Source organism: Glycine max, chromosome 10 (assembly GCF_000004515.6).
Source record: "Glycine max cultivar Williams 82 chromosome 10, Glycine_max_v4.0, whole genome shotgun sequence".
Lineage (NCBI taxonomy): Eukaryota > Viridiplantae > Streptophyta > Magnoliopsida > Fabales > Fabaceae > Glycine > Glycine max.
Window position 1 is genome coordinate 32,638,285 of NC_038246.2, and position 72,089 is coordinate 32,710,373.

Consider the following 72,089-nt stretch of genomic DNA (forward strand, 5'->3'; position numbering starts at 1 on the left):
TTTCGTGTGGTATAGTGTGTATCAAACACATCCTCATCCCCTTCAAGTTTGAAATATTGCATTAATATCCTTTATATATGTCTTGCAAAAAAAAATCCTTTATATCTTTGAAAATTAGCTTAATTGCACTTTTTACTCCAATTTTTCAAATTTTGCCAAAATTTTACCCCAACAAATTAATTTGATGCATTTTATCCCAACTTTTAAAAAACTTGTGAATTTTACCCTCCATTTATTTACTCCTAACATAATTACACTTTTTGTTCCCAAACTTTATTTTTTTGATAAATTTTATCCCCAACTTTTTTATTTTTGGAAAATTTATCCCTAAATTTTATTTTATTTTTGCCAAATTTACCCCCAATTTTTGGGCTTATTAATAGATAAATGATAGGGGATAAAATTCGCAAGTTTCTTAAAGGTTGGGGTTAAATGCGCCAAATTATTTTGTTGGGGTAAAATTTGCTAGAAAAGGAAAACGAGGATAAAAAGTACAATTAAGCCTTGAAAATATTATATTGACATTGTTTAAATAACTCATTAAATCTTACAGTAACACCTTTCAAAAACGAGATAAATATAATAGTTAAAATAATAGAAAGTACTTGTATAATTACATGAAATCTCAAAAAATATTACTATAATTTACTAAAAATAATTAAATAATCATAGTTTTAATTAATTTGGCTTAACTTATCAAATTAATTAAGTCAAATAAATGCAGTCAACACAATTATATCTTTACTAGAATGACATTGGGGCGGGTTGGTGATGGGTTTGGCCATCCCCGTTCCCATATTGGCCGAAGGGAGGATGAGTACAGATATAAATGTAAAAGAGATGGATTTAGAATTTTAATACTTATCTCATTATCCATCAAACTTCATAAGATTTGAATATTTTTGTTGGTAACCCATTATACTCTTTTTTATAATTTTTAATTATATTGTGAAAGTGGATATTTTCCATGAATGTTGGAACCAATTCAGAATGATATCCGCGAATACAGAATTACAGGGCTGGTTAAAGAGTGAAAAAACAAAAATAGAATAAAGTCCTAAAGACATAATATGGTGACTAATCTTTTTAATTTCCGTCAAATACTGAAGATTGAAATAATTTGAATTAGATCTTATGTTTAAATTTTTTCTACATTTGCATTTAAAAGAAAAATACAATGTCATCTGAAAACTCTCAGTTGATAGACATATTTTTCATTTAAGGTAAATAAAAAATAAATAAAAAATAAATAATTAAAATTGTGCATAGAATGAAAAAGGAATAGAAGAATTTCTGCTCCTTTCAAGTCACTTTTTGTTCTGGGATTCGGTTTGGGCTGCTTCGATCCATCTCCGAATTCGGATCGACCCGACCCGATTCTCGAACTGATAAATTCTCGTCCATTCTCGCTCTCTGTTCATCTCTCTCTTTCAATTCACAATCCCTCTTCAGGTATTTTTTTATTATTTTATTTTATTTATTATCATAATTATTATTTTTTAAAATTTTAAATTTCGTTGCTCCGCTTTTGATTCTGAAATACCATCAATGGTTGTTCTTCATTCCTTCAATTTGTCTTTTTTGTTTGCATGTTTTCGTTTTTCGCTTTTGAACAATTCGATTTTTATCGTTTCTTCGATCTTTTCTGCGTTTATTGGCATTTTTTTGTGCCATTTCAAGAATTTTTATCTCGAGTTGATGGTGTTTGTTTATGCATTTGTTTCAGGTTTCGTTATTTTTTGGATTCTTCGCCTGATTTTGTGTCATATAAATCGTGTTACTACAGTGAAGTAAGTTCGTTTTCACCTCTTTTTTGGGGAAATTTAAACTGCTTTTCACGCATTTTTTTCTTCTCTCTGTTTTGTGATTTTTTTGAAAATCATTCAGTGAAGTTAGATTATTACTTTTGATTTGTGGGATTTCATTTTTTTTTGTGGGACAAATGCTGAAAATTTCCTTTCAATTTTGAGTTAAAATTTTATTTTTTTATTGTATTTTATTTTATTGAAGTAGCTATTATGCTTTCAGTTCAGTGTGATTGATTGGGTTCAGTTTCCGGTACTGTTGCTTGTCTTTGCATATTGTAAGTGGTTTGCATCTGCAACCCTACAATGTCTGTCTTTGCTTTACGTTAGGGTTCATTTCAGTAATTTGTGTATTCCTCCTACAATGGTGTTTTGATTCGGAAATTGAATAAGTTCTCTTATAGGGTTTTCCATCAATCTGTGGCCTATGAGTTCTTGTGTTTTTGTATGTGTCAAAGGAAATTAGTTCCTTGTCCATTGCCAATGACTTGAACTTGTTGTCATGAGGTTTCTATACTACCATGCTAAAAACTTTTATATATCATGGTTTATAAAATCGAAGTCAATGTTTTGTAGCTTAAGTTTTTTTTGTATGGGTTCAAAACATTAGTATTTTTTTTTCATTATTATGTTAGGTTCTTGTTTGAATTTTCGAGAAAACTATTCATTATGGGAAAAAAAGTTTAAACTTTTGGATTTTCAAAAAATTTTGAAACTGGATTTGTTCATGCTATATCGAAAGCTAAATTTTTTTAACTGTAAAAAAGTTTCTCTTTGTTTCAGTTAAAAAAAAGCTTTTATTTTTTGCCCAAATAAGGTTGTTTTAAATGGTGCCAGGCTTTAGATTTTCCCTGTTAAATTTTAGATTTGTGCTATGCACTGAATTCTATTTATTTAGTTATTGTTTTACAAATTGTAAATGAAATAAGTTGTTTGGAATATAAGAAAATGTGGATAAAGTAACATTGATATGTTTGTTATGTGTGGTGCAAGCTCAAAGTTATCTCCTTGGCTACTCTTACATGATGGAGTTCTTTGCCTCGCATTTTTAGAGAATGTTATGTTTGGTGTGCCATATATTCTTGGAACAATTTTTTATGACCAGCTTTACTAATTTTGGTGGAAGCAAAGAAACCATTTTTTTGTTGCAATTTTCAATATTCGATATGCTTTGGTTCATATGGCTGGAGGTGTAAACTCTTTTAAGGAAATCTCCTTGCTGTATACTTTAGGTGTTTGGCTTCTATATAGTGTGAAACACATGGTCCTTCAAAGGGCTTTCCCTTGCATCTATGTTGATGGTTTGGGTTGTTTTGTTTTGTTATGTTGATATCTTTTGTTCTCTGATGTTTAATATTTCTTTTTCTTTTAAGGAGGATCATGTCCTTGTACCCCTTTGTATTCTTCTCCATTTTGTCCTATTGAATTTCTTCCCATTAATTTTTTTGTTTTGGTTAAGGTATATTTTTACGCTCACATGATCTGAAGTTTTCATTCCAGTAATATTTTCCATCATCTACTCTGCAACCATTTTTCTGTTAAATATACTGGGTAAAGTGTTTTTTGTGCATTTGAACTTTTTCATGTGCAAAAGCTACTGTCATTTATGTTTATTACTTTACTGTTTTATGCAATATTTCATGATTGCTCTATACGATTTAAAAACAGGATATGACAGAGGATATGAAAATTGATCATATTGTGGAAGTTCCTGATACCCCAGATAGAACAACTGTAAGGCACGATTATCAGAAATATTTAGGTAATCCTGATAAGAGGGGGAGAGCTTTTAATGCTGCTGATGAAAATAATAACCACAGTAACTATATATCATTGTCCCCGTCAGAGGAATCTTATTCTTCTCAAAATGCTCCCATCTTTAGGAGAGCCCAAACTGATGGAGCTGAAAAGATGGAGAAAGGGAAAAGTATAAGCTCCAAGGTTCCTTCTAAATCATCTCACCGTGGTATTTCTATTTTAGATTTGACTGAAGAGAATGAACAAATCCGACATCCGAAACCAGCTTTCTCACATCGTGGATCAAGAGATAATGCAACTGAAGACAAGAAAGCACTAAAAGCAACTAATGGAAGGTCTTCGTTACCTGTCATTTCTGATTCTTCTAATACATCTAGAAATGCCTTCATTGGAAAGTATAAACTAGATATTAAAACACTTCCAGGTCCTAATATATCTGTGGACCATGGCAAGGGTATTTCTCTGTCTAATGATTCTCAATTACAAAATGAAAAGCAAGTATCTTTGCCTCCTCGTGTTTCCACCTCTCCACGAGGGAGAGGGCACAAGAGATTGGTACGAAATGGGTGCATTTCACCTCATAATATTGCAACAATGGAAAAACAATTGGCTGAACAGAGCAACCACAAAACCAAAGATGTTGAACAGAGTCATGGTCATTCAGTTTCTAGCAGTACAGTGTCACCGGTTAGTGTTGATGACATAGTTGCTGGAGAGAGAGGCAATGGTAGAGGGAAAGGAAAGGAAGTACTTGCTTATCGTTCACCACATAGGCTGACTTTTCGTACTGCTAGCAGGTAATTTGACTATGGTTCACACATTGAAGTGCTTCTTAGTTTTTAGTGAATCACTTGGAGGTAATATCACCTTTTCCTGGGAATCTGGCATCAAGAGTTATACATGATTTAACTGCATGGAAATATTTAATTATATCAATAAATTGTTCGTAGCTTGATAATTGACTCAGTAACTAATGTAAAGGCTGTCATTGTGCATTGCAAAACTTTATTTATTTATTTATTTTTTGCTGGTTGTTACAAGCCAAACTTAATTTTGACACCTAATGCTTGTAGAATCATTTCGGAAGTGAAAAGACATGACATTTACTCATATATCATTGTCTACATGTTTTAATTTGACTACTTATTTTTTCTGTTTCTGAGAAAGCATTTGATTCTTCTTCATCAGCCCTGTGACCAATTATGAAGAGATCAATGGTCCTAGTAATGCTATAAGAAATCCACTTCAATACTCTGGGGGGCAAGGTGGTCGGAGAACTACACATAATGAGAGGAATGCTAATTGGCACTTGCATGATGTAAATGGGCATCATTTGAGGATAAATAATGATGTTGGAAGATTTATCAATGGACACAATACAACCGGAATGGACAGAAGAAACACTGGGAATGGTCAAAGCAGCAATCATATACATGGTTCTCAGTCAGATCATACAGCTCAACCAACTTCTGTGATCATTCCAGATGTGGACCAGTCATCTGGAACCCATCGTACTGCTGACATTTTGACTAAAAGGCAAAGGAAACGGGAATCACCTTCAGGGTTTATGTTCCGTGGTTCAACTGGGGATTCATCAAGCTCATCCCGGAACCCTGTCTCGGATCCTGAAGTGATTGAGTTGTTATCCCCACCAAGGGGTTCATCAAGCTCATCCCGGACTTCTGTCTTGGATCATGAAGTGGTTGATTTGTTATCCACACCAAGGTATGCCAACAGATCATCTGAAGATTTAGATGATAATGACAATAATAGCTCGGAAGCTCGGGCAAGGCAAGTGGAAGCAGATGAGAGATTGGCACGTGAACTCCAAGAACAACTGTATCACGATGATCCTTTTGAAGGCAGAGGGGTTGGTTTTTTCTTTTCTTTTCTGTTTTTTTTGCTCACCTTTTAAGAGATATAGTTTAAGCATATGTTTCTTATTTACAACAACTTTGTCACATGTTGGTTTGCTGCAGATTGATGAAGATTTAGCATGGGACCTGCAGCGTGCAGAGGCTCTTATGCGTGCAACTATTGATAGCCACAGCATAAGTCAACCGGTAACGAAGCCTCTCTCTCTTTCTCTGAATTTAATATATTGAAGAGAGCTCCTTTCTATATAAGCAAAGTTTCTTTTATGCTGCAATGCTAAAATTTTCTCTGTATATACTGATTCAACCCTATTACATATATTTAAAGACTCAAAGATCATTTATGGATGGTGGAATTAAAGGTGGAAATGCCTGGCCTGCAAGGAACTTGAAAGCTGCATATGACATAACCTTGTATTTATTTTTATTGGCATAACTGTACAGTTCTCTACAATTGATCTGTAATGGGCATAGTTTAATGTTAATCCTGTATCCATATTGTTGATAGGATGCAAGAAAAATAGTTAGAACTTGTAATTTAAGTAAAATGGATATCTTGTTGCTTAGTCAGTATGTTGTTGATTGTGTGTAACCCTCCCCTTCACTCACACAGTAGTTAGTGGGATTAATGGATTAGTATATTAGAACCTTGAATATGTTCCCTATTTCTGAAAAGTATGGGCTATATAGGGAGAGATAGTAATTGATCATTGAGTGTGTATATTACTAATCTCGGTTTAATTATAGAGACAGCTTCCAAGGGCAATCAGACAGCCTCGTACACGGTTTCCAGAAAATCCTTCTAGAAGGAGAGCTATGGCTCAAGCTTCTTTCTCTAATAGAATGTCACAGTGGAGGAGTCGTGCTACAAGTCGGACTCGAGCACCTAGCACATCATCTAGAGGAAGAGGCCCCCGGTTTCCTCTGGATATGGACTTAGATATGGTATCTTCTTACCTCTTCCCCTCTGTTCTTTTCTTTTTTCCTTATCTATTTTACTTCTCTTTGCATGTCATGTGGCTTTGTATTGTAATTTTCTTGCAATGTCATGTTTTGAATATCATGATTAATGCTTTCTCAGACTTCCCATATGGAAACATTTTAAGTTCAAGATCGTAATATTGAATTTAAGTTGATTTTAAGATCTCTGGTTGACTCTTTAGTCTCTACAGCTACTTTATTCCATGATTCTGAATGGTTTGCTTTAATCCTTGTTCCATGATCGCCAAGGTATTAGACAAGGGGATCCTCTATCTTTGTTTTTGTTAACCTTAGCTGGTGAAGGTGTGAAGCTCATCCAGCAGATTACAGATGTTTCAATAACATGGTTCTTAACACTGACTTTGTGCCCCTATTTATTAATGCAATTGCTATTGAATTCCAAATAACCCTTATACCCTTTACATTTGGTGCACTGCACGAAACTCTTCCCCTTATCCTTATGACTTTCCTAGCATGGACTTCCCTTATTAGTTTTATTATGCACTTATTCCCTCTAAAGATTTTTGGTATAAATAAGGAGGCCCAAAGTCCCAAACATTTTGTTAGTGTGCAGTGCAGTAGTTTTTGTTATTATGTCATTATTTTAATAAAAGTTTTTGCAGAGTTTTTCGCTGTTGTATAATGCCTCCATGTTTGAAGGCACATTTCTTTCTTTGCCTCTAAGTTTCTTCTTTGGCACTCTATTAATTGGTTTTTCAAGGTAGTTTCCATTTTTTTATTTGTGGAGAGACTAGGGAGCCTTGTATTTTTCTAGTTCCTGTTTCATTTATTTATTCAAGAAAGCCAAACAAAATGTAAGTTTCTTCTCTGGCACTCTACTGATTGGTTTTTTAAGGGAGTTTCCATTTTTTATATGCAGAGGGACTAGGGAGCCTTGTATATTTTTCTTTTTAGTTCCTGTTTTATTTATTTATTTAAGAAAGCCAAACAATATATGTATTTACTTTTTCCATATCATATGCTACATATTCAATGGTTTGACATGTTAGATGCTGTTTAGGTGGATTTTTTGGTTGATTGACAGATTTAGGCTTGAGCCAAGTGGTGATATGATTTTATAAATTGAGGGACAAAAGAAAAACAAGTAAAACATATGGATGAATGTGAAATTTGAAAATAAATTTAGGGTCAAAAGTGTAACATTTCAAAGATGTCACTCTCCAAGTCATTCCATGTTTGTCACATCAGGTCCCACATAGAAGAGATCTCTAGGACTGGAATTACATATTAGTGAACTTTGCTACAATAAGGTTAGGAACTATTTTGGACAAAATAAAACTGAAGGAAGAAAAGGAAGATCTTAAAAACAAGTGAAGTACAAAAGTGTTTATTTTGCCTTAATGTTTAGCATATGGATACTGTCTTTTTTTTTCTTTTTTTATAAACATGTATCTCTGCAATTTTTTTGTTCATAACTTCTAACTTCCACACCAAATTATTATATAGTACAAACTTTTACTTTTGTTTTATCTCAACATAAAAGCGAGACTATCTTAGCATACACTACTCTTGTATGTCAGAATTTTTATTGACTTTGAATTTTTTATTTTTGTATTGGGATTAGGTGGTATTTCGTATGTATAATTTTAATTTTCAATGGCATCTATCTCTCCTGTGCAGAGACTTGATATATTGGAAGCTTTAGAGGATTCAGTAGGGGATTTCAGTGATATGGGAATTACTGATGGCATCTTTAATGCACGTCGTGATTTCACTGAGTAAGTTTATATTGAATGATTTATGCGCATAGGTTATGCTTCATTCTTGTGTTGAATGATACGTTCTTCTCATTTCCTCATTTAACTAGGTGGTCTCCAATTCTAGAGATTGGTGGATATCAGTATTCTCATTCTCATTAAGATTTACATTTTCAATTTTCTTTTTCTTGTAATGAATGTGGATTGAAAATTGTAGAAATCTTGGTGCTTGACAACTTAGAAGTAAGTATCACTTTATATTAAGTAGTATTGTACATCTTATTCCTGTATATTAAGTAGTATTGAGGGGAGGCAGGCAACATAGAAGTTCTTCATTCTGTATGCATCTGAAAGAAACGTTTTTTTGGCTGTGCAAGGACCCCCATAGTGTACTCTCTTTAGCATGTGTTTCTTTTCCTTCATATTTTGTTATGAAGTTCTTGGGTATGGTGGCTTCACAATTGTTTACAGAAAGCTTTTATTTATTTTTACCTCTTTTGTATAAAAATTAATTTAAGGTTCATTCCCTCATGCAGCGCTGATTATGAAATGCTATTGGCCCTTGATGAGGGAAATCACCAACATACTGGTGCATCTTCCAATCTGATCAATAGCTTGCCGCAGTCCACCATCCAGGTAAAATTCACTGGTGTCTAGTGGAACTAGTTATCCACTTTTAGGATGAATCTCTAACACCGGTTTCCTTTCTCCTCAACCTTTCATGTTCTGCTGTCTCACTCTCAATTTCAGTTTTGGGGCCAGGGAACGTGGTGAGGCAGCAGAAAACAAGGGTTGTGGGAAATTGGGACCAATTTTTAATTCAATGCTGATATATGTTTTCATTCATTTGCTACAGACTGACAACTTCACAGATGCATGTGCCATATGTCTTGAGACTCCAGTCCAAGGAGAAATTATTCGCCACCTTCCTTGTTTGCACAAATTTCACAAAGATGTGAGACCATTAAATGAATACGTTTGTTTATGTAAAAATTTTAAAATGCTAATTTTCATTAATCTGTGGTATGGCAGTGTATCGATCCTTGGCTCCAGAGGAAAACATCATGCCCGGTGTGCAAGTCATCTATCACCTAATTCATTTTGGAATTTTAGTGGTTAATGGTGCTGTAGTTTGTTATCTCAGCCACCTCATTTTGTCTTTCAAAGTAAAAAGCAAAAAAGTTGAAATTGTAATAGGCATGCTACTCTGTTCTGTTCAATCCTTTGATACATTAGATATTTGAAAGTGAATATAAAGGTATAGAAAAATCTGCAACTTGTTAACTTTCAATGTGCTGATATGCTGTTACTGTTGTCTTTTGAATTATGATTAGTTCTGCGACATGAATGATGCACGTTGAGAAAACTGCTCTGAATCACGGTGTCGTAATTGAACTTCTACTGTTGGTGCTAATGAAGAGTCTGCAAAGCAGAGACAACTCTGAAGGCCGTATTATTTCTTAAGATAGAGATATGACCATTTAGGAATCCTAATGTTGAAATGTAACCAATAACATTGTAATTTTATTTTAATTGTTATTTATTTTAAAACTACCAATTTTTAAAACTTAGTTCTTATTAATCTTCATTATTCTCTTAATCTCAATAAATTCATATTATACTCATTCAAATTTAGAAATAGAATTTTCATAAATCTAATTGAAATAAATATAAGATGTAATATATGAAACTAAAAAAAATCAATATTTTTATTTTCCATAAGTTTTAACATGTATGTACTCCATAAAAAAAATGAATGTGAAGATTTTTGGTGAACAGTGGTCGTGCTTTCTTTGATCTCTAACGTCATTGGTTTAGTTTAGTTCCTATAAAACTGTAATTTTCCTTTTCTATTTTTCTTGTTACATGTATTTTTTTTTATATTGATCGCTCTTATACTATTTTTTAAAATCTTAGTTCCTATTATTTGGACAACATATAGTCTGTTATTGAATTATATTTTAGTTACATAATCACATAAACAAGAAATCTAAAGATTGAAATAAAAAAGAAGAAATTAATAAAGACCAAAACATAAACAAAAGCATAGAACCAAAATAAAAATCACCATATATTATAAAAACCAAAAATTTATTTAAACTAATATTTAATTTCCATTAAAAAATAATAATGTACCACATTGTTACGTGTTTTAATGAAAAAAGGATAAATAGTCATTTTTGTCTTTCAATGTGTAGAACACTGATAAATTCATCTCCAAAAGATGGAAATTCAAATTTTAGTCTTTAAAAGTGAAAAAAGTGCGAGAAATTCATTCATTCGTTAATTTCTGTAGGTTACCTTAATGAAAAAAACCTACATGGCATATTCAGAGACAAATTTGTCCACGCTCATACACATTCAATGATGAAAATGACTATTTACCTAAAATATAATATAATTTTCATCTCCCCTTCTTTTTTAAAATATAATATAATCTTCATCTCTCCTTGTCTTTTAATTGTTGTAAGCATAACATTATAATAAGTACTTAAAAAAAGGAAAGTAGACATAAGTTAGAACAAATATAATAATAATCATAATATTAATTAATAAGCACAATCTGTTTATTGCTCTGAAATTTCTATTGTGACAACATTAGGTATTCACAAAATCAAGTTGAGTTTCATTTTTTTGTAAGGATTAACTTAATGGTTGCGCATTTTTGTTTGAGTCTCTTAATATGATGTTTATTATTATATTTGTTCTAACTTATGCTTGTTTTCCTATTTTTTAAGTATTTATTGTAATGTTATGCTTGTAACGATTAAAAAAATGGAGGAAGATGAAAATTAAATAATATTTTGGGTAAATAGTAATTTTCGTCCTTGAATGTGTAGAGCGCTGACAAATTCATCTCTAAATGTGTCACATAGACTCTTTCATTAACGGTAATAGACAAAAGTTAACTGATGGATAGATTTTTCGCCCTTTTTTCACTTTCGATAACTTACTTTAACAACAAAAAATCATATTAATACCTAAGAAGTATTAAAGGTATCAGAACAATCAACATGTTACGATTTCACACCAGCTTAGTCTTTTTTTTTTCCATTCATATTAACTTTTTCAAACATTATACTATCATGCATCCACTGATCTTCGTCCATTTTAATAACACATTCAAAAATTTCAATCACAAACAAATCACTCCTAACCACACAATACATATACTATCACACAAATTTCTAATTTTTTTTACTACATTTAATAATATAAAACATTAAAATTGATAACCCTATATATTAAACAAACCAATAACATCAACTTTTTCTACTTAAAATTCATAACCATATAATACATAAAAAATGATAACCTAATCATATATACTAAAATAAATAATATTATTGAACTTAATTCTAATTCATAAAATTATAATCATAAAAAAACCAATTTTAAGCCACAACGACTCAAATAAATTATAAGTCTAAATTATTTTAGAACTAATACCACTTCCAAAATATAAAAAAATACTTACAAATTAATTATCAAACTAGACTTATTTAAAAATATTTAAAATAATACTAATTACATTTCAAATAAATAATAAAACAAAATTTAAAAAAAAGAAAAAAAAATTATCTTACAGATTGTTAATCCATATGTTGCTTACGGATTGTTAATTCGTATGTTGTTTACGAATTGTTAATCCGTAAGTTATATAAAACTTATAAATTATCAATCCGAAAATATTATATAACTTATTATTTTTAATTCGTAAGTGTAATACGCAGAAAACAAAAAAAAAAATCAAGACAACTAACCTCCACTATTAACAACCGCGGCACTTGCTGACGTACTTCCGTAATACTTTCACCTCAACCAAACCAGACACAATGCACCTCTCTTCTCACGAAAATGAAAAAACGCAATGAAACCAAGAGAATGAAGGAATGACAACAATGTGAAAGAAAAAGTAAAAGTAAGAAAAAGAGCACAGAGGAGTATTTTTTAAACTTTGGATTATTGTTGGGTGCCCAGGCAATATGAATGTTCCCAAAAAATCTATGATAATACTAAAGAATGAAAATCCATAACTTAGAATAGGATGACCATCTACATGTAGGCTATTACTATACTTCCTCCACATCTTTGATGTAAAAAATAAATCACTATTTTACTAAGACTAATAAAAATAGTTAAGATAATGAATTTTTATTAAGAATAATATCATAAATTTTAATTTTATTTCAAAAATTTCCAACCCTTTCATTCTAATATGACATGTTTCAAACTTTCAACATATTTTCTAAACACTAACGAGTGACCAAACCATGTATGTTCATTCAGAATATAGCACCCGTTTCACGGAAAGGTTAAGTGGTGAAGTGATTACGTTGTTCATAGACAACAAACATTTAAGAGCAAACTTTCCAAGTCATTAGTTACTAAATTGAATTTATACTTTACTTACAGATATAAATTGACGCAATTTGTTATTCCGTTAGTCTTTTTATACAATTTTTTCTACCGAACACGACTCCATTGGTGAGGTCAGAACAAAAATAAATAGTAAACATTAATCCTTGATTTTGGTTGAGATGACATTAATGAGAAACGAGAAGAAGTTTTTACTATTTAATGTGGTTTCCAAACCTTTACCGCACTACTTTAATTCAACTATTTATTCTCAATTCCCTTCCTTTCCATTCCACACGACCAAACCATACATGAATGTCCACCCCAATTTTAGAGTGGATAAATGTAGGGAAGAGAGAGTGACTCTTGAGGAAGAAAAAAAAGCCAAAAAAACTGATGTGATCAGAAAGAAAGGGAGAAATAGAAAGAAAAAGTGGAGTGAAAAAGATATAGAAGAAAAATTAAGTGTATGTTTACAATTGTCCAAAATATATCACAAATTAATGCAAGTCTAATAAGTAGAAAGGATTAAACGCTTGAGGAGTGGTTGACATTATCACTACCATAGAAAAAGACTTTATTGTGATTTCTTATTTGATGACCAAATATAGTGAGTATGAAGTAACTATTTCAAGCGAGCATCCTTGGATAAAAGAAGGTCATCCACTTTCCGGGCATTGCATAGCTCATCAGCACAATCACCACTCTCAAAAACAGCAGCTGCCCCCATTCCAGTACCTGCTCACAATTGACAATAGGAATGATTTTTTGCATGGTGTATAAGTGTGCGCAAGCATGTGAAACATACAATGAGAAAGTGAGTTTACCTATGCACATAGATATAACTCCAAATCGACAGTCCCTGCCACGTTTCTTCATTTCATGCAACAGAGTTGCAACACATCGAGCACCTACCGAAAAAAATTGAAAAACATGCTTAGAAGACAATAAGAATGCCCTGCCCTGTATCATTGGTATTTGAGAAGTACAGGTGATAATAATCATGTTCCAGGTAGAAGTCCCGGTCATGAAAGGGATCAGGTGTATGATGCATAGATACTCCTAAATGGTTGCCATACACAACCTGTTTTTATTAGGTACCAGGTACATACCCAATGCTCACTTGAGGGGTAGGTATTCTTATGATTTAATTACTTTATTCATTATTCTTATATTCTATAGCATATATCTTGCAGTATCAAGCTTTCAATTTCACTTAGGATAGGAATGAAGGTTTCATCTGGTTTCTAATAAACTCCACAAATTAGCTCATTATTTGGAGGTATATGTGGCATCCCATGCATAACCAATGCTCTTAAATTAGAAATCGAACTAGTAAAGAAACTAATTGAAATAACACATCAATCACTTTCCATCCAAGGGATCCAGGCTTGAGTCCTTATTTTCCCACTTTGGTGTCAACAAAGAATATATCCTAATCTGGTCCGGTTGTTTTTGTCAACTGATTCAAGGCTGTTTTTGTATTGGTGGGCTGGTTTCCTGTTCAACCACTCCAATCAGCTAGTCTAGTTTCTTACCAAATCTTGTGCTTGACATTATATTTTGTAGGCCTAATTAAAAGAAGGGGAACTTCTGTAGGCCAAAATTATTTTATTTTATATATGAACGAGAATAGCTGAATGCTTTTGTAATCAGCGGTGGTAGTGTTGCATTTGTAATGTAAGAATGAAAGTTGTGGTATACACCTGTTGAACCCAGAGGATGCCCAATTGCCATTGCACCTCCATTAACATTGATCTTTTCTGGATCAAGCCCTAGCTTGTTACGGCAATACACGAACTGGGAGGCAAATGCCTTAACACAAGCAAATTATTGAAGTGAGTATATAATTTCAGACAGAGAAAAAGGAAAATATAAGTATATAACAAACACATTGATCAAATACCTCATTTATTTCAAAAAGATCAATATCATCAAGCTCTAGACCTGCAGCCTTAACAGCAACAGGAATTGCAGCAGCAGGGCCAACACCCATGATGGCAGGATCAACACCAACTGCTGCAAAAGTCCTACATGACAGCCAACAAATAATTCCCTTCAGATTAAAATAAAACAGAATTTTTATCATAATCAATTTCACATTTTAAGTATAATGAAAACATGACTTATGATTTTAGGATAGAATACAATTCATTAAGAGAGGGGTACATATAAAAAATATGAAATTCCAGTTCCTGAAAGACACATGCTTGACAAGTTTGTTGATTTTGTTCCATAAATTGTTGTCTTCCTAAATAATATTGCAGAGTAACTAAAGAGGCTAAGTTTCACATTTAGGGATTCTAGTCTCATGCAACTTCTTTTTCATCTTTCTAAATTAAAAATGTAATCACATACCATCATAATCAGAACAAGAATATGAGACCAAGGATGTGGTCCTATAACAAAGAGGACAAAAGCAGGAATTTTTCAATGCTTATATTTTAATTATTGAGTTATGCACTATTATGCTGATGAATCAAGCACTCTATGGTGAATGCTTGTGTCAAAAGTTGCTGGTACAGCTGGCAAGAAAGTTGGTGCTAACATATTAGGACTAGAGAATCATATAAATGCACCCAGCATAAGAAGGAACTAGATATATCATATGAAACTAGTTGAAGTATAAACATATATTGTTTGGCCAAAACAAAGAAAAAGTGCATTATTCTGACAAGTTGACACTGATTTAACATTTGTCCTGATATAGTTTTCCTTTTCAATTTTTTTAAACTTGCATCTTGTTTAAAGAGGAGAGAAATCTATTGGTCCTTCCTTTCTTCATAGAGCACACAGCATGTCAATTTAGAATCAGCATATTAATACTGCTAGGAACTAAAGCCTCTATATTACATATGAAGTAAGTACCTGAATACACCAAGAATGGGTAGCCCCTTTTGCAATGCAACACTTCTTTTCATCAGCAGAACAGCTGAAGCCCCATCGGTCACCTGGCTAGAATTACCTAAAGCACATGCATCATATGATAAAACTTAGTACATCAACTAGAAAGGATTTGAGGAAATGAACAAGGTTTTTATGATCTTATACCAGCAGTGGTGCTTCCGTCTTTCTTGAACACAGGTTTGAGTCTTCCTAGATCAGACACTGTTGTGCCAGGTCGAATTCCATCATCAACAGAAATGGTGACAGATTTCTCCTCACCGGTTTTTGGGTCCACAATCTGTTGGGAAGAAAAAGAAGCTTTATTCAGCACCCAAGAACCAAAAGAGAGATTCAATATACCCTGTAATGGCCAATACCTTGGTGGTAACTGGGACAATTTCATCTTTAAATTTACCAGCAGCAGTAGCTGCAGCAGCTCGCCTGTGAGACTCAACCTATCAACATTATTAAGAAGGTTTGGTTAAGAGTTGTTAACATATAAGATAGAACCATGATTATCAAACTCTCGAGTTAACTCGCTAACTCTTACGAGTTTACGAGTCAACTTGTCCTCTGCAAGTTGACTTTTGAATAAATTTTTTTTTAGTAGATTCTGGGTAAATTCTATAAACTCTAAGTAAACTCGGTAGACTCTCGAGTATACCACTGAGTTGACGAGTTAGCAAGTTAAAAAAATTAGCACGCTATTCTCAAATACAAATTCTCACCTTTGATAATATCAAACCCTTGTTCTCTAATAACATCAAACCCTCGATGAGAATGATCTATCACTACTATAACCTCTACAAGTTATTGTCTAGTGGTGATGTATTATTACTAGACTTGGTTATTTAAATATTCTGAACTTTATGATTTACTGTTTTGCTTTATTATATTGATGAAATGTTTAATTAGTATGTTATTTATAGATATTTTGTTATTATTTTTATATGAAGTAGACTCTTACGAGTCTACGAGTCGAGTCTCTGGAACTCTCACGAGTCTGCGTAAACTCTCGAGTTTGATAACCTTGGATAGAACAAAATGTTGCATTAATTTAAAACATATATCCAACTTACTGCAGCCTGGTCTTGTTCCTTCCTTGAAACCCCAAAGCGCTGTGCAACATTTTCAGAGGTAATTCCCATAGGAAGAAGGCAGTTTTGTGCTTGTTCAAACATTTTTACCTATCAACACCAGAGAAAATATTATATAACCTTGTATCCATTTTAGAGGTTTTATTTCCTAAAACCAAAATTGACAACTTTATAATAAAGGAGAGGAGATGGGGAAAAGATGGAGAAATACCTTAGGATTCACTGATCCATCCCATCCCATTGGATTAGTGGTCATAGATTCCAAACCGGCACCAATACCTAAACAAAATAATTAAAGGCAACATAAGATACTAAAAGTCATATCAATCACAAGAAGAAAACAGCAATTTGATGCATCCTTTACCAATGTCATAGAACCCAGCCCTTATAGCAGCAGCTACATCAGCGACAGCCTGGAGCCCAGATGAACATTGCCTATTAACGGTCCTAACAGGCACAGTTTCTGGATGAAAATAACATCACATGTATAAATACCAAACCCGAATCATATAACAGGTTTACAAGCACAAACTATCTAAATTCTAGACATACCGGGAAAACCAGCATAAAATGCAGCCATTCGGCATTCACTAGCTCTTTGAGCTCCAGGAGCCAATACACTACCTACAACAATATCCCCAACTTCACTTGGGTTCACATTGGTTTTCTCAATTACAGCCTACAATGAAAACATTAATATTTAATAGAGCAGAAAATGAAGTATACAGTACAAAGTATATGTACGTAGATCATCACAGCTTAAGAAAAGCAGTTATTAGTCAGAACTCGTTTAAAATTGAAAATGTGAAAGAACTAAAAATCAGAAGCAAATGATTAAAACCTTCAAAACAGGAGCCAGTAGATCATCAGGAAGAGTGTCTTTGAAACCACCTCGTTTAGCTTTGCAATGAGCAGTCCGATAAGCACTTCAAAAGAGCAAATACATAATTTGGCTAAAAATTAAAGACCCCTCAAACACAAATCATCATAATTCACAGCTGAACACTATATTCTTAAATAAAGCACATGCTTAACATGAGATATTTCATTTGAGTAAGAGCAGAACTTACGCCACGATCACAACATCGTCCCCGAATGTCGATGTCCTTTGATAAGCAGCGCTATCCCCCGCCACACATGCTGAAGCCTAGGATCAATCAAATGTTCAACATAAAAACAATCAATTGACAGCACATGAACGCTTCCATATACACATTGATTTATGAAAATAAATAAATAAAGCTAAAGCCTAACAATCAATCAAGGAAACTATGTGTAGCAAAAGAGTCACATGTGTAATTTTTCTCAAACACCCTATCGGGCATGTAACATATAAAATCATATTCAAGATCAAAACTAGCATAAATTCTGGGCTAATAATTAATCAAGAAAACAAATTCTCATATATGTGTCAAAAGGGTACTTCTCTCACATGCCAAACAAGTGAAACAACCAATTGAATGAATATATACACGTTCAAGACAAAAACTTTTACAAAATTATGATCTAACAATCAATGAAGGGAGATTATTCTTGCAAAATTGGCAAAAGGGTAGTTTCCCCAAAGGTCAAACACGCTGTTAAGAGAGATTAGACGAAAAGGGTAACGATGAAAACGTCATAATAATGAAAATTAAAAACAGAAAAAGGAGGTGAAACGAACATGGAGGGAGGATGATTCGTTGGGGTGGGTGGATGATGAAGGGTTGAGATGATGAAGCAAAATCTTCTGTCTGTTGATCGCTTTCTCCATCTTCTTGAGTTTCGTGATTTGGAAATTGAAAAAAAGAAAGAAGGCTAGATTGAGAGAGAGATTTGATTTGTTCACTTGGTTACTTGCATTTATTGAGCTTTTGAGTCGAAGGAAGCAAAAGAAAAATAGATAATTTATTGTTACCATATTATGATTATAATATTAATATTTATAGATAAAATACTTACAAACTATTAAATATACCTTTTTATTACTGGAAAATAGATTATGTATTCAACAGGAGTATCAATAATACATTCCTTTAAATACATTTTTTAATTGGTTAAAATATATTCAAAATTACGAGAAAGAATTAATAAATAGGATACGAAATTCAAAAAAATTAATTATTTTCAATATTTTTTACCGATAAAAAGAGTATACACCAAAGAGTGTGACAAAAAATATTTTCCTAATATTTCTGTTGGCCATATAAGTTGATTTATGCTTTCGATGATCAAGAATTTTGATATGGTGCACATTAATTTTTTATGCATCTAGACTATAAAATACACTATTAACTAATTGGAAATAAAGATAAATATAATTTTAAGGTGATAACTATTTGTATCAAACATGCAAACTTGTGATTATATATATATTATCCCATATTATTATTTTTTCATATTAATATTAAGATTTTCAAATAATCATAATAATAATATATTTTTTCTATTTCATTATAAATGTTGTGTAAAACACAATTATGTCAAAATAATTTTATTTTAATTTTTAATATAATATTAATTATATTTTTTTACTTATATTTATTATAATATTAATAGTGAACAATAAAATTCATAGATATATAAATTATAATAAAATTAATTTTATAAAATTATTATTTTTTATCTGTTTATTATTATTTTTAGGATGACTATCATTTTAAGAGAGAGGAAGTAATGGTAATGAAACCAAAAAATTGGGTAGAAGATAATATGGTATGTTCGAGAGAGAGACCAATGACGAGAACGATGGCGTTGTTGGCTTGGCGTCCTCAAAGATGGGTGTTGTTTCCACTCGTGGCTTCCAGCGCGTGGTTGCACCGTTTTTGCTTGTTTATATCACGTTTTATTAGTTATTTAGGGTAAATAATCATTTTTATTTTTAAATGTGTAATTTATGGATAAATTTGTTCCTAAACATTAAAATTTTAAATTTAGTTATGAAAAGTGTAAAAAATGCGACAAATTTATCTAACCATTAATTTTCGTCTACTATTATTAATAAAATAACCTAAGATACATAGATATACATTTGTCACAAAATTGATTGTTAACTTGGTCATGTCGGATAAATTGAATAAAAATGTCATTAAGTTATCATTATTGAACTTAAATATCAGCTATTTTTTATTGGACGAAAATGTCAATAATTTTTTTGAAAGAAAATGTCAATAATTTCTTATTGAATGTAAATGTCACTAATTTTTGTTGGATCTAAATAATAATATATTTCTATTGAGTTAATTTGTTAGACTCTAGATTTTATTTCATTTAAAGGTAAAATATAATTTTAGGATAATTTTTTATCCTTATTTTATTCCTACAACCATAATATTATAATAATTACTTTAAAAAATATTTTGACAAATATAATTTAAAACAAACATAATAGTAATTAGAATATTGATTGACAATCATAATTTATCGATCATAATAAAAATTATTTAAAATAAATATTCTATTAATTTAATATAATAAGTATTATAATAGTATATCCATCATTATAATTTTATTTAAATTATAATAATTAATCAAAATCCAGATCTGAAGGTTGTCATTTCATGTTTAGTGAGTATTTATTTTTTCTGCATATTCTTGGCGTGTAAAGACGTGTAAGCTAAAAAGTTGTTTTTATTTAATAATTAATTCTATAAATTTAAATTAGTATTCACCATTGATTTAGTTATTATTATCAATAGTTTTTTTTTACGAGTATAAAGACATCTAAGTTAAAAAATATTTTTTAATCATAAATCATATACCACTTACCAATTATGAGCTTATGAGTTAATTTTATGGAGTAATTAGTAATTTTTCCTGATCTCATCATTGCGTAAGAAGAAAATATTTATTCTAAAATAATTATTATTTTATCTTTTTAATGTAATATTAATATTTTTTATTATATTTCTTATATATTAATGAATTATAAAATATAAGAATAAATTAATGATGATGTAATGTTAATTTTATAAAATTATTTATTTATTTATTATTTTTTTAATCTGTCTAAAATAATTTAAGATGAAAATTATTTTGAGGGAGGAAGTATTAACCATACTACTTCAAACTAGACAAAACTAATCAAAACTTTCGAATTATCTAGTTTATAAGGTTGAATCAATTAGTTTGAAGTAAATTAAGTGGCATTTGACTAGTTGAGTTTCGAACCATTAGCATATAGCCTAATGACAATATAACTGCCATAACTCATTATGGTATGGTAGTATATCATAACTCGTTATTTTGGAAGAAAAAATATTTTGCATAAAAGGAATTCAAAATATAGGCTGTGTATTCACAGTCAAGAAGGGCGCTTGTAAATTATCCAATTAGGGACTGTTGGAAAGCGTGCCATTTTGATTAAGCAAGATTGCTACGTAACGGACACGTATGTATGTGGATACACTCTAGCGAATAGCGATATTTTTGGTAGGTATATATAGTCAGCGATTATTTCTTCGTTTACGTACTGTCCTAATGTGATTTTTTTTTCAAATTATGTAATATGTAGAATCACTTAAATATTTAATGTCATTAATATAAGATTTAAATTTAAGCTGATTAAAATCGCATCAAATATAGATTAATGATTAAAAGAGAACAATGAGTCGGTGAAACCGTGAAAGTAATAATTATGTGACATAAATTTGTAAAAAAAAAAATCATTACTGAGAAAACATATTCTCAATTAAAAATGTTTATAAAAAAAACCACAACAAAGGCACGGCACTAAGTGTGAAAATTTCTGATATTCATGGCTTGCGGCTAAGTAAACCTAACGATGCTTCCCTTTTCTAAATAAATTTATTTTAAATTAGAGATTTTTAGGGCTATGAATATGGATAATTCGTAAATATAAATTGACCCAAACTATTGTGAAGAGTATGAGTTGGATTATTCATGTATTTGAGTCAAAATCGAACCGTATAAAATTATTCATGTACGGGTTGAATCATAAGTTTAGATTTATAGATTCGATCAAAACCGAATCAAATCAATCAAAATTTTTAGAGTTGTTTGATTTGATTTTAAATACGACTAATATTGAATTCAAGTGTTGAACCTGTAAGTGTTGAGACTAGAACTTCTTAATGTATTACTTCGAGGTGCAATGTTATTTATTTCACTTTTTTTCATATTTTTTTTGTCATGTTTATAATATTAATGAATCATATTTTGTTTATTTGTTTAAGCAAACTTAGTTGTAGTAAAACTTATTGCAAAAAATTAGTTTGTAAGAAATAATTGTTATTTAGACTATTATAGTAAAATCTCATTGAATAATATTTTATTTTAATTTGTATTAGTTTATTTTAAAATATTATGTTGATGGTATTAAATCAATCAATTTTACTATTTTCAGACATTTGATAATATTGTGTTAATTATATTAAATATTTGGATGAATCATGATATAAAATAGTAATTTAAAAAAAATTAAATTTAAATGGGTAATCCGTTAGTCCGAATCGAATCAAACCGTTCATAAATAAATTGGATTAGGTTGAAGTTAAATTTTTTTTTATGGAAACCGAAACCAAACCATGAATACCCCTAAAGATTTTTAACATAAACTATTTCTTTTTTAAATATTATTTATATATTTGAGTTAAAAGTTGAAAATACAATAGACTACTATAAAATTAGTCAGAATTTTTCGCGCAAGTAAAATACAACATTCATCCTTGTTTTTTTAGATAAATGCAGCAATCATTGTTTTTTTTACGGAACAATAATCGTCTCTTAACACAACAGAATTCGGTTAAAAATTAGACTAATCAACAATGTGTATGTACCCCCTAAAAAAATGTGTATGTACTAATCAAGCTTAATTTGTAAGAATTATAATTACTGTATTAATTAAACGAAATATTCGAGTGAATAGACAATTTAGTCCCTGAGATTGTAACCAGATTGCATATTAGTCCCTGACTTAAATTTTAATTCATAATAGTTCCTAACTTTACATAAGTTTTGCAAAATAGTCTCTATCGTTAAATTCTCAGGTGACCGCGTTAGTGAGGTGTATAGGTGGCAATTCAGTGCCATGTAGACTGTCCAACGTGGCACTGAGGTCTGCATGTATAAATTCTCTCTCACGCAAGGTTACTTCTTCTTCTTCCCCAAATAAATTAGGCTTTACGAAGCTGCTGGTTTCCCACGCTGAGTCGCTTCTTCTTCTTCTACTCTGAGGCTCAGTCGCTGCTGCTTGTTCACTTGATTTCTCCATGTCTGCAAGTGGCAGTTGTTGTGCATTTTCTGGTAGTTTCATTCGGCAATGCCACCATGGAAGACGTGCAGCTATTCGAACTGCAAGAACAAGGAGGAACCCAGGAAGGTTATTCTATACTTGTGCATTACCCCAAACAGACCCAGATAACTGTCAATTTTTTCAATGGGTTGAAGAAGAAAACCAACTTTCTAATTCGTCTTCTGTCTCAAGCGAAACAATGGTAGTGGCTGATTTGAGGCTACAAATTGAAACTTTGCAGAAGAAAATGAGAAATTTAACAAACATTGTGTTGCTAGGTTTTTCATTTTTAATTGTAATGTTAGTTTTAGGGGGAATGTATTTTAGGTAAAATGTGTAATAGCAGCTTTTGTAGTAGGAAGTGGCTGATATTGTAATTGTTGTTTTGCTTTTGTAATAACAGCTTTTGTAATAGCAGCTTTTGTAGTAGGAAGTGGCTGATATGGTAGTGGCTGATATTGTAATTGTTGTTTTGCTGAAGAATTTGTAGTAGGAAGTAATTTGTTGCTACTGTCAATTACCCATTTCAATTAAATATAATTTGTTGCTGAAATTTGCAGTTTATTAAATATAATTTGTTGTTGTATAACTTTTTGAAGTTATTGAAGTAGCACTAAACTAGGTGGTCCTACTCCAACTCCAAATCCAACACAGTGTATAATTTATAAAAGAAAGAGAAGAAACATGACATTAAATCAATCTCACATAATGTTTGACATCCCAAAGCATGGTAGTTAAAAGCAATTGTTCAATAGGCCATAATGTTTACATCATTTCACATGCCAGTGAAGCTTTCAAAATATACAACTACATATCCTAATATCAAAATGTAACAAAAAATGCTTCTTCGGTTTTCTTCATCAGCAACCTTCAAACTCAGCAACTTTCAAAATGCAACAAAAAATGGGTCTTCAGTTTTCTTTATACTGCATCATCTTTATCAGCAACCTTCCTTTGTTTGGCTCTTGTTATGGTTAACTTATTCCTTGCTATTGGTGGAACAATAGTTGGAGGGACCTACATGCAAATGCCAAACATGAATAATTGTAATATATAAAAATGGAGTGCTGCAACAAATTAGGTTGAGATAAAACTACTTTGTTGTGACAAATATTTACCATCAACTCCATGTCACTATCTTGTGACAAATGAGGCTGAGATAAATTAATCTCCACTGGATCTTGTTGAACATGAGCATCAGCTTTTTCAGCCTCATTCAAAGCTTGTTCATCTTGAGATAATAGGTGGTCATCCTCATTTGAAGTTGATGGTGCAACATATTTCTTTGGCCTAACAGGAACTCCACTATTTTTACAGCTTCTAATGTTATGATTGGTTTGGCCACACCTTCCACATGTAAACTCAGCCAATTTCCTCTTTAGCTTATGTCCTGTGACATTGTCCTCATCTACAGATCTCCTTCTATTTTTCTTTGGCCTTCCTCTTTGGACCCTTTTATGTGGTGGAACAGGGTGTGTATACTGTGTTTGGGCCCAATATTGTGGTCCTTGGACTGGTTCAATAAAATGCTGGTATGTCTTATTATAAGCTTCTATTGACAACCACTCATGACACATGTCCTCAGGCTTCCTTCCTTTGTGAGTTATTGTTGCAATGGCATGTCGGCATGGCATCCCTACATCAAAGTTGTAAAATCAGCACACATGTAGGTTAGGAATGAAAAAAAACTATAAAGAACACAACCTATTAGTTGCCATACTCCACAAGTGCATGTCCATTCAGCTAAATTGACCTCAACCTTATTCCCCCACATGTGGACCTCATATCTCAGGCCCATGTTATCACCACACCAAATGAGAGTCCATTGATTAGCAAAATGAAATTCTTTTTCTAGTCTTTTATACTGCACTGGACATAATGGTCCAGGCTTTCCAAAAAGTTTAATCTTGCGGGCAGCCATGGTTCTTATGATATAACTTCTAATTTCTTCAAGCACTGTGATAATAGGCTTGCATCTATACTGCAGAATTCTGGAATTGAATACCTCACAAGTGTTAGTTGCATATATTGTCCACCTTGGGTACTGTACTGAAGTGGGCTTTTGTCCATGCTTGTTTGGGCCATTTATTCAAATACTCCCAAGCCTGGCAGTTGATTATCTTCAAATGGGCCATATGGCCTTCAAACTCAGCAACAGTAGTGGATTTTTCACATTGCCACACAATTCCTTTAAGTTCTTTGCTTTTCCATTGCTTTGTAAATTTTTTCCAAAGATGCAAGACACAGAATCTATGAGGTGCACCAGGCATAACTTCCTGTAAAGCTGGAATAAGTCCCTGAAAAATTGTAGCAAAGTAGTAAATACTTCTGGACTAGTCCCTAACTTATGTCATTAACTTCAATTAAATACCTAACTTATGATAACAATTGCAAATCACACCATGTCATACCTTTTGCATGTCTGACATGAAATTCCACCCATTCTATATGTAATCCCCAAGATCTTCATGCAACAAAGTTAAAAACCATTTCCAATTGTCTTTGTTCTTAATGTCCACAACAGCATAAGCAATAACAAAGATGTGGTTATTGCCATCAAGCCCAACAGCAGAGAGCAAGTTTCCTCCAAATGCACTCTTTAGGAAACATCCATCTAGACCTATGAATGGTCTACATCCAGCGACAAACCCCTTCTTACAGCCAGCAAGACAAATATATAGCCTCTGAAATTGTGGTGGACCTTCTGGACTTGGCACTGTGTTGATCTTAACTGTTGATCCAGGATTGCTCCTCAATAATTCATGTGCATAATCAAATACTTTGGCATATTGTTTCCTCTCATTCCCTTCCACTAGTTGCTTTGTTTCTTTCATGGCTCTCCACATCTTTGTAACTTCAATGTGCACTCCAAACTCTTGTTTGAAATATTCCAAAGCTTCAACACATTTAAGGGTTGGTTGCATTCTGAGTTTGCCCTCAAGTTTACTGACCACCCACTGTCTATTTGCTTGTTTGTTGCTCACTTCTCTGCAACAATTATGGTTATGCTTAAATGTCTTTATCTGAAAAGAGTTTCTAACTTCATTCTTTGCACAGTAGATTTCCCAATCACAAAATGCCTTCTTGCATTTTGCTCCAGCCCTCTGTTTATCATTCTTTCTTCCACTTGAACTCCTTGCCCATCAATATGCTATACTCCCTCAAGGCAGATTTAAATTCATCTAGAGTACCAAACTCCATCCCTAATTCCAACTTCTGTTCACCAACTCCACTACTTTGACTATATTGAGGATAAACTTCAACATCCTCATCTTCATCATCACTACTAATGGGGATATTAAGCTCCTCTGAATGATAACCATCTGTCTCAACTTCAGCTTCAACTTCATTCATCATACAAGAGAAATTTATAAACCACTCATCACTGTCAACTTCCTTTTCCTCCTCACTATCAGCAACATCTCTTTTCACCACCAGCATCTCTCTGCTCACCAGCATCAGCATCCCTCTGCTCACTACCATCTCTTTGCTCACCAGCATCAGTATCCCTATGCTCACCACCATCTCTCTGCTCACCAGCATCAGCATCCCTCTGCTCACCAGCATCCCTCTGCTCACCAGCATCTCTCTGCTCTCCAGCACCAACATGCTCACCAGCACAACATCTGCATCAATGGTGATCAAGTAAAAATTAATCATATTCATTAATCATGGTAACCATGTCGGACCAAGTACATATGAATTAAAACTTACCTTCCTCATGGCCAGCAATAGGTACATCATCTAAATCATCCTCATTCTCAACAGCTTTTGGAATTGGATCACATTCCAAGTACAACATCTATGGAACTTCTTCTAAAATTGGATCTACTTCATGATGAAAATAAACATTTATCTCATTCTCATTTTCAAAAGCATCCATAACTAAGTGTAATATATCTCCATCAGTTGTACAACTCCTTAACCCATGATTAAAATCTAAGTCTTTATCAATCAACCAAAAACATTCTCCTATATTGTTATACTTCTTACAAGCTTTCACCAGATCATATAAGATAAATGCATTCAGGCAATCTGCAGATATATCCTTCCAAGCGTCAAATTCTCCGCCTATATATTCAACATTTCCAACACTGGCACGTGGAGTGAATCTTCCTCCATGGTGCAATACTAAAGTTATATTGTCATTCATTCTACACAATCAGAAACCACAAACATTGTCATATATTAGGAAATAAAAAACCTACCTCAAACTCTAACATAGGCACATCACACAACAACATGCAATGTCGTCTATAAAAATAGAGCATCATAAACGAAAATAATAAAGGATCATAAACCTCCCTACGAAGACAATGTAAATGAAACCCCTTGGACATATAAAACCCCAAATCAAACCACCAAAACAATGCAAACATATTGAACGCAAAATAACCACCAACCTGACAAAAAGCGCGAACCCTCACAATCACGAGAACGCAGGGGAGGGAAGAGCAAACCGCAAACAGTTAAAAAACCCTACAAACAGTAAGACAGTGAAAGGGAAAATGGGTTTACTTCATTTTTGATTTCTTTTTAACCTAATTTTTCAATTCAGTCCTTGCCTTGCCACATAGGATTGCTGACTTGGACTCAAACTTGCCACATTGGGATGCTTAAGTGGACTGAGGTTTGCCAAATAGACATTTGACTAACGGAGGAAATTAGATTTTAACAGTAGGGACTTATTTGCATAACGGAGGTAAAGTTAGGAACTATTATGAATTAAAATTTAAGTCAGGGACTAATATGCAAACTGGTTACAATCTCAGGGACTAAATTGCCTATTCACTCCGAAATATTCTATTGTCTCAAAAAAATATTCCAATAAAATTGCTTCATCATCAATGTCGTTCAGGTAAATCGTGATCAATATGCACTTGAAGTTTTGTGCATAGCAAAAATGTATAATCTATGAGATGAATATATATATATATATATATATATATATATATATATATATAGCCAAAAAAATATTAAATGTCTAAATACAATTAAAATGTTTATGCTAAATCAATATATTTCAAAATTCTTGGCTGCATTCAATTTAATTTCTTGCAAGATAATATAAACTAAAGTTAGAAAGTTATTGAAGTGCAATGTGAGGAAAAGGATTGTTAGTCATTGGACTACAACATAAGGAAAAAGAGAAACAACTAAATTAGCAGAAGTAAAAACATCAAGAAATCTAAATTCACAACATTTACCTGCTATGTTTCACAAAAGAAGCCTAAATCAATACGATATTACATCTAACATAGGTAAACCATGACAACATATCTCTTTTTGGATCTTAAAATCATGTACAATTTCTCTAAACAATTGGTTCCATCTAATCTAAATGATTAATTGTTACAAATCTCATATATGCATGTAAACATATTAACCAGAAAGTCAGTTATAGTTCAAAGTCTTCTAATTAATTTTTTTTAATAAAAAGCATATTAATGCAGATAAAAATTATTTCTAATAAAACTAATAAACTAACATTTATCAATAAAAAATAATACAAAACATAATTATGATAAAGAAACAAAACTCGATGCATATACACTTTCAGTTGCATTGGCTGTTGATCATGTTTTTTTTTAACAAGTTTACTCTATTTGATTGAGAACTATTTGTATACCTTTATTATAATATTTTTTATAAATAGCTATCTTGTTTTAGTATTTTGAATTGCTTACGTATGAATTTTATCAAAATTGAGTCTCTGAAGTTATGCTACTACTGCAACAAATAGAAAATGTCAGGTTTGTTGGAATTTTAGAGAATTTTTATAAAATATCAATAATCACCAGAAACACATTACATTGGATTACTTGGATCCATAATGATTAATCAAACAAACGCAACGAAATCTGAATCTGTAGGTAACCGGTGGCTTCATAGTTCTTCCTCAACCGGAACCTCTTTATTCCCTAATAAGACATTTGTAACTCTTTAGATGGGAAGAATAAAAACTATATGTGACAGGTCAATATATTAGAGATCATAGCCTTCTTATAGTGTATTAACCTAATAGGGTTCCCACTATCTACTAATGAGCCAACACTGACATCTGCTCATTTAAGTCCATATCATCTGATTTAGTTGTCTAACTAGCTCACTTAATTTGATCACATAAAGTAAAACTCACTAATGATAAATAGCTAATATTGGAATAGAAAATTCCAACAATCTCTCACTTGGGCTACATATTGTAGCGATTATATCAAAATCCTTAAGCGTGCATCCGTACACTATTTGCCTTTAGACTTCCACCTTAATAACCTGGTCCATCTCATGTATCAATAATGAAATCACTGTGACTTTTGTCACTATAAAAAATGCAACTAGACCCCAATGAAAAACACATCAATGCACTTAATAACATAGGTCAATATGGATAAGTAACATGGAAATTACATGCAATGTGATTTCAGTCATGTCTATTTCCAACTAGTCCAAATTTTATTCTTTATAGAGATCTATCCAAACATAACATAAATATTGCAAACAAAATAAGTTGATAATGAAATGATAAACTTCAACTTTATTTCTGCAGAAAATCCAAACAACAAAATGTTTGTAAACCATAAGATATATAATATAATCAAGACTCCCACTAAACTAAGGTATTATAAGGAATTACACCCATAGCAATGCGCTCATGGAAAAACTTTAAGTGTCAGACCTTTAGTAAGTGGATTAGCTAGCATGGAACGAGTTCCTATATGTTCTATACAAATCTGTATTTTCTAAATTCTTTATTTAACAACCAAATACTTTATATCAATAAACTTTGACTTGGTTGAATCCTTAATAAGACTGCTAAGATATTGTCCCAATAAACACCCGATGGCTACTTAATGTTGGCGACAATAGGCAAGTCAGTTTCAATAATTTAGCAATCATAAATTCTAGTATGATGTCTCATAGCAAAATATTAACTCCACCAACATGGTTAAATGTGGATCCTTATCTGAAGTGATTGCTATTAAGACATTCCAAAAAAATTGAAGTCAGAATATCCAATGATCTCTAAACTTCTAGACTTTCGATATGAAAACATGTAGTTTCTTGTTCTCTTCAATTAACGCATAATGCGCTTTACTACTTTCTAGTGTTCAATACCAAGATTACTCATATATCACCTTAGGACTTCAACTAAAAAATTATTTCAGGAAAATAAAAATAAACTTAAGAATACATGATAAATTATAATATAATTGTTTTGCAACAATAAACCGTATGATGCTAGTAGGATGTCATCAACGTATAATACCAAAATAATAAATTTGCTCCCAATGAACTTTTAGCACACACAATAGAAGAGAGACTTACTTAAAAGCATAAATAAATTGCTTTAGTTTGCATACCATAGACTTTAGATCAGTTTTCTGGTTGCACCGTATAAAGTGTTTCATCAATGTTTCTATTTAGAAACGTAATCTTTACATCCATCTATGCAAAAAAAAAATATCAAAATGATCTACACCGTCATTATATTCCTAAGAAAGTCTTTCTAAGAAATTAAAGAGAATTTTTCTTTGTGATCAATGTCTTTCTTCTCATAAAACTTTTGGTAACAAGACAAACTTTATATATCTCAATATTACCCATTGAATCCCTTTTGACTATAGATATTTATCTACAACTTATGGGATTCCCACTTTCAGGCATTTTGACGATATCCCAAATGTCATGTTCAAGTTTTTAAAGAAATATAACATAATCATTCAAATTATATTTTTCTTTTCTCTAGTGGATCTTTCTAATGACACTTCTTGAGGTTATTGAGTTTGAACTTTAGATGGTGCTTGAGAGAAAATTTTAGTGTTGTCTTGTCTTTTAATAATGTTAGGAGTAACATTATTATTTAATTACCATATCCATTTCTTGAACAATGGTAAGTACAAAGACTTTTCTATTGTCAACAACATGTTATTCTTTAAAGACAACACTCCTTATGTTTCCTTCCTTCCAAACTCAATTTCCTCAAGGAATTTTGCACGTCTCAAACATGATCTTAAAGTGGGATTGTAAAACTTACACATGCGAGAGCTTTAAATGTAACAAAAAAAATTGCAACTAATTATCTTTAAGTCTAGCTTACCTTCATGCAGCCTATAAGACATTGCTTCAACTGGACATCCCCAAATGTGCAAATGCCTAATGTTGGAATCTTCCTGGCTCACACCTAATAGGGGTTCTTAATGACTACTTTAATTGGTACCCTAAAAAGATATAAATTTCATTCTTTAATGTCTTTCCCAAAGTGACTTTGGTAGAGAAGAATTAAACTTCTTACCATATCTATACAAGTCTAGTTTCATCATTCTGCAACTTTGTTCATGCTAGGTTTGTCTAACATTATATTTTGTAAAACAATTTCATAATTATTGAAGAAAACACATAGAGGACTCCAAACGTTGCACCTTATGTCATATCTACCATAATATTCTCCACAGTCATATTTGACAACCTTAATTTTCTTTCTTAGTTGAAGTTCAACTTCAGCTTTGAAAGACTAAATGTCCAGAGGCCAAAACTTCTCATAATTTAAATAAAGAGTAATCATCTATGAACATAATAAAATATATTTTTATTTCCATTCCATGAATCCATAAGGAATAGAACACAAATATATGTATGTATTAGTTCTAAAACATCCTTAGTTCTTTCAACACCTGAATTCTTTTTTGTTTATTTATTTTCCCTTTATATACTCAATGTAGACTATAAGGTCCAACCAATATAAATGATCCATAATTTCCTATAACACAAACATTCAAATTTTCTATTAAGAGATATTACTTAAGTGCTTATGTTATAAAGTGATGAAATTCTCATTTAATTTTAAGTTTTGTACCACCGAAAATTGTTTGCAATAGGAACACTTAAATATCCATAAAAAAAGCTAACTTGCAACATTTGAATCACATGAGATACTAACTTTATTATTTCTAATTGAACAAGAATAACTGAATTTGTCCAAATTAGAAATAAAATTCGGTTTAATAAATAGCTCAATATATGTCTCAACCAAATTCAAATGAAATTGAGTCTTTTAAAGCAACATAAAAGTTCCCATAGCTTTAACTGCAACTTTATGTCATCGCCCAATAAAAGAATCATTCATTATCACTTGGCGGATGACTCCATAGGTAGCATCGTATAGACATGCTTTTGTGAGTAGTAGAACCAAAATCCACCCATTAATGTCTTTTGGTACAAAAATAAATTAACTTTAAAACAAACAAAAATGAGAAGTTTACCATTCTTCACACACTAAATAGTGTAATTGAGACCTTTTTTTTATGTCTCATCCTACAAAAGCAACAAGAAATTTTTTTATCTTGTTTTCATGTTTATTTTCTAAAAATAAAAAATAAAAAATTATAGAATATCCTCAACTCTCAAGTGACTCGATTCAAACTCTAAATTTTATACATGGAGTTTTGGAATTCAAATAATATGAGTAATTTAAAATGTAGTGGTAACAACAACAACAATTAAAGAAGAAAACAATAAACATACAATGCACAAATAATCTTTATGGTAAATTTCAAAACCCAAACAAGATATCTAGCGCACCATTAATGCTCAATCTTTGGATTAAAAAAAACTAACTACAAGTGATACTCTCAACGCATTGATCAAACATTGGTGATAAATCTATCAAACAAAGGTTGTCTTTGGACACTCCATTGCTCACATGAAAAACTTATATGATGATTACTCTGGTCAAATAATGATTGTCTCTGAACATTTCATTATTCATATGGAAAATCACACTATTTATAATCACCACATGTTTACTATCGCAAGCATGTAATTATTCTGCCAAATTGTGTCTTCTTTTGGGCCGAGCACAATTCACATGAATAATTCCATGCAATATCCATGTAAATTCAATTAAATCAACTTATGCAACAGATGCTACTTTGGCAACATGTTGTTTCAATCAATTTAACCCAAAAATACAAGACAATTTAATATAATAAATGGGAGGTCTTAAAATCACACAACTTTCACATATAATTTAGTTATATAAAAATATATATAACAAAATATGCAAATATTTTATAGAACAGACCCATCATAAGATACCTAGCACAAAATTAATTCCTAGAGAAATTAATTTGCAATTGGTACTCTCAACGCAATGATCAACTATTGACAATAAATTTTGTCAAATAATAGCCTTTCTTCGGCCTGACTATTATTCACATGAAAACACTTTTATAATTGTCACACATTTATCATGTACAAAATATTATTTGGCCAAATTGTGTCTTCCTTTAGGCCGAACACAATTCACATAAATAATTTTATGCAAAAATCTATGAAATTTTAATCAAATCAATTTTTACAATAGGGATTACTTTGACAATATATCGTGTCAATCAATTTAATTAAAAAAAATCACTAGATATGAAAATAAATGGGAATGATACCACTAACTTAACTTAAAAACAAACAAGAGTAAGGGATGTACCTTTCTTTATATGCCATGCAACATACCTTGGACACTCTTTCTTCATGTGTCCAGACTTCTTGTAGAAGTAACAAGTAAATTCTTCATCTTTCTTTTGTTTCTTTTGCTGAGAGCACCCTTAGTTTTCTTTTTCTTATTTTTTTTTCTTATTCTGAGATGTCAAGCTTAAATGAGTATTTTCAGATCTGTCTTTCTTCTGCCTCTCTTCCTCTTGCACACAATGAGATATAAGCTCATTAATGGACCATTTGTTCTTCTGAGTTTTATAGCTCACTTTGAATGACCCAAAGTGTGCAAGAAGTGAGATCAAAACTAAATGCACGAGCAGGTCTTCCCCAAGCTCTAGCTTAAGTGCTTTCAATTTTGATGACAAGTTAGACATTTGCATTATGTACTCCCTTATATAACTTTTCCCTTTTTTTAACCAATAAAAATAAAAACAAAAACAAAAAATGCATGCGCAAGAAACCTCCTTATATGTATTATGAAGAGTAGCCATGAAGAAAAGCTGTTCACAAAACTAAATAACAATGCAAAAAAATAAAATACACTCGAATTTAAATCAAATATCCAATACGGCAATATTTGAATTTACTGACAATTAATATGTGTTGTTTAAAAAAAAATTAGGTTCATATAACCAAAGCAATCCATGTATAATTCGAATCAAATAACTTTAAATCCCAATAATCTAACAGTAATGGTGGCTCTGATACTACTTGTTGGAATTTTAGGGGATCCTTATAAAATACCAATAACCACCAAAAACACATTACGTTAGATTATCAAGAAGAGTTTTAGGAATACCTGGATCCATCATGATTGATCAAACAAGCATCCATCATGATTGATCAAATAAACACATCAGAATCAAAATCTATAGGTAACTAGTGACTTCATGGTTTATCCTCAACCAGAACCTCTTTATTCCTTAATAGGACCTTCATAACTCGTCAGATGAGGAGAAAAGAAACTATGTGTGACAGCTCGGTATATTGGGGACCATAGCCTTCTTATAGCGTATTAACCTAATAGGGTTCTCATTATCCCCTAATGGGCCAACACTGATATATGCTCATTTAAGTCCATATTATCTGATTTAATTGTCTAACGGGCTCACTTAATTTGATCACATAAAATAAAACCCACTAATAATAATAACTAATATAATTGTCTTATAATACTATGCCACATTAATTATTGGAATAGAAAATTCTAACAAGTTTTTTGTAACAAAAAACTCAATAAGAAACTTCATATTTTGTTTAGGTTGGTATTTGTTAAAGTGAGTCATGAATTTATATAGCATATATAACTATCACTAAGAAGAAATGTGCCAGATAACATTAATAAAAAACTAGCAACAAAAATAACATTGCAATCAGAGTAAACTTCTATTAGATGCATTCATATAATATTCATATCATATTACTAATGAGTAATGACTAGAAATATTAGATGCATAATGAATTCATAAGTTTGTAAATAACTTAGAATGCAAATGCATACAAAGTGAGATGAACTAATCCAAATTAATGAGTAATAAGTTAAATAAATCAATATGAGTATGTTGTCAATACAACCTATTTTAGTTGTGAAAATGAGCATGCCAACAACAAATTTTATATAAGAACTTCATACACATTTGATGATGACAACATGTTCTTAGTTCTTCTTGTAAATGGAATCAACATTGAATTCAATGAAACATGGAAGCAATACATATCTAAGAACATGATACTGCAGTCAACATAGTTTAAAAGTTTTAGTAAAAGAACATTCCAATAAAGTTGCATTATTTACAAGATGCAAACTGAATCAAATTCTATATATTGTTCCCTACTTAACTATCATATATAGTAATCAATGAAAATTTTCAAAACTGGTTCCACTTAATAACCAAAAAAAGTATATATTCTCAAGTATTCAATTTATGGTTTAAAGTTTTAACAAACACCAACCACCATATGCCACTACTAAAAAATCTATTTTTTACGTCACACATTCTAAGACGGTTTGCGGAGGTGGCATTTTTGTAATAAAATGGAAGACAACGACGACGTTTCCATATAACCATCTTTGAATAATAGGTAAATATAGATGCGATGACAAACTTGTAAATTTCAGCTTTTGTACAAAGACGGTTTAAACCCAAAAATTGTCTTTGTTTGCTTATTGATTTTTGCACCTAAGTGACTCAGTCCTTCATTCACTCGCGATCTCTGAATCCTTCACTAACCTGACAATGCCTTCATGCCCTCACTGAGATCGTGCCCTCTGTCAATCGCAGGGTGGCCTGCCATCTCCAGTGCCACTCCATCATTGTGTTGCTTTAACATCGTCAAAGTGCATAAGTGATTCCTTAACTGAAGCTTAGCCCCAATTTAGGTATGTGTCCTAAATTTTGTATTAAACTAAATTTCCAGTTGGATTAATTATTTAATTCATGCATTACTCATGGTTCGGTGTTTGAAACTTTGTACCTGTACAACTTTACCAATTATTCCAACTCATAGTATACGAAGACAGGAAAAGCTTCTCATTCTAACTAAAGCATGGTCATGTTAATTGAGTCAAACCTTAGATGTAGCATTGCATCCATTATTTTACACTAATGCACTTAATATGGAACCAACATATATTCATTTAGACTTTATACTTTATTTGTGGGTTGAATATGAATTATCTGTTTGAACACTACAGGCTAAGCTTGTGCCAGTTTCCAATTTCATATCATTTGTCAATCCTAAATTGCCTTTGTTTCCACAACTTGCTCAGGGGAAGTCCTGGGATCAACTAAGTTTCCCTCATCCATTTTCTCCAATTTGTCTACCTTCCATATCTGTCTAGGTAGCTTTATTATGTTCTACACCAATTGAATCACAAAAGTTGTACACATAAAGTAGTGAGGTCAATGTTATTATATATATAGCAAGTGATCCTGAAAAAAAAAAATGGTTTGTATTATGATTATTGACCAACTGGTGTGCAACTTAGGTAAGTGATCAAACATAGTCTATGTGTAAGTACATTTGGGGTTACCCTACTGTATGGGTTTTTCTGTTGTGCATGTTGTTAAGCATTGGAGTTAAAATATATAGTATGAATGCAACAAGTGCATCATGCATTGGAGAAAGACAATCTTTAAAGGAGAGAAAGAAGAGAGCATTTAAATGGCTTTCCTCTATTCTACTCAACCAACAAAGAACAATTTTCAAACCAGTAGAGGTTGAGCTATTTCACTTTGCCAGCAAGCCATCTTGGCTTCAATTCTTCCCCTTGTGTACCATGTCATGATTTTTTTCTACAAAAATCTTAATTAATGAAACGCATAATACACATCCATAGTATACCTTGAGTTCACAAAGACTTGTACACTTGCCGCTCGTAGGGTACTCTAACACCTAAGACTAGTCACCATATACAACAATAGTTAGGACAATTTCTAGGTTGGAGATCATGGAAGCTAATACCATTATCACAAATTCACAAAATAGTCACTTATTTTTTTATAAAAAAAAAACTCTCTTAAGAAGACACAAATAAGCACTTGTTTCTTTAAAATAAGATGAACCAAACATGTATGATCCATAAACATGAAAAAATTGATATTAATAATTTCTCCATTCAATAAGAATAGTGAAATAGTTGATGTAATTTAAGTTAATAGATAAAAAAAAAACTTAAAAAACCACCACCACCACAAAAAAAAAAAACAAGAAATGACTAAAAGTTACGATGGAATCTAAAATTAGGAAGGCAATCCTACACACCTGTTGCTTATCCAAGAACTAGATTTTTAATTAACTCAATTATCTCAAGTATGAGTTAGAAGGAATTTGTCATTGATTGCTAAGCATAACATGTAAGCATAATGAGTTCCTAGGATAAAGAAGTTTAAGCATGCAATTGTTAACAATGAATTGCAAAAAACCGTATGTTCACCTCGTCTTCAGATCTAGGTAGGGTTGGAAGAGGAACTAGTTGCTGATTGAACCTTTGAACACTGTACAATTCCATGACCTTGTCATAATTCTCTGCCCACCACCTATGAGCTTGCCATTTATTAAACATTTCAGATTGATCCATATATCAAATAAAATAAAATAATCGGTATGTACAATCATCAAACAGCTAAAAAAACAAAAAAGAAATGTGACATTGCACACTAGTATATTTCCCTTCATTAAAAAGATTTCAACACAAAAATGTAAACATGGAATTCTAATTGCTATTTTCAGACTAACAACCAATATTCAAAGGCAGACAAAAAAAACTTGCAAGTTATAGTAGTGTAAAAAAATTTCAAAAGTGAGTCCAATATGCATAAGGCAATTGCTTTAGGTGGTTACCCCTCTTAAGAAAATAAAAAAGCAGGTTAATTTTTGTAGAGGAAAAAGTTTTGTTCCCACAACATCCATGTTGTTCAAATTTGAATTTAGTAGCTCTTGACTGATTTAAGATTCATGATCTTCTTGATTGTTTCCAATTCAATTCTGACTTCTGAAACAAGATAAGGAGAAGCTCAAGCTTTGATGAAAGACAGATGATCCTAAAGTTATGAGTGTAATGACAAAAACCCAAAGGACACTTAACTCCCAACAAAAAAAGGACTTATTTTTAACTTAGTTAAAGCAATGAAACTATTATAAATAAAGTATAATTTCATATTCATAAACTATTAATGATTGAATGGTTCCTTCTAATATCCCTTTATAATTATTGTATTTAAATTTTAAATTTAGAATAGAAATGGGGAAGGGTGTGACAAATTTTGCTTGTTTTTCATAAAACGAATGGTACAAAACCAAGCCATGCCTTTTTCTTTGCATAAGTTCCTTTCTTTTCTTTTTTTTTCTTTTTATGGGCTGAGAAGGAGGGAGGGAGTGCATTTGAATGATCTGGCTAGAAGATAAAAATCATTTTTGCTTTTGTCCCAGCCAAGCATGAGTTACTAACTATGGAACGAAAGAGGCACAATAGAAACAAGATAGATCCTGCCAATCTAGAATCTGGACAACCTTTGAAAAGCATGAGATCACTCCCAAACAAACATTACTTAGTTTTTCCAGATTAAAGAATAAGGGAGACAATTTAAAACACAACAAAGGAAAAAGTCTCACATTGGCTAAAAAGGCGAGTTGCCTCTACCATATGACAAAGGCATGTGCTTACACATACACATACACTCCTCCAAATGTGCAATCTCAAAACACACACATGAGGATTAGTAGTAATAGTACTTGAACTGTATCCTCTTAAGATCATTCCCTCCATGAGGCAATGAAACAAAAGTAATAAGCACACTAGGCTCAACTTGTGCAATCCCCTCCTTAGGCTCATCCTCCTCCATGAACATCACTAACTCAGTTCGTCCACTCACTGATCCTAGTGTTCCTTCTCCACTTGAAATCCCTTTCACCTTACCATTTTCCACTTCGTTCCCCCACATTGTTGGGGTTGAATTGGAGCTCCCAATTCTTTGGTAGGACCAATTGAACCTTGCTGAATCTGACCCCATATCTGAGTCTGCATACTTCCTATTCCTGTTACCATTTGAAGATCCTGAAGATGGCCTGTAGCTCTTATATGCCAAGAAGCCTTCACTACCATGTCCATGATCTGAAAAACAAAAACCACCCCTTTTGGAAACCATAGTTCCCTCTTTAAGTAAAACAAATCATTAAAAGACAACCCGAAAACAAAATTGAATCCTCCCAGGTCTGTTGGTATTACTATTAGGCTATTAACATTGTACTCATTCATTAACCACAATTGGACAGGAGGGACTCATAGGTTACGAGTTCCAACAATCATTCAACCTAATCTTTCTTAAAATGAAATATTTCATAATTCAGTATTGTCTTGTAGTGTCACTATTGATACTGTGATTTAGCAGATTCATATAGCTTAATTACTTAGTTCTTTGATGCTTTAGGGCTTGAGCACTATCTTCACTAGCTATAGCATGTTGAGTTTTCGAAGAATCAGGCTTCCCACACTTTTCCAATGAGCCTTCCTCAACTCTGGTACTACCATTAACCTGATCAGGTCCTGACCTGCAATGGTCCAGTACTTGTGATGCTTCTATTTCATTTTTGGAAAGGGAATCTTTCGTAGCATTTGAAGACATCCCAAATGGAGTCTTAATGGTGGTATATGATGGTGCCTTGAATGTTTCAGTTCCAACTTTACATTGCTTCTTAAACATCATATGGAGGCATCTACCTTGTTCTTCTATTCACAACTGTAGGTTTCTTTGAATCTGACAGAAAGAAGAAGGGAATGAGATAAATAGTATTAGACCTATGAAAAAGATATGATTAGTATAAGAGAAATAAGTGGGATGCCTCCAACAATTAACCTTTTGCAATTCAAAATATAAACCCCTAATATTAATAACAGTATTACATAAATTAGTTTCACACTTGATTAAAGAAACAAATGTTTTAACCAATATAGCCAAAATTAAAAACCAATAGCCTACATGACAAGCATGGTAACCAGCTAATCATATTCTTTTGATCCTCTTAAGATGAAAAAGACATAGCACAACATTCATAAGAAAGTGTTGTAACTCTTACAACTAAAATATGTATCTTCAACAAGTCAAGATATATGATTGGGAATGACTAGTAAATGAAGCTGATAATTTATTAAAAGATACAATTAATAAGTAGGAATCAAAATGCAGAGAACAGGAGGAGTGTTAGGTGGTTTGGTGGTTGGGGAAGGGGGAGGGGCATAAGGCTTGGAGTGATAAGGAGGTCATGGGTTAAAATCCCCACACTAATATAACATGCTAATTACTAACATTTGACTATAAAAAAATGCAAAGAACAAGATGAGTAATAAACAATATTAAATTCTTTATGCACATAAAATTTGCATCCCTTCAGTTTCTTTCACCAACTTACAAAGACACAGACTTCATTTGTAGTTGACTTAAATTACAAGTAAAAGTTTATTCTTATCAGTGCCACTGTGCTATAAAACATGAATTTCTATAATCATGGCAATGGCAACCATGGTTGAAAAAATTAAAAACCAAACTAGCTAGTTTGATTGAAAACCCAATGATTGATATGATAATCTATCCAATCAACCTACATAACTGAATGCCTGAAAAACCCTTTGATTATAGACTTGTAGTTGTCCAATTTTGAAAATTTTCAACACAAACAATTAAGGTATTATATAATTATAATTCATTAAGTGGATAGATAAAAACCTCATTCTATATAAAGTTATTAATGGTGCACAAGTAGCATCATTGTAAGGTGAGATCCACTCCCACCCCCTCATCCACCCACCATGTGTGTGTGTGCAAGTATATGTATGTTTTGACCACAACTCAATCATGACTAGTGTAATACTGATTGCAATAGAATAAAAGCTTGCAAATTGATCAAACCTTTGAACCACCCTTGTAACATAATTCATTTTAATATGATAGAAAGAAATCATAGAGGAATGAAGTTCAAACCTCAAGTTGTTCATGCAACCGCTTCTAAACCTCCATTGGTAATCGTAGAGCTTCAGTGATCTCAATACCATTGTTGTCGCAACCTACCCTTCGGCGGGAGGGCGACGCGTGACTCACGAGTGCGTCTTCCAAGAAAGGAATACACGCGGAGTCGCCACCAATGTTTATTTGAGAAAAACGTCGGAAAAACCGGAAAAGACGTGGTCTACGAACTTTAAGTGAAAGGTTCGGGAGTTGTATTTATGCACGGGGAAGGTATTAGCACCCCACACGTCCGTCACAAGAGACGACAACCTTTAATTCAATGTGCAAAACATGACTTCAATTTTTATGTTCCCTTTTACGTCTTTATTTCTTTTTGTACTTTTTATATTTTTATCTTTTCGCGGTCGAAGAGGGTGTTTCCCTTGCTCCTACGTATTCCTCAATTGTGATAAGGAAATCAGACCTACGTAGTTCTCTAAGAACAAAGTGTTTGGTTAAGTTATTTTTTATCCTTTTTTACAAGATATGTTTTTATTGAATGAAAGGTCATTTAAGGCGTTGGACCATTAAATAATCTTTCGATTCTTTTGAAAAGAGAGAAAACATTAAGGCATTGGACCATTAATGATCTCTTTATTTTGTGAAAGAGGTAATAAAGCTACATGTTGATTTTAGGCCTTTTAGAAATCTATATTTAACCAATAAAAACGGAAAAGATCATTTCAAGGCATTGGACCTTTAAAAATGGCTTTTTTAGGCGATGACAAAAAGTTTGGTTTATGAATTGATTTTAGCCTTAGTTTCACTTTGGTTATTAGTCAATTTGATTAAGAAAGGAAAAATTCCAAAGAAAACGTCCGGTTGATTTTTTTGATTTATTTTACTAAAAAGATATTTTTGATTATTATATTATTATTTTGCCTCTTTTTGGTTTTAAACGTGGTTACGGCATGACCGAACGGTCAGAATTCATTTTAACAAAAATTAAAGGATGTTACAATACGAATGATCAGTGGAAATTTATTTTATTTTTGATTAGGCAAGAAAATGACTTAAATAAATGACTAAAACACGTCAAAAGGGGGTACGGAAAGTAAATGAAATAAAAATAAAAGCATGCGAAACAAATGAGGACCACTAAGGGTACATAGAAAAAATTGAAAAGTTTGATTTCGGGAAATTACCGGTTGAAGACAAAAGAACCACGAAGAACAAACGAAGAACGTCGAAGAACGGTTGAAAATCTTTGCGAAATCACCCACGGAAACGTCACGGAAGCGTTACGGAAGCTCCTCGGCTTGGATTTTCTTCACGGAAACAATTTTTCTCACTAATTTTAAGTGAATCTCAGATACCAGGAGGGTTGAACATTTTTGTTCTTCCCTCCTCCCCCTATTTATAGGAAAATGGGGGAGCTTGCCACCCAGCTCGCCCAGGCGAGCTAGGTTGCTTCCTCCAGAAGCAACTGCCTTCTGGAGGAACATCCTGGAAGGCCCAAGTGGGCCTAATTGCTATTTGCACCCCCATTTTTATTAAATACACCCCTTGCCTTTTTTCGCTGATTCTTTTTTCGTAAAGTTACGAAAACTTACGAATTTTGTAACGATACTTGTTTTCTTTCCGTAATGTTACGAAACCTTACGGATTACGTAATCATCCCTTTTTTGCCTTTCAGAATGTTACGAAACTTTACAGATTGTGCATTTACATTTCCTTTTGACTTCCGGCATGTCACGGAAATTCATGGGTTGTGCAACAATGCTTTCTTTTGACTTTCGACATGCCACGGAACTTCACGAATTGCTCAACGATGGGTGCCAAGTACCTCAAAGTGGTTAAACAAGGGTCGCATCCCAGCAATGGATGGTCCCCAGACGAAATTAGGGTATGACAGTTGCCCCTCTTTACTTGTCTTTTATTGGAGATAAAAGGGAAGTAAAGATAAGACACAAATTTCGTTCGAGAGAAACACCATTCGACTGGTGAATCTCCCTGTTAGCGGAACCTGCAAAAATTTGAAAATGATCAGTACCGACACATCATCCTGATGCTGTCGAATTCGTTCCTCCTGGTTGACACCAGGCGCAGAATGACCATAATTTGTCTCTGCGTGCCACCAGACACGATCGCCTCTGGATGGCAAAAAGGTGTACGGAATGACCATAATTCGTCTCCGCCAGCCTCTCGACTTACTGTCCCTGAATGACAAATGGCGTAGAATGATCATAATTTGTCTCTGCGCATTTATCACTCAACTTGCCGCTCCTGAATGACAAAGGGTGCAGAATTTTGTCTCTGCGCGTTTATCACTCAACTTGCCGCTCCTGAATGACAAAGGGCGCAAAATTCGTCTCTGCGCGTTTATCACTCATTGAGCGTGCGAATGACTGTAATTGGTCTCCGCATGTCATCCGGCCCGCTGCCTCTGGATGACAAAAGGCGTAGAAGACGACGTTAGTCTCTGTATGCTATCATGCTTTGAGTCTTAGAGATAGCAAAAGAAAGTTTAAAAGTGCGGGACCAAATGGTTCCCGCGTGTCATCGGGCCCACTGCCTCTGGATAACAAAAGGCGCGGAAGACGACGTTAGTCTCCGTGTGCTATCATGCTTTGAGTCTTAGAGATAGCAAAAGAAAGTTTAAAAGTGCGGGACCAAATGGTTCCCGCGTGTCATCGGGCCCGCCGCCTCTGAATGACAAAAGGCTCAGAAGACGACGTTAGTCTCCGTGTGCTATCATGCTTTGAGTCGTAGAGATAGCAAAAGAAGTTTATACGGATAACCGCTTGGGTATTTCCGCCTGTCACATGACTCTAGGGTCAGTATGACAGAGATTGTGGGGCGACCGACAAAACCGAGGCTCTTGCTCCTACGTATCCTCAATGAGGAACTCAGACCTACGTAGTTCTGGATAACTTGTGAGACTAAAAATAGTCTCGGTGTTTTATTCACTAAAATGTGAACATGCTTTAGTAAAGAGACAAAAGTTCCAACTAATCAGAGCAACATATGCTTTTCGGATGAAAAACAATGTGTCTACCGAGGAAGAGGAGTATGCTGATGAAATTTTCTCATAACCATAAATGAGACTTTGGATGTTAGCATTTCATTTCTAAATGACCATTTAGAGGAAACACCGGGTCCAACAAAAAATAGAAGAAAATCACTCAAAGTGTATCAATCTCACACAAGTAAGTGTTTCATCCTAATTCCGAACCATAGATATGCCATGACTTGACTTTGCAAATCATTTCCTATCAAATCAAAGATTACATGTGTGATCATGGATCAATAGGATTTTTCTTGGGAATGGGTTCTTTTGGCGGGAACTTTGGCTTTGAGTGTTCCTGGCCTTTTCCTTTTCTGTTTTTGTTTAGTGCGAGGTGAACAAGTCACCGACGCACAGGATTTTGGTTGACAATCAAAGGGAAATGACCACTTTAGGTCGTGATCCCCTTTCTTTTCTTGTTTACTTGGTGACAATTCTGTATTGTTTAGATGTTGTCTGGTCCAAAGACCTTTCTACATATTTCTTCTGTTTCCTTCCGATCCTTGATCGGGAATTTTCTTTCTTTTGCTTTCTTTCGATTTTTTTGATTGGGAATTTTTTCCCTTTTCTCTTTTTTTTTTTGTTTTCTCTCAAACTTTGATTGGGAATTTTCTCTTTTTGTTTTCTCCCACTCTTTTGATTGGAAACTTTTCTTTTTTTTTTTGTTTTCTTCCGAGGGCAAGGTTTATGGCAAGTTGGGATTTTGGCTCAAGGCTTGTAGAACGGCTGGACATGATATATGTCAGGGTTTGGTTTGGTTCAAGGATAAAAGGGGATGTCCCACATTATTTCCATGACACAAATGCAACAATGATGATTTGGAAATTTTATGCAAAGCTAGTCATGCATGCACCTATGTAGACACTCAAGTGTCGAAATTTTTTTGGTCATGTGATGCTAGGGCTCAAGATTCATTTTCTCTATTTTAGTCAACCCAGTGTTTCCAAAATATGTTCTTTTATCAATTTGTGCATTCATCCGAGTCTATTTTGGGTGTTCGAAAAAAACTTTCACAGCATTTACCCTTCAAGTGTATACACATTTTTTTTTCAAAAACTGGTTATGATCAATGAATTTTTTTTCAAAGAAAAGTTGGAAGTTATCTCCTTTCACAAGCATGTTGTTTTTTTTAGCTAGACAACTTTTTATTTTTATTTCCTTTCTCTTTTCTTTTTTTTCTTACTTGCTCTCTTTTCCTTTTCCTCTTTTCTTTTTTAAGTTATTTATCATTTGTTCATTTCCTCTTTCTTCTTTCTTTTTTCTCTTTTTCTCTCTGAAAAGGTCGTGCGGACGAGGGCGCACACTACCTACTTACGTCTAACCACAAGGTGAACGAAAAAACGCACGAAAATGGTAAGTCGCAAAAACGGTGACGAAATAACTGAGAACCATAACGCCAAAAATTTCTAACAGAAACGAACAATAATGATAGTAACGTTAGTAACCATATGAACAGAAAATAGTAATGTGAACAACAATATAGACAATAACAGAAAACGTCAATAGCAAACTAATAAAAAAAATAGTAATGTCAAAAAAAAAAAATGCGGTGACCTCGGTCACGCGGCTCCGCTTCCTCCCAAGAAATCGAGCAAGTCCGTCATCTCTTCATCCATGCGAGCCTCCTCTGCATCGTCGGGAGCTCCTGCAGGCGTTTTCTCCGCCTGGGCCTTGGGCCAATCTCCGGGCCATGCGACCTCAGTCCTAAACTGATCTGGAGTAGGGCACGCAAAAGGAACGAAACCCAGGCCCTGCTGACTGAGGCTGAGCTGGTAGAGACACTTGTGTATCTGCACCTGCCCCTAGTGGTTGGCCGCCTGCTGGCGAACCAAATGCTATAGATACCGCTCCATGCCTAATGACCCAACAGGATCAGCCTGATGAGGTGGTGGCGGTGCATGTGCAGCCTGCGGTGCATCACCCTGCGCCTGCCTAGGCGTGCAATACTTCTCAATGAAGGCTCGGGTGATCGGTGGCCGGGTCACCTTACTAGGTGTGACGGGAACCCCGAATGAATAGCAGAGGCCCGTGATCAATGCTGGAAACCCCAGGGCCCTGTTAGACTTATCTGGGTCTAGAGGGTGCCTGGTGGGTGGCATACCTGCAAATAAATAGATGGCGTAAGCAATCAACTGAGCCACATGGGCGCTCATCCGTGTCAAGATGACATACACCAGCTGACATTTCGGCAGAGGAAGGTCGGAGTTATGATCACTGGGCAGGACATTGCTGAGCAGCAACGTCATCCACATCTGGGTCAAGGTGGTCATGCTGGTGCGCATGATCTGTACCTGCCTCCCGGCAGCGGTCCGGGCGAAATCCTGACCCGGTATGCGTAATAGCTGGGCAATGGCCTCTTCATCAAACCCATCGGCCCTTTTCCTCCTCTGACTAAACTCGCACTCCTGACCTTCCTCCAGCACTAGCGGGTCACCCAGGAACTGGCTGAGGGCATCTGCATCAAAGGGAATCCACTGACCCTTTACCCATGACCGCATGTCTCGCACTCCCTCTTCCGTGGGCCAAGCATTAGCATAAAACTCCAGGACTATATCAGGGTCAAACTTAGCCATGGGAGTGACTAGCGACATCCAATGTCGGCAGGCTATCTCCTCCTGAAAATCTGTGTACTCATCGTCCCTGAGCTGGACGCGTTTCTCTGTGTGGAATGACCATCCTTTGATGGCCTTGAAGCACTGCTGGTGATGGGGGCTCCTGAAACGGTGGCTATCAAACTCGGGGGCGGCACTGGTCCCTTCAGCCGCGATGTCCCTCCTAGATCTCTTCGCGAAAAGCTTTTTCGGAGTCATTTCTTGTTGGAGATGAATAATAGTGCAAAACGGAATCAAAAATGCGAAAAATGGTGACCTAAGGGCTGCAAACTCGTGAAATCCATGAGCTCTTGCTTTTGAATGGGGGGGGGGGGAGTTTTTGGGGTGCAGAAACCTTCCCCCTCTCCTTTTTTAAACACTTTCGTGCAGGGGTTGCTCGCCCAGGCGAGCTAACCTGCATTTTTTTTTGGGAAGAAATAAGTAAGGCTTTCTATGGGTCGGCGTTCGCTTACTCGAACCCCCTCAGGGTATATTAGGCATCCAATATTTATTTTAAAGACACAACATTAATAATTACTGGGAATTTAAAGGATACTAGGCTGCCTTGCAACGACGCTTTCCGTTTGTCCAAAGCTATGCAAGGGACGACGATCCATCGGTCGTGACCCTAGCCTATACCTGCGTCCGTCCCTAAGTACCTGAAAGTAGGAAACGACATTGCGTGGCAAACCGTGGTCGTGTTACTGTTTTACCTTGATGGGTTTCTGCCTTCAGTTTCGTCCCGACATCTGACCACTGCCTAAGATGCTTCTACCCCTGTTATCACAAAATATGCATGTGTACGCGTATGCATGAGTGTTTTCAAATGCAACAATCTTTTTAATGTAAGTTGATTAGGTTCAGTTTTAATTAAGCGCTTGGGGCATCTCATGGACTGAGCGAAAAGACTCAGGTTATCACAAGCGTACATGGTTTAAAGCACACAAAGCGAGGACTGAAGTCTCAAACTCATATTCTCTTCTTTTAAAAAAAATGTGACGAGAAAATTACAGCAGACAGGAATCCCTGGGGAAACCAAGAAGAACACATAAAAATAAAAGAACATGCAGCGATATCCTTAATTGCCCCAGATTCTAAGCGTAGTATCTCTTGACAACATCAGAGTTCACGGGTAAAGGTAGCTCCTCGCCATCCATGTTGGTAAGCACCAGGGCCCCTCCGGAAAAAGCCCTTTTCACAACGAAAGGTCCTTCGTAGTTTGGGGCCCACTTCCCTCGATTATCTTTAACAGCGTGGGACATCTTTTTCAGCACAAGGTCCCCCTTGTGGAACTTGCGCAAGCGCACCTTTTTGTCAAACGTGTTCTTCATTCTCTGTTGATACAGGCGCCCATGGCTAATGGCCGTCAAGCGCTTACCTTCAATAAGATTGAGTTGGTCGTAGCGTGTTTGAGCCCACTCTGATTCTTCTAAACCTGATTCTGCTAGTATTCTCTGGGAAGGGATCTCTACTTCAAATGGGAGTACCGCTTCCGTTCCATAAACCAAGGAATATGGCGTTGCCCCTGTAGAAGTTCGTACCGAAGTTCGGTATCCATGCAAGGCAAAAGGCAACATCTCATGCCAATCTTTGTATGACACTGTCATCTTCTGAATAATTTTCTTAATATTCTTGTTGGCTGCTTCCACGGCTCTGTTCATCTTTGGTCGGTAGGGCGTGGAATTGTGATGCTAGATTTTGAAATCCGCGCACATTTCCTGCATCATCTTGTTATTCAGATTGGTGCCATTGTTAGTAATGATCTTCCTAGAGAGTCCGTACCGACAAATCAGCTCCCTCTTTATGAATCTGACCACTATACTCCTCATGACATTGGTGTAGGAAGCCGCTTCGACCCATTTGGTGAAATAATCTATTGCCACTAGAATGAAGCGATGACCGTTCGAAGCCTCGGGTTCGATGGCCCCTATGACGTCTATTCCCTACATGGAAAAAGGCCAAGGGGCGGACATGACATTCAGGGGATGAGGCAGAGCATTGACATTGTCCGCGAATGCTTGACATTTATGGCATTTCCTTACATGGATGCAACAATCACTTTCCATGGTGAGCCAGTAATAACCTGCTCTCAGGATCTTCCTAGCCATAGCATGCCCATTGGCGTGCATTCCAAACGAACCCTCGTGGACTTCCTCAATCATGTGGTTTGCCTCTTTGGCATCCACGCATCGTAGGAGAGTCATGTCGTGGTTTCTTTTATATAGTATGCTCCCGCTCATGAAGAAGCTAGCCGCCAATCTCCTCAATGTCCTTTTATCATTGTCGGAAGCCCCCGGTGGGTATTCTTTGCTTTCAACGAATCGCTTGATATCGAAATACTAAGGCTTACCGTCCTGTTCTTCTTCCACCCGACAACAATGTGCGGGTCTGCCAAGACACCAGAACTCAATGTATGGTAGGTCCCCGTGCGGTGTTAGCTGGGACATGGACGCCAAAGTAGCAAGCGCATCCACCATTTGATTTTCCTCCCGGGGAACGTGATGAAAGGAGATCTCATCACAGGAATCAGCCAACTCCTTGATATAGGCTTTGTAGGGTATCAGCTTGGGGTCTCTAGTTTCCCATTCCCCTCTCAGCTGGTGAATCACCAATGCCGAGTCCCCGTACACTTTGAGCAGCTTGGCATTAGAGTCAATTGCCGCCTGGACGGCCAGGGCACACGCTTCATACTCAGCCATATTGTTAGTGCAATCAAAGCCCAGCCTAGCTGTGAAAGGTATACATTGGTTGTCTGGAGAGACCAATACTGCTCCAATTCCCTGGCCTAGAACGTTTGACGCTCCGTCAAACCATACGGTCCATTTGTCCTGGTCCTCGTCTAGTTTTTCCTTAAACAAGGTCATGATGTCCTCATCCGGGAATTCGGGATGCATGGGCTGATAGTCATTGAGAGGCTGCTGAGCCAAATAATCTGCTTAGGCGCTTCCTTTTATCGCCTTTTGGGTGACGTAAACTATATCAAACTCGGATAGCAAGACTTGCCACCGGGCGATCCGTCCTATGAGAGCAGGCTTTTCAAAGATGTACTTAACCGGGTCCATCTTGGATATCAACCAGGTGGTATGGCTCAACATGTATTGTCTTAGGCGGTGGGACGCCCAGACTAAAGCACAACACGTTCTTTTGAGCATGGAGTAATTCATTTCACAGGCCGTGAACTTCTTACTCAAGTAGTAGACATCGCGCTCTTTCTTTCCGGACTCGTCATGTTGCCCCAGCATACATCCCATCGACTCATCCAAAATCGTCATATACAAGATGAAAAGCCTTCCGGGTACCGGTGGCATAAGCACAGGAGGATTCATGAGACATTGTTTGATCCTTCCAAATGCCTCTTGACAATCCTCGTTCCAGCGAACGGACAACGGCTCACAAATAGCAGTGAGCTATGATATGAATCTGACAATATAATTCAAACATCCCAGGAAACCTCGGACTTGCCTCTCGGTACGGGGTTCTGGCATCTCAAGGATGGCCTTCACCTTTTCGGGGTCCACCTCTATCCCTTTCTGGCTTACGATGAAACCTAGCAATTTCCCTGATTTGACCCCGAAAGTGCACTTAGTGGGGTTTAACCTCAATTGATACTTCCTAAGCCTTTCGAACAACTTTCGCAGGTTGACAAGGTGTTCCTCCTCGGTCTTAGATTTAGCGATTATGTCATCCACATAGACCTCGATTTCTTGGTGCATCATATCGTGGAACAAAGCCACCATAGCCCGTTGATAAGTTGCCCCGGCATTCTTGAGTCCAAATGACATCACCTTGTAACAGAATGTTCCCCACAGGGTGATGAAGGTAGTCTTTTCCATATCCTTTGGCACCATTTTTATCTGATTGTAACCGGAGAATCCATCCATGCAGGAAAACAAAGCGAAATTGGTCGTATTATCCACGAGGATATTGATGTGCGGCAAAGGAAAATTGTCTTTGGGACTGGCTCGATTCAAGTCCCGATAATCCACACACATTCGCACCTTCCCATCTTTCTTCGGGACTGGTACAATGTTGGCAACCCATTCTGGGTACCGAGCGACAGCCAAAAAACCAACGTCAAATTGTTTCTTTACCTCTTCTTTTATTTTCAAGGATGTCTCGGGCTTCATCCTCCTCAGTTTTTGTTTTACCGGGGAACACTCGAGATTTAGAGGTAATCGGTGTTGTACAATGTCAGAACTCAAACTGGGCATATCTTGGTACGACCAAGCAAAGATGTCTTGGTATTCTTTTAGCAGGACTGTCAATTCTTCACGGATGGGTGTGGTCATACCCCTTCCTATCTTCACTTCCTTTTTCCCACTGCTGGTTCCTAAGTCCACTAGTTCCATCTCTTCTTGATGAGGCCCCATCCCTTGGTCCTCATGGGCGACTATCTTCTCTAACTCCGGGGGAAGTCCCACATCCTCCTCCTCTTCATCCTCCACCTGATTCGTTTCTTGCTCGAAATCGATGGCCAGGTCCCAGGTATTAGTACCTTCGAGGGACTCGTTGTCGGATCTGGAGTTTTAAACGCAAAGAAATAAACATGCAAATGGATGAGAATGGGTAGAGACATAGGAACAGATGAAGAAAGATCTTTGTATTATAAATTTAGGAACAAAAGACATAAAGCCTTAACAAAAGAAAACTCTAAAGCCTAGGCCCAACTGTAGAGTTTAAAAGCCACAAAGGGTTAGATTATGCTTGTTGCGCAAATGTCCGGGCGCTCCTCCACTCGCCAATTTCCTAGTCGGAAACCAGGAGGGCATGGTTGTACCAAATCCGACCCACTCGGCGAATCATCTTCACATATCGCAATGACTTGGCCTTCGTGTCCTAGACCCGTGCTTATAAAGCTCCTACTGATGTGGCATGGCGGGCCTCCTTTGACTTCTTGTCCCAATCGCGAGCCTTGACCTCCGCTCTTCCTTCCTGCAATGCCTTTCCTTATGTCCGCTTGTGTGGGTTTATAGCCTAACCCAAACTTCCCACGATTTCCTCTAGCGCTTATTAGGCTGGTTATGCCGTCGTTGTCCTTGCCTAAACCCATTCCGGGCTCGTAACCATTCCCCAACATCACACGGGCCATCATTACTGCCACATCGGACAGGCAAGGTTGCCCAGAGAAGGAATCTACAGAGGCAATGCTAACCACCTCAAAAGACTGGAAGGCTGTTTCTAATGACTCCTTCGCGGCTTCCACGTATGGCATAGAGGACGGGCAACTCACCAAGATGTCTTCTTCGCCCGATATGATAACCAAATGCCCCTCTACTACGAATTTCAATTTTTGGTGGAGTGTAGAGGGAACAACTCCCACCGAATGAATCCACGGGCGCCTCAAAAGGCAGCTGTAAGCGGGTTAATATCCATTATTTGAAAGGTAACCTGACAGGTATGGGGGCTTATCTGTACAGGGAGGTCGATCTCTCCCCTAACCTCTCGGCGGGTGCCGTCGAAGGCACGAACTACCATGGAACTTGGCTTTAGATGGGAAGCATTAAACGGTAATTTCTCCAAAGTGCTTTTGGGCATTACGTTTAAACTGGAACCATTATCGATAAGCACCTTGGCTACGACGTGGTCCATGCACTTGACTGATACATGCAAAGCCCTGTTATGCCCTCTCCCCTCGGCAGGGATTTCTTCTTCGGCGAAGGAGAGATAATTGTTGGCGGTGATATTATTGACGAGTCCTCCAAAGCCCTCTATAGAGATATCTTGAGCCACATGAGCTTCGTTCAAGACCCTTACTAGCAAAGCCCGATGAGGCTTAGAGCTCATGAGTAATTCCAAAAGAGAGACCCTGGCCGAGGTTTTGTTGAGCTGTTCATTGACCTTGAACTCGCTCTGCTGAATAATGCGGAGAAACTCACTTGCTTCCTCTAGCGACACTTCCTTCTTGCCACAACCATCCCTTTTCTCTGGAAGACCCTTCACTGGAATATCCTCATTCGGAGTGAGGGTTGTCTTGTCATTTTGTTCTTCCACCATCTTGGCCTTTACCTTAACGTTTGCGGGTTGTGTCGGCAGGTCGGGGGGTGAAAACACGCGACCGCTGCGGGTCACACCGCTCAGCCCCGTGATATTGGTTACCTTGGCCGACAACGAGCTGATGTCAGTGGCTTCTTCTTTCCTTTCACTCGGAGGGGTATACCTCCATGGGACTGCGTGGCTGTTTTGGTATGGGAAAGGAACAAGCTTAGCTGCCGAGGGGTATCGGGGCTTTTGTGAAGCTGCATCCTTGGTGAAGTATATCACCACGGTTTAGGCCTTCCAAAATTTCTCTTATCCGCGGACTGCATACATATATGCTGCTCTTCCCTTCCCTCATCGCCGACTTCCAATCGGCCTTCATCTATCATTCATTGCAACAATTCCTCCACTGCTAAACATGATTCCATGTTATGTAGCTCACCGGGATGCAACAAACAAAAATCCTCTTCATGCCCACCGTGGGGAATCACACCTCCCTTTTGTAGGGCCTCAAAGATAAACCTCCTAGGGGTCGCTACGTCCTTTAAAGGCTTAGACCTGCGTGGCCTATCTGACACAATGGCATTAACCGCTCCCCCTCCATGATTAGCGAACGGTTTGGTTTTCACGTTGGGCCAATCCTCTTGAAATGTCAGCCATCCGGCGTCTATCAAATGTTGGACCTTGTATTTAAGGGCCAGGCATTTTTCGATGGAATGCCCCGGGGTATTCCCATGGTACGTGCAAGTTGCATTAGGATCATACCACTTTGGGAAAGGGGGTTGGTAGATCTTCCCGGGAGTTATTACGACCATTTGGTTGGCGATCAGGGATGGCAAGAGGTCTTCGTACATCATTGGAAGTGGGGTGAATTCTGGAATTGGCTTTGGGGAAAGTTCCTCATTGCGTTGGAATTGCCAGTCGGGCGAGCCGTGGTTGGAGCCGGAGCTTGGGGGGCCTCCCTCTGGATGGGGGCGGGCGCCTTAGGCTGTACGGGTGCTGAATTGGAGGAGTTCCTGTGCGTACCATGAGAGGTCTGCAATGGCTTGACCCATGCGGGCGCCGAAGTGACGACATGGGTAGTTATGGAGGAAACGTAATCGAACTTCCCTCTTTTCAACCCTACTTCAATTCTTTCCCCGGTGAATACCAAGTCCGCGAAGCTGGAAGGCTTGTAGCCTACCAACTTCTCATAGTAAAACACTGGAAATGTGTCTACCATCATGGTGATCATCTCCCTTTTGACCATGGGAGGGGCCACTTGTGCCGCCAGGTCTCTCCACCGCTGTGCGTATTCTTTAAAGGTCTCATCTTCCTTCTTAAACATATTTTGTAGCTGAGTGCGATCGGGAGCCATATCGGAATTATAGTGATATTGCCTTAGGAAAGCAGTAATCAGGTCCTTCCAAGTACGAATGCGGGAAGCTTTCAGATTAGTGTACCAAACAACCGCGGCTCCAGCCAAGCTATCTTGGAAAAAGTGTATTCACAACTTTTCATCCCTAGAGTGTGCCCCCATCTTGCGACAATACATCTTGAGATGGTTCTTAGGACAAGTCGTCCCTTTATACTTGTCAAAATCAGGCACTTTGAATTTTAGGGGGATGACGACATCCGGTACCAAGCAAAGATCTGTCATGTCCATGAACGGATAGTCACCAAAGCCTTCAACAGCCCTCAATCTCTCTTCAAGGAGATCGAGTTTCCTTCTTTCTTCGGTCGCCGGGGGTGGTCCTTTTGTGGACAAGAATATTGGTTGTGCTGTGAGGTTGGGCTGAGGCAAAGTGTTGGGTGCCAGCCCCTCGACGGTGGATCGGGGGGTAGAACTCGACATCCCCTTGGGCATACTCTTGATGATCTTTGTGGACCTCGTCGGGCTGTTGAGGAAGCTCCCCTTCAAGGATGGGGGAAGAGACATGACCCGCGTCATCCTGCATGAGTGGCGGCGTATAATTAGGCGGCAATCCATAAGGGTAAGCCACCCGGTTGTATCCCAAATGGGGGTTGCTGTTGTGCCCCAGTGTGCTCCTTCCTCATCCTACCGCATTTGGGGGATGATGGTGTGCTGTAGCTAGGAGAGTTGGGTCTGCTTTGGCAGCCAAACTAATAGCGACATCGGTGACCATGTTTTTCTAACATGAGTTGCCTCATTCCTAACATGGCCTCCATCATGGAAGCCATTTGTTCTTTCAGAGCCGACATGTAGACTTTCATATGTTCCTGTGTCTCCTCTTGATCACCCATCGTTCTAGATTTGGATCTGGTACAATAGGGATGCCTTGGGGTGCGTTTAGTTATAGTGTTTTTCCTAAAAAACCAAACGTGAGGAGTAGGTAAAGAATAATGAATGCATGCTAGAGATAAAAATGTAGGAGTGATTTGATTCGCACTGACTTTTGGAGTAAAAACATGGGATAAACTCATTTTATTCAAAAAGTTATAACTAGTCAAGATCTGAGTGACAATACAAACTTCCTAGCAGTTTCTAATTATATGGGTCATTAGATCTATCATATGCTGACAATAGCCTAGAAGTCCGTGGATCTCCTCGGGGGCGGAGTAGGTGTCTGCCATCGCCTTGGCCTTGGCTAGCAATCGGGGAAGTTCTTGACTCCCATTCAAGGTAAGAGCAAACCGGTCCATCCACATTGTTGCCTCTTGATGTAACGAGTTGATCACCTTTCCTCTAGCCTGATTTTCCGCATATACTTGGGCATACTCGTCCGCCACTCTATGCTCGTGGGCCGTGGCTAGATTTAGTTCTTCTTGGTACTTGGTGATGATGGCTAACATGTTGGTCTCTGTCTCGCATAACCGCGGAGACAAACTTCTCTTGTACCTCGAGCAAGTCTTCAACTCATCTTTCAAGATCAAACTGTCTACTCGTGATTGGTCCCTTTCCTCTCTTCGGAGCTTAAGCTCGCTGTTGCTGCCCCACAGAGCCCCTCGAAACTTGTTCCAGCCGTGCTCTTCCCTACGAGCCCTCTTGGTTTCTTGTTCCAAGGCTTTGGTGGTAGCTACATTTATATCTCTCAGTTTGGCATTCTCCTTTCGGATCTTCAGAGCTGCTAATTTGAACCTTTCTTTGACTGTTTGAGCTTGCTCGAGTTTTGTCCTAAGGGCCTGCACCTCTTCATCTTCCTCCGGTGCCTCAACTTCCTCCTTTTTAGCGGTTCTCAAACTTGGGAGTCAATCCAAACCTTGCACGTGGGCTCTCAACCACTTACGGTAGCCACCGATGGGCCCATTGTTACTGCCCCTGAGTTCTTTGTCCTTTTTTTGCACCACCTCCCATGCCTTGCGGACCTTCTGAAGTGTCTCTACTTTGGTCTTATCGAAACCTTATGAAATGACAGGCGCGAGCTCTTCCTCTAGTGGTGCCCCTCTCATAGGGTAACCAAGTTGCCTTATAGGAAGAACGGGATTGTAACTGATGCAACCTCTCGTCCCCATCAAGGGAACATTCAGAAATCTTCTGCACGAAATAAGAACTCCGGTTCTTCCTTCATTCCATCAAGGAACCAGTTGACAGACGCTCCTTCTTTGTTTGCTAAGAGTTGGTCCCAATTTGCCCCTCCTTTCTCTGTGCATGAACGGTGACCTTCTAGCGGGCAAGCATGCCTCACCTCTTGGCGAAAAAGGTGCGAAACCAACCATACATAAAGAGCTGGAGTACAGCAAACAATCCTCGTACTGCTCTTCTCACATCTTCGGTCGAAGGTGTCATATAGGTCGGCTAACATAGCGACAATCGGGCTTTCCTTGTGGTTATGAAAGGCGAGAAAAGTGTCGATTGCTGCTAGGTCCACCAACCCATCCACATTTGGAAAGAGGACTCCTCCGAAGATCAATAGCGCGAGAATATCTATGAACGAGGCCCATTCGCCTTTGCCTGCCAAGTTTCTTGCTTTTGCCTCCAAACATTTTCTCAGTATTCCAACCACCCCATTTTCGACTTGCTTTCTGTGGTCTAATTCCTGCGCCGAGATTTGGACTATCTTAGAAATTCTAGCTAATGAGGGATAGAACCCTAAGAAGAGGTATGGTCTCCTTCCCCCTAGAGGACATCCTAGGATCTTTTCAAATTCTTCTACCATGGGTGATAGTTGGAAGTCCCCAAAGGTGAAGCACCTTAATGGCTGATCATAATATTGGGCGAGGGAGGCAATGGCCTCTGTGGAGACTTCTACCATGGCTAGGTCTCAGATTTTACCGTAAGCTTTACAAAAAGCTTGCCGCTGGAGCCGACCCATCAACTGCCCTAACTCTTTTAGACTGGTGATCCCTAGGCTCTTGACCTTGACTTGATAGAACCTCTTTTTAAGCGAAGGCGTTTGACTTGCTCCCATGTTTTACTAAAGTGAACAAAATCGGTGCGAATCAAAACTCTGACATCTATCATGGGTGGAATGGATGAATGCATGAAGAAATGCATATGACACGGATGAATACGGGAGCCCGGGAAATTGTCTCCTTCTTAGATACAACGTCTTGGGGTAGCATAGTGCCCGAAGCATGTATTTAAGAAGGTGACACGGACCCTTCATTGGTTTGCCAAAGAGAGGGGATCAAGACAGATCTCGTGCATGATGCATATGCAAAAGGCACAACACGGGGATGTACATAGTACGACAATATTCACAAACAAATATAATCAAAGGGATACACGACATTTGACTACATGCATGGCAGTGTGAAAAAATGGCACGCAGCGTGTTTGCTTCGTGCCCCTATTTTGGGGACCTACATGGGAGGGAGCTAAAAGGGCTTTTAGTGATATTTCCCAAGGTGGTCATATCTCACTTGATGGTCTCTAGAGGTATCATCCCCTTCGAAGAACATATTGCAGCAGTAGGGACTACTAGCAACAATATGTTATCAAAGAGCAAAACTCTAGATGAGGGTTCACTGTAATCAAGCAAGTCGGAGACCTAGCATGATCACAGATTCACCTCCACTCCTTATGTTCCCACGAGCCCAGTTATAGGGCCCTTTTTTCAACTCACCGTGTGTGCAAATAGTGTTGGTGTTTGTGTGCATCAAATGAATAAATATTTACCTCATGCATACATTTTAAAATGCATTAAAAGCATCAAAGAGTTATATACACAAGAACATAAGAAAAATAAAGGGAAACCAACAAAGGAAAAAGTCATGATAAAATATTGCACAAGATTAAATGGCCTAACTCTCTAAAAACTTCCCCAGTGAAGTCGCTAACTGTCGCAACCTACCCTTCGGTGGGAGGGCAACGCGTAACTCGCGGGTGCGTCTTTCAAGAAAGGAATATGCACGGAGTCGCTACCAATATTTATTTGAGGAAAACGTCGAAAAAACCAGAAAAGACGTGGTCTACGAACTTTAAGTGAAAGGTTCAGGAGTTGTATTTAAGCACGGGGAAGGTATTAGCACCCCACACGTCCGTCACAAGAGACGGCAGCCTTTAATCCAATGTGCAAACATGACTTCAATTTTTATGTTCCCTTTTACGTCTTTATTGCTTTTTGTACTTTTTATATTTTTATCTTTTTGCGGTCGACGAGGGTGTTTCCCTTGCTCCTACGTATTCCTCAATTGTGATAAGGAAATCAGACCTACGTAGTTCTTTGAGAACAAAGTGTTTGGTTAAGTTATTTTTTATCTTTTTTTGCAAGATATGTTTTTATTGAATGAAAGGTCATTTAAGGCGTTGGACCATTAAATAATCTTTCGATTCTTTTGTAAAGAGAGAAAACATTAAGGCATTGGACCATTAATGATCTCTTTATTTTTTGAAAGAGGCAATAAAGCTACATGTTGATTTTAGACCTTTTAGAAATCTATATTTAACCAATAAAAACGGAAAAGACCATTTCAAGGCGTTGGACCTTTAAAAATGGATTTTTTAGGCGATGACAAAAAGGTTGGATTATGAATTGATTTTAGCCTTAGTTTCACTTTGGTTTTAGTCAATTTGATTAAGAAAGAAAAAATCCCAAAGAAAACGTCCGATTGATTTTTTTGATTTATTTTACTAAAAAGATATTTTTTATTATTATATTATTATTTTGCCTCTTTTTGGTTTTAAACGTGGTTACGGCATGACCGAACGGTCGGAATTCATTTTAACAGAAATTAAAGGATGTTACAATATGAATGATCGGTGGAAATTTATTTTATTTTTGATTAGGCGAGAAAATGACTTAAATAAATGAGTAAAGTACGTCATAACGGGGTACGGAAAGTAAATAAAATAAAAATAAAAGCATGCGAAACAAATGAGAACCACTAAGTGTACATAGAACGAATTGAAAAGTTCGATTTCAGGAACTTACCGGTTGAAGACCGAAGAACGACGAAGAGTGAACGAAGAACGTCGAAGAACGGTTGAAAATATTTGCAAATCACCCACGGAAACGTCACGAAAGCGTTACGGAAGCGCCTCGGCTTGGATTTTCTTCACGGAAACAATTTTTCTCACTAATTTTAAGTGAATCTCAGATACCAGGAGGGTTGAACATTTTTGTTCTTTCCTCCTCCCCCTATTTATAGGAAAATGGGAGAGGAGCTTGCCACCCAGCTCGCCCAGGCGAGCTAGGTTGCTTCCTCCAGAAGCAACCGCCTTCTGGAGGAACATCCTGGAAGGCCCAAGTGGGCCTAGTTGCTATTTGCACCCCCATTTTTATTAAATACACCCCCTTGCCTTTTTGCTGATTCTTTTTTCGTAACGTTACAGAAACTTACGAATTTCATAACGATACTTGTTTTCTTTCCGTAATGTTACGGAACCTTAAGGATTACGTAATCATCCCTTTTTTGCCTTCTAGAATGTTACGAAACTTTACGGATTGTGCATTTACATTTCCTTTTGACTTCTGGCATGTCACGGAAATTCATGGGTTGTGCAACAATGCTTTCTTTTGACTTCCGACATGCCACGGAACTTCACGAATTGCCCAACGATGGGTGTCAAGTACCTCGAAGTGGTCAAACGAGGATCGCATCCCAACAATGGATGGTCCCCGGACGAAATTAGGGTATGACAATTGTCAATAATGCAATAGTAAAGTTAGCATAATAATTCCTTTGTCCAAAATATTGCCATATATCACCCTTATTATGGTCTTAATCTTGGATCACTAAAAATTCTAAACAAATCACTTGATGATCCTTATTCTAATATTTTTTGGTCCTTGTGATAGCCTATCATGGTATAGTAACAAAACCTCTTTCTCTTTTATTTTGATCCTTATATTCATTCTTGCAAGATCCATTAATTGACAGTTTGTTTACTTTTCTCCAGTTAAGTGGTAGCAATAAACTTAACAGGGCTAAATTCCATTATCATACATTCCATGCAATGTAATCTACTTACATTCTTATGAGAATGTAACTTTTATACCAGAAAAGTCACGTTAAAGAATGAAATGATGTCTATCTATTTGACGTAGCAACATTTATGGTAATATTATATAACTGAAATTATTTAAAATAGCAGTGAATAGTATACTTACATTCTCAAATCTAGAGATGACATCTCTTCAACCAAACTTGTTTTTTTCTCTATAACTCCTACCAATAGTTGTAAACAAACTGTAGATTAGCTTACAACACAGAGGAGTATGGCTCTAGGTTTCAAGGAAGTGACTTAGGGTAAACCACTTCCAGACACCAATCACAACAATCTAGATCAATTTCTCAAGAAAATTAGAAGACAATCTTTTTAGTTTATTGAGTAAGCACATGTTTCTGGATACAAGGCAGGTTCATGGAGAGAGAGAGAGAGAGAGGGAAAGATCCAAGAGATTCAGATTAGTTAAAAATTGCTACATCCCCTTATTGTCATTCACTAAAATTAATTTTAGGCTTAAATGGATTTTTAGTCCATATAATAGATGCACTTTTTCATTGGTCCTCTTAATTTTTTTTTAACAATGTCCCTGTTAATTTGTTTTTCACTTTAGTCTCTAATATTATTGTTTTAGTCCCTATAAAACTATAAACTTTTGATGTAACAAACAATTCTACTTATATTACAAGATTTTTATTTTAGTCCTTGTTATTATGAAACATTAGGCTTGTTCTTCAATTTGTGTTAGCCAAATCATCACTCAATAGTGACCCCTAACTTCAGGGACTATAATGAAACTATTTTTTTTAATAAGGATCCAAATAGGAAAAAGAAATAAAGAGGACAAAAAAAAACAAACAATTATTATAAAGACCAAAAAGTTATTTAAGCCTTAATTTTATGTGTATTTTTGGATATGTGCTAAAGTTTCTACATTCTAAAAATGATACATTAGGCACTTCACAACTAAATGTCTTCAGAGCATGAACAACATGGCTCTTTCTAGACATAAAATTTTCCACTCCAATTGTCACAATTGAAATTGGGAACATCAAATATTTCAAGGTTACCATTATCAAAACAAACAACACAATAAATATCCCCATGATCCTAACCTGCACCATCAGTGTCATCAATAGTGTCACCAACACCAGTAGAAAGCCATGCATCACTAAATGAATACACAATATAACATAAAGAGCTACATTTCAATGTATTCATAATCACTGCTTAAGTTTCTCACCTACACATATCGTCTCTTATTAGCTGTAGGTACGACTATTTCAGTGGCATAGAAAGTTAAGGCACTTTTATCTTCTTGTTGCTTGAGTGAAGCTAAAGTCATACAATTTGAAACTGCCATCATCTCACTCATAGTTATTGTTACAAGCATCTTTCGAGGTATGTATCTTGTTCTGCCACTTAATTGGATATTAGATTTTGGTTCATATATGACTATTCTTTAATATTAAAATTATCTGCATTATGAGTGAACCTTAGTTTCCTGTTTGAGATACAATACACTAATTAATACATACAGTTTGGATTAATCGTTGTATTGAATCTTGAATTGTCTGTTCAGATAGTTTGGGAACACTCATTTTTTTACTTCATTCATAGTTATAGGTTATATTGTGTTATACTTGATGAAATTTCAGTTTAGTGCATATTGCTTTGTTCTCTGAGTGCATACTTGATCGTGGTCAATTCTTGTGACTGCTTTCATTTGGTGTACTTGGCGACCAATGTGAAATGTTGTCGAAATTTCATCAAATTTTTCATAACGTACTTAACTTGTACGCATGAATGAAGTAAAAAATGGAGTTCCTAAATGGGATACGACCTCTCCTTTATATGGAAACAATGAGATTTTCATGCATACAGGATAACATAGCCGGTATCACAGAACACAAAACATGGATCGAAGTTAGATTAGAGCACCACACATAAGTGAAGACTATCACAAGGGGTTGAAAGTTTCTTGCATTTTGCGCAACAAAATGCACCAACATTGGGTGGGAAATACTTTGGTCCATGTGTTAGATGTGTGAGTGGGAGACGTCAATCATTGAATGACATTAGATCACATCTTATATGTGACAGGTTTAGTTTGACTTATACAAATTGGATATGGCGTGGTGAATTGCCACACATGTCAACAACCCTTGACACTAAGGCGGTTGATGTACAAACAGGAGATCATATGGAAGACATGATACGCAATCTTGGCCAAGAGGGTTTTCAACAAGCTTATGTACCTTATTATGACAGATTACAAATAGATTCCTAGAAGCCATTGTATTTGGGATGCACAACCTTCACTCGGTTATCGACGGTGTTAGCTTTGATGAACTTGAAGTCCATATTTGCGTGGAGTAACAAAAGTTTCACTGAGTTGCTTGTGTTATTGAAAAATATGATTCCTAACGATAACAAGTTACCGAAGAGTCACTACGAGGAAAATAAGATATTATGTCCTATGGGTATGGAGTACCAGAAAATTCATGTATGCCCTAATGAATGTATTCTGTACAGAAATTAGTTTGCAGAAATGCGCAAGTGTTCAACATGTGGGGTATCACATGTTAGTCGTCATTTACGACTAACTTTTGTGTAGAAAAGCTTTATGAAAATCATGTCTTTTCCCCAATTTATTGTTCTTTTTGTAGGTTTGTACATATTTTTAGGTTTAGTTTAATTTTGCTCAGTAAAATTGCCCATTATTGTGAATTAATGTGTTTTTGACTTCAGTTTCAGGTAAAAGGATGAAGAAGATGAAGGTTAGCAGCTGGTGTCTCACTAAGTGAGAATCATCCACTAAGTGAGACACTCAGCCCACTTAGCGAGTTGGGAGAATCTGCCATGCATTTGTGAGCTCAGGGTGTCATCAGCTCGTTCAATGAGTCATTTGTCTCTTCTCGCGCTTAGCATGCCCAACTCACTCAGCGGAATTCCACTAACTCGCGCTTAGCACGAAAATGGCGCTAAGTGAGCCTTTGAGGTCAGAAAGCCCTTTTAAAGGCTGAAGTTGGAAAAAAGAGCATATCAAAGAGCGTAGAGAGCAAAATAGAGGCACAAAACAGAGCAAGAAAGCTAAAAACCTTAGCTTTCAAGAGGATTCTAGGTTTAGGAGTAATTTCTAGGTTCCTAGAGGTGGAGGAGACATCCCCACCACTGTGTAATCTGTAATTTTCTTCAAAAACCCTAATCTTTTTAGCATTGGAAAATGTTTTGAATCCTTAGAACTGGATAGAGTAGGGCTAGATAACTGTATTATCTGGACACGAAGTGCAAGGACTCTAGTTTTTAATATGTTGTGATCTTAATGTTGTTCGGTTAGGCTAAGTTCGACGAGGGATCCGAGAACTAAGTTTAATTAGAATTAGCCCATTCATGCGAGACATCGGTAATTGGGATAATTGTCCTCAGCATAGAACACAGAAACAACATTAGATAGAGAAAAACCTTTAATTGCATCAAGTCACTCAGTAGAAAGACCCAACATTTTAATCATCTGTTTATTCTCGCATTTACTTAGTTAATTTTATAGTTATCTTTAGAATTGCAATTAGATCTTGTTTTTATTCTGAATGAAACAAACTCCCTGTGATTCAATACTCGGTTCTTACCATTTTATACTACTTGTATGACTCAGTGCACTTGCTGACAAATTCCGCAGTTGTAAATAGGAGTTAACATCACGCTACAAAGTGAATGGTAGCCAATGCAGTGATGATGCAGCCACAAACAACAGTCATCCAACAAAGGTTTATTGGTATCTTCCAATAATACCAAGGTTTAAGAGATTGTTTACTAATGCAGACGACGCAAAAAATCTTAGATGGCATGTAGATGACAGAATAATTGATGGGTTGCTCCGGCATCCAACTGATTCTCCATAATAAAAGATAATTGATCGGTTGCATCTGGAATTTGAAGAGAATCCAAGAAACCTAAGGCTTGGTCTTGCTTTAGACGAAATAAATCTTTTTGGTAACTTGAGCACTAGTCACAGTTCATGGCCTGTTTTGCTAATGATTTACAACCTTCCTCCTTGGTTGTGCAAGAAGCAAAAATAAATTATGTTGTGTATGATTGTAATGGGTCCAAGACAGCCTGGAAATGATATTGATGTGTATCTTACTCCGTTGATTGAAGACTTAAGAAAATTGTGACTAGATAGGGTTGATGTGTATGATGGGAATGTTCAACAAACCTTTAGCTAACGTGCAATGATATTTTGCACCATTAATGACTTTCCATCTTATGAGAATTTGAGTGGATACAGTGTGAAAGGACACCACGTATGTCCTATCTATGAGAAAAAGATGAGTTACATCCAACTAAAACATGGAAAGAAGACAATATATACAAGGCACGAAAGATTTTTGAAACCTTATCACCTGTATCGACAATTGAAGAAAGCATTTAATGGAACCCGTGAGATTGAAAGTGTGTCGAAACCCTTAGCTTGACATGAAGTTAATGATTGGGTGAAAGATATTGTAACTATCTTTGGTAAGACACAAAAGAAGGATGTGTTTGAGAAGAACATTTGGAAGAAAAGGTCAATATTCTTGGATCTTTCTTACTGGTGCAATCTAGATGTACGACATTGTGTGGATGTTATGCATGTCAAAAAAAATGTGTGTGATAGTTTAATCGGTACCATTCTTAACATTAAAGGCAAGACAAAGGATGGTTTGAAATATTGTCAAGATTTGGTTGACATGGGTATGGGAGAGCAATTGCATCCACAATCACTAGGTCGCCGAACGTATTTGCCACCAGCATGTCACACAATGTCAACGAAGGAGAATATTTTTTTTTGTCATTGTTTCAAAAATCTAAAAGTCCCACAAGGATACTCTTCAAATATCAAGAGCCTTGTGTTAGTTAATGATTTGAAATTGGTTGGCTTGAAATGTCATGATTTTCATGTGTTAATGCAACAACAATTGCTAGTGGCCGTTCGTGGTATCTTGCCTGAAGAAGTTAGTCTTGCCATAACTCGCTTGTGTTTTTTCTTTAATGCTATTTGTAGCAAGGTTATTGACCCTCAACAATTGGATGATTTGGAGAATGAGGCTTCCATTATCCTTTGTGAATTGGAGATGTATTTTTCGCCATCATTTTTTGACATCATGATTTACTTAATTGTTCATCTTGTACGGGAGATTCGGTTGTGTGGGCCTATCTTTTTACATTGGATGTATCTAGTTAAGCACTTCATGAAGGTGTTGATAGGATATACAAAGAATCAACCTTGACCAGAAGCAAGCATTGTTGAAAGATACGTTGTTGAAGAAGCTATTGAGTTTTGTTCAGAGTATACAAATAACGCTACAGTAGTGGGGCTTCCCCAAAGTTGTCATGACTCCAAGATTCAAGGTAGGGGTACACGAGGATTCAAAATGTTGTAACCATGGATCGCCAATAGCTGTCACAAGCTCACGTATACATATTAAACAACATAGCAGAGGTTATCCCGTACATAGATGCTCACAAACAACAAGTCACATATACTCACCCAAAAATGAACATGATGAGGTTGTTGCAAGAGCACAATAGAACTTTCATCAATTGGTTTAGACAAACAATCTTCACAGATGACAGTGTTTCAAACACATTAAGATTGTTAGTTGTTGGTCCAAATCTCAATGTTCCAACTTGGAAGGGATATGATATCAATCACTATTCCTTCTACACTAAGTCGCATGATGATAAAATTAGCGTGCATAACAGTGGGGTGACTATTGACGGTCATTCCGATCACTTTTGTAGTGCTTCAGATAAAAATATGATTCAAGCGTCCATGCCTTACTATGGAGTCATTGAAGATATTTGGGAGCTTGATTATGATGAATTTAGAGTGCTTGTCTTCAAGTGTAAGTGGGTAAATGGAAATATCGAAGTGCATCAAGACAAAATGGGATTTACTTTAGTAGACCTTCAAAAGGTTGATTACAAGGACAATCCATTCATCATGGTAGCACAAGCTAGACAGGTGTTTTATGTCCAAGATTCGTGCGAGTCAAGTTGGTCAGTGGTTCTACAAGGGAGAACAACTTGTATCGGTCACCATATTGATGGTTCAACACTTGATGTCAGCGAGATGCCGACTTTCTCCAAACAAATGCCTTTGATAAATGCTGAAGATGACGAGGATGATGTACATCCAACTCGTAATAATCATGATGAAGGTTTATGAGAGAATATTCATACGTAATTGTGTATGAACAAAGTAATGTATATAAAATTTAGCATTATTTTAATACATTAATTTATTTGGATATTTACAACTTAATGCTTATATGTTGTTTATATAACTCATTATGTCCTAACTTAATTTGTTTTATTTGGGTAGACTTATGGCAACACCCCCAGGTCCCTACCTCCACATTCAGATATTCCTTTGGAAGCTGCTACATCTAGGAGGACTAGACAATCCACTTGGTCGAGAAGGTTAACTATCAAAAGCTTGGATTAACCACGACCAACTATTAACATCAATCCTGCTACTGGGAGAGGATCAGGGCCCCATAAAGAAAAGTTCCATAGTTATCTGGGGGTTGTAGTGCGAGAAAAAATTCCTATTGTCCACTCCAATTGGAATGTTGTCCCAAAATCCTTAAAGAACCCAATATGGGATGACATTTTGGTAAGTGCATTTAAGTTCACATTTGTATTTGATTTTCTTTAATTAATTTCAAAATATGGTCATTCACTAACTGTTGGATCAAGTGGCCTCAGAATAATTAAGAAGGGGGGTTGAATTAATTATTCCTAAACCTTTACTAATTAAAAATTTACTCTTCTAAGGCTTTTACTTATGTTGTTAAGAGAATAAAGAGTAGAAGAGAAACTTAACCAAAAGTAAAAGCGGAAATTAAAATGCACAGCGGAAAGTAAAAGAGTAGGGAAGAAGGAGACAAACACACAAGAGTTTTTATACTGGTTCAGCAACAACCCATGCCTACATCCAGTCCCTAAGCGACCTGCGGTCCTTGAGATTTCTTTTCAACCTTGTAAAAATCCTTTTACAAGCAAAGATCCACAAGGGATGTACCCTCCCTTGTTCTCTTTGAACCTAGTGGATGTACCCTCCACTAGAACTGATCCAAAAGAGATGTACCCTCTCTTGTTCTCAGTCAACAACCCAAGTAGATGTACCCTTTACTTGTACCACAAAGGATGTGCCCTCCAATGTGTTAAGACAAAGATCTCAGGCAGTTAAACCTTTGAAATTTGTGAATGGGGATACAAAATTCTCAGGCGGTTAGTCCTTTGAAAACATTTGTATAAGGGAAAGGGAAGAATCAAAAGAATTCTCAGACTGTCATTTTGAATTCTTTGACAAGGGAGAAGGGAGACACAAAAGAATTCAGGCGGTTAGTCCTTCGTTCTTTTGGAAAAGGGAGAAGAGAGACACAAAAAGAATTCAGGCGGTTAGTCCTTGGCAAATTCTTTTTGGCAAAGGGAGAAGAGATGAAAAGAATGAATAGCACAAGTTTTCAAGGTTTAGAAAACCAGAAAACTTTGGAAAGCTTTTGGCACAAAGAAGAAGAAGAAGTTCAAAGAGATTCAAGCCTAGTAAAGGATTGTATTAGATTGATTGGATTGTTATAAAATGCAAAACAAAGCCTTGCTTTTATAGACTCTTCATGTCTGGTCAAGAGGACCATTTAGAAGAGTTATGACTTTTAAAAAAACTTGAAACCAATTTGAAAAAGTCAAAAACCATTTGAAGAGTTACATCTTTTGATTTATTCAGAAACAATCACTGGTAATCGATTACCAGATCAGTGTAATCGATTACACAAAGCTTTTATGTGAAAGGATGTGACTCTTCACATTTGAATTTGAATTTCAACGTTCAAAGGCACTGGTAATCGATTACCAAAACATTGTAATCAATTACAACTTTTTTGAAATCAATTGGAACGTTGTAAATTCATTTGAAAAAATTTTCAAATCCATTTTGCTACTGGTAATTGATTACAACAATCTGGTAATCAATTACCAGAGAGTAAAAACTCTTTGGTAAACATGTTTTGAGAAAAAATCCTTGTGCTACTCATTTTTTGAAAAAACCTTTTCATACTTATCTTAATTAAGTCTTCTCTTGATTCTTGAATCTTGATCTTGATTCTTGGAAGCTTGATCCTTGAATCTTGATTCTTGATTCTTTGAATCTTGAAGTGTTCTTGATTCTATCTTGAACATCTTGAACTCATTCTTTGATTGACCTTTGAGCTTTTTGTCATCACCTTTGTTATCATCAAAACATCTTTGAATCAATCTTGATTCATCATGAAGCTTTGCTTCTACAATCTACCCCTTTTTGATGATGACAACTTTTGAAATCAAGAAACACACACACATACTTTTTCCTAGTCGATCACTCACATAAATTTCCATTCTCCCCCTTTGTTTTTGAATTTATGCTTCTCTTAAAATTAAGTTGATTACTCATGTGAGTTCTTGATTTAATCCCTATTTCTCTCCCCCTTTGGCATCAACAAAAAGCCAAAGTGCATAACAAATTTGAAGCATACAAATATAACTAAGCATCCATACAACATTCATGGAAAAATATCAACCAAATCATGAAGCAAGAACCATGAAGCAACAATCATGAATAGATTAATTATAAAATCCACATAGTCAAATAACATACTTAATATTTGTTCAAACATACCATGCAAATAAGGAAATAGTAAATTGTTCAAATATAATAATATAGCCAAAATACAAGGCTGAAAATCAAAGTACTAATAATATTAAAATAGAAATCTAAGATGATGGTGGCGGCGGTGGTGGAAGATCAAAGCTTGAACGAATGTAAGACACATCTTCTTCAACCTTTGTGATTCTTGACTCCATTTCATTGAAGCTCATATTCACTTGTAATTCCAAAGTGTCAAACTTTTCACCAACAAAGGTTTGAAGACCATCAAACCTGTCCAAAATCTTTGAAAGGAGAGATGAATCTTCTCCATCACGTCCTTCTTCACCAACATAGGGTTCAGAATCAAGAGGGATGTTGAAGTGTTGAAGGAAAAGGGTAACAAGATGAGGATAAGGCAATGGAGCATTCAATCGCAATGCCTTATGCATGCAATATCTAACAAGATGTGCCCAATCAATTTGTAAACCTTTATGAAAGGCCCACATAACAATGAGATCTTCTTCAGAAACCTGAGCAAGGTTAAAAGATCTCGGAAGCAAGATGCGAACAATTATGTAATGAAGGATGCGGCTTTCAAAAGCCAAAGAACCGCCAAGTAGCCTTCCGGTCATATCCGCTTGGTTGGTGCAAACCAACCGACGGGCATCATGTACAGAGAAATCAAACTTCCAATCGTCAATCAGTGCACCTTCAAATGGTACACCTTCGCTTGGCAATTGGGTTAAATCATAGAATAGGGACTGGTCAATGACCATTTTAATCCCATAAACTTCAGACATTAGGGTGCCTTCATGGATTTCTATATTAGAATAAAAGGCTTTGACTAGATCAGAATAAACAGGTAATTTCAGAGACATGAATGGAATAAGATTGGAGTTTTCAAATGCTTGAAAGCATTCAAAACTCTCATTTGAGAAGAAATCCATATCTATGAATTTTGGGTCTATAATGGAACAAGAGAAAAATAGGTTTGTGTACCGTATACGTTGTTCCTCTGATGAAAACAATGATCCAGAGGGAATGGAGGAAGAAATTGGCGTTTCCTGTGACCCGGAATGCCGTTGACTCCGACTCGAAGTGCCCTTTCGCTTCTTCGATGGTTCCTCCATTTGAAGAGATTTTTTTAGATTTCAATCGTTTCAAATGAAAGAGAGTGAAAAAAGATGAAGTTTGGGCTTTGTGGGGAGTGATTTGGACAAGAATTGAGTGAGATATGGTTGGAAGAAAATATGGGGGCGAGGGTTTTCGAGAGAGAGAAAAGTTACAGGTTTCAGAATTTGAAATTTGAATATATAGGTGCAGGGACGCGTTGTAATCGATTACACAAATATGGTAATCGATTACCAGAGAGCAACATTGCCAGAAATAACTGCTTGTAATCGATTACACTATTATGGTAATCGATTTCCAGAGGTTATTTTAGCCAGAAAACAAAAACCAAAAGACTTTCTAGAAGAAAAGAAATCTTGAGTGATTATCAAAATACTTTTTAAAGAAAAATACTTTATGAATAATTCTTAATCATGTATTTCACATATCATATCATGCAAAAACATTAAAGCATGTAGATAAACAATTATATCACAACAATCAAACATAAGTATGAAGAATATTGATTTTATTCAAATATATGAATGAATATTTCATGCAAATAAGATGAGATCAATAAAAAAAAAACATACTCATAATTTTCAAACAATCAAAGCAAACAAATGAAAGAATTGTTAGTCATCATAATCAAATTGTTTGAATAAACATTTCAACTTAAGAGAAATTTTAATAAGAGAATGGTTTTGATATTACATTTTTCAAGATTAAAGTGTTTAGATCTTCAAAGATGAGGATCATACTTTTTCTCCTTTTTTTTTCATTCTTGAGAGATGTTCTCATCACTTTCATAATCCTTGTTTAGAAGATTAATCTCCTTTTCTGAACCATCGGATGAATCATTGTCATCCCATGCAATGTAGGCTTTCTTAGTTCTTCTTTCATCAAACCTTTTCTTTTCACTTTTCTCAGGCCACTCTTCATTTGAAGGACAATTGGCCTTGATGTGACCAATTTGGTTGCATTTGTAACACCTAAGGACTTGAGAGTCATCTTGTGATTTTCTTCCATTATTGAAGTTTTGATGCCTGTCAATTCTTCTTTTCTTGATGAATTTCTGAAATTTCTTAACAAAGAAAGAAAAATCTTCTTCATCATCTAAATCTTCTTCTTCGTTTTCTTCTTGCATTGGTGATGAGGCTTTAAGGGCTATACTTCTCTTCTTTTTGTCATTTTCTTCATTTTGATTAAGGCGTTTAAGTTCCATCTCGTGTTCCTGCAATTTACCAAATAAAGTAGCAAGAGACATGGAAGAGAGGTCTTTACTTTCAGAAATAGCAGTAAACTTGGGCGGTCATTCCCTACTTAAACATCTTAAAACTTTATTAATCAAATCTTCATTAGGAAAGATTTTTCCTAGAGAGGCAAGGTGGTTTACTATATGTGTAAATCTTTTCTGCAAACTATGAATATTTTCATTAGGGTTCATCCTAAATAATTCATATTCATGGGTAAGGGTATTGATTCTAGACCTTTTTAAATTTGTGATTCCTTCATGGGTTAATTGGAGAGTATCCCACATCTCCTTAGCATTAGTACAATTTGACACTCTAAAGTACTCATCTATTCCTAGGGCTGAAGTGATGATGTTTTTGGCTTTGAGATCATACTAGATTCTTCTCCAATCTTCTTCTGTCCACTTATCTCTAGGTTTTTGGGTTGTAGTGCTTGTGCTTACATCTACTATAGTGGGTATGTGTGGTCCTATTTCTATTGCTTCCCAAATATTTAGATCTATGGCTTCAATGAATATCTGCATACGGGTTTTCCAATAATGGTAACCCTCACCATTGAAAATGGGTGGTCTGTGAATGGAATTTCCTTCAGGAAACAAGGGATTTGAAGAGGCCATGAATCTTGAAGTGGTTAGACTTTCTACAAGATACCTGCTCTGATACCACTTGTTGGATCAAGTGGCCTCAGAATAATTAAGAAGGGGGGTTGAATTAATTATTCCTAAACCTTTACTAATTAAAAATTTACTCTTCTAAGGCTTTTACTTATGTTGTTAAGAGAATAAGGAGTAGAAGAGAAACTTGACCAAAATTAAAAGCGGAAATTAAAATGCACAGTGAAAGTAAAAGAGTATGGAAGAAGGAGACAAACACACAAGAGTTTTTATACTGGTTCGGCAACAACCCGTGCCTACATCCAGTCCCCAAGCGACCTGTGGTCCTTGAGATTTCTTTTCAACCTTATAAAAATCCTTTTACAAGCAAAGATCCACAAGGGATGTACCCTCCCTTGTTCTCTTTGAACCTAGTGGATGTACCCTCCACTAGAACTGATCCACAAGAGATGTACCCTCTCTTGTTCTCAGTCAACAACCCAAGTAGATGTACCCTCTACTTGTACCACAAAGGATGTACCCTCCAATGTGTTAAGACAAAGATCTCAGGCGGTTAAACCTTTGAAATTTGTGAATGGGGATACAAAAGAATTCTCAAGCGGTTAGTCTTTTGAAAACTTTTGTATAAGGGAAAGGGAAGAATCAAAAGAATTCTCAGACTGTGTCGTTTTGAATTCTTTGACAACGGAGAAGGGAGACACAAAAGAATTCAGGCGGTTAGTCCTTTGTTCTTTTGGAAAAGGGAGAAGAGAGACACAAAAAGAATTCAGGCGGTTAGTCCTTGGCAAATTCTTTTTGTCAAAGGGAGAAAAGATGAAAAGAATGAATAGCACA

The 72,089-nt window shown here is 35.9% G+C and overlaps 2 protein-coding genes and 1 pseudogene across 2 annotated transcripts; 1 reads left to right on the forward strand and 2 right to left on the reverse strand.

Moving 5' to 3' along the window:
• Positions 1-1,334: 1,334 nt before the first annotated feature.
• Positions 1,335-9,427, forward strand: LOC100789823 (uncharacterized). The gene is made up of 10 exons (XM_003535173.5): positions 1,335-1,452; positions 1,727-1,790; positions 3,474-4,360; positions 4,752-5,433; positions 5,543-5,626; positions 6,185-6,382; positions 8,060-8,157; positions 8,673-8,772; positions 8,993-9,091; positions 9,169-9,427. Exons 3-10 carry the CDS (start codon positions 3,477-3,479, stop codon positions 9,229-9,231), a joined length of 2,208 nt encoding a protein of 735 aa, XP_003535221.1. The 5' UTR covers positions 1,335-1,452; positions 1,727-1,790; positions 3,474-3,476; the 3' UTR covers positions 9,232-9,427.
• Positions 9,428-13,120: 3,693 nt separating this feature from the next.
• LOC100170734 (peroxisomal 3-ketoacyl-CoA thiolase) lies at positions 13,121-18,231 on the reverse strand. Its single transcript, NM_001251546.1, has 14 exons — positions 18,142-18,231; positions 17,549-17,625; positions 17,320-17,404; positions 17,031-17,157; positions 16,843-16,941; positions 16,690-16,757; positions 16,461-16,568; positions 15,759-15,836; positions 15,547-15,679; positions 15,364-15,460; positions 14,402-14,525; positions 14,202-14,310; positions 13,323-13,406; positions 13,121-13,233 (listed from the first exon to the last, which is right to left on the reverse strand). Exons 1-14 carry the CDS (start codon positions 18,229-18,231, stop codon positions 13,121-13,123), a joined length of 1,392 nt encoding a protein of 463 aa, NP_001238475.1.
• Positions 18,232-38,420: 20,189 nt separating this feature from the next.
• Positions 38,421-38,959, reverse strand: LOC100790881 (protein Brevis radix-like 3; annotated as a pseudogene).
• Positions 38,960-72,089: the final 33,130 nt, after the last annotated feature.

Coding starts and splice junctions, on each gene's coding strand:
- LOC100789823 (XM_003535173.5), top strand. CDS start 3,477: ATGACAGAGGATATGAAAATTGATCATATTGTGGAAGTTCCTGATACC. Junction 5,434..5,542: donor ATCCTTTTGAAGGCAGAGGG/GTTGGTTTTTTC, acceptor GGTTTGCTGCAG/ATTGATGAAGATTTAGCATG. Junction 6,383..8,059: donor TGGATATGGACTTAGATATG/GTATCTTCTTAC, acceptor TCTCCTGTGCAG/AGACTTGATATATTGGAAGC.
- LOC100170734 (NM_001251546.1), bottom strand. CDS start 18,231: ATGGAGAAAGCGATCAACAGACAGAAGATTTTGCTTCATCATCTCAAC. Junction 15,837..16,460: donor AGGAACAAGACCAGGCTGCA/GTAAGTTGGATA, acceptor TAATGTTGATAG/GTTGAGTCTCACAGGCGAGC. Junction 13,407..14,201: donor GCATCCTCTGGGTTCAACAG/GTGTATACCACA, acceptor TTTTTTCGGTAG/GTGCTCGATGTGTTGCAACT.